Source organism: Garra rufa, chromosome 6 (assembly GCF_049309525.1).
Source record: "Garra rufa chromosome 6, GarRuf1.0, whole genome shotgun sequence".
Lineage (NCBI taxonomy): Eukaryota > Metazoa > Chordata > Actinopteri > Cypriniformes > Cyprinidae > Garra > Garra rufa.
Genome location: NC_133366.1, coordinates 13,692,435 through 13,759,893, shown reverse-complemented (window position 1 = coordinate 13,759,893; position 67,459 = coordinate 13,692,435). Strand labels below are relative to the sequence as shown.

The window sequence follows — 67,459 nt, the reverse complement described above, 5'->3', positions numbered from 1 at the left end:
AAACCAAATCGCGTTGATACATGAAGTGAAGTAAACCGAAACCAAATCGCGTTGATACATGAAGTGAAGTAAACCGAAACCAAATCGCGTTGATACATGAAGTGAAGTAAACAGTACTTACATAGAAACCTAGCCAGAAAGAAATGCAAATTTTGAAGAAAAATGTCAGGCTTTGCATCTGAAATCTTTGTATAACAGTTAGCGTGCACCCTCGAGTTTGACTGGACAAGAGACTTTCTGTCAGTATTTCACCTGCGTGTTCTAGACGAGCTGTCAGTCAGTGCAGTTTCATTTTTACGCCACAAGATGGAGGCAAGAGACTATCTTTGAGTAAATCTTTAAACCGTTCATTCAACTAAACGTTCAAAAACGCTTATTTATTCAAAGAGAGACGTAATGAAACACGAAGTTGAAATCATTTTAACTTTAATCGCCACTTTTAAAGGCTCAGCTGACCAGCAGAGCATCGATGTTAAGACAGAGATTTCACTTTCCTTGGACATGACAAGCTAGTTTCACATACATACCTGACTCGGTCTGAAAGACAGACGCAGGTAATCGCACAAGCTCAGTCGATCTCTCTCATTCGCTGTTTGTTTAGGCTTGTTAAGTGCATATCTACTGAGCCTCATAATAAACACATTATGTTATCATTACTAACTTATTACTAATTTAATATTCAGCACACAGGCATTAAGTGAGAAGGGCAAATCCTTAGGAAAAAAGAAAACAGGCAAATATCGCGGTTGCTGCGGTTGTTGCATTCCTCTGCGGTTATGCACGTCAATAGCGCGGTATTGCGATATTGCGGTTATCGCGACAGCCCTACAGGAAAGATATCAATGAATAAATGGGTAAACAAAGTGATTTTTTTAAATTGAGATTGAGATCTGAAAGCTTTTCATTGATGTATGGTTTGTTAGGACAGGACAATATTTGGCCGAGATACAACTATTTGAAAATCTGTAATCTGAGGGTGCAAAAAAATCAAAATATTGCGAAAATCGCTTTTAAACTTGTCCAAATGATGTTCTTATCAATGCATATTACTAATCACAAATTAAGTTTTGATATAGTTTTTAATAATACAAAATATAATTTTACAAAATATCTTCATTGAACATGAACATAATATCCTAATGATTTTTGGCATAAAAGATAACGTGATCATTTTGACCCATACACTGTATTTTTGGCTATTGCTACAAATATACCCGTGCTACTTAAGATTGGTTTTGTGGTCCAGGGTCACACATAGAAATATTTTTCTTACACAAACGCATTGATTTGCTTTAGAAGGCCTTTATTAACCCCCTGGATCCATGTGGAGTACTTTTTATGATGGGTGGATGCACTTTATTTGACTTCAAAATAGGGCTGGGTGATAAAACGATAACGATATATATCGCGATAGACGAGATCGATATCAATAAAAAATGTGTTTGATAAAACGTTCGATATTTTGTATTCTTCGTCGGCCGCCCAGCCCCCCTTTAACGTTCAGTTAATTTTATTTTCTATATAGCGCCAGGTCACAATAGAAGTAAAGGTTATCTTTCCTACAGAACGGGTCCTTGTTGTTGTATTAAACAAACTAAATAGCCTTATGTTATTAATCTTATTTACACAACGGCATGTGATTTCTGTCTCTACATGATCGCGCGTTTACAATGTCTCCTCACAGACGGGATCGCGGACTCCATTCATAAAAACGGACTTTACTATAGGGCGGAATGCCGCGGAATTCGTCGATTTTTGGATCAATAAATCAAAAGTTGGTCTGTTAATTCATTCCGATCGCGATATGGACTAGTGTCTGTGAAAACTGAAATGCAAAAAGACCGTTTCAATATGAATCCTGCGTGTTCCGTTTGCCTCTGTGTATGAATGGAGGAGACGCGTTTTATTTTCACTACACGCATACTGCACACGTGACGCTAATTTTTGGCCTTTGCATCTCACATGAACAGACAAACTCCAATAAATACATCTCCAAAGCTGCTGTGTGATTGTCACTTTTTGTCATTTTTACCGTTTCATTAGTGAAACTAGCATCATTCATACTGTATTACACACTGAAACTTCACGGCAACCTGTCAAAATAAAAGTAAGGTTTAACATGTAACAGAACAATATTAGTCTTCTATTACTTTGTACAGTATAAATGTAGGTGTTTATATGTTTACATTTAAATAATTTACATAAAACAATATATATGATAAAAAATAAAATAAAAAGAGTCACCACTTAATTGTTGAGAAAATACTATTATTATTAAACCTTTTTATAACTGTATATAATTTTTCTCCTATGTATTAATTTTAACAGTAAAGCTCCGATTATCTTTATTTTTAAAAATAAATCAGTGATTTTGCTTTCATTTGATTATCAGAAAAATTAAAACAAAAATTTCTGAAAATAGCAAAAGATTGTAGGGCCCTATTGTTCAAAATGTTGAAAGTTTTGGACTTATTTTTTCACTGAAATAAATGTTTTCGTTATTACACAAAGTAGGCTAAAGTACCGGGAAAGATGTAACGTTGGCTACTGGCAACCAGCAATCTGTGCAGCAATAAATATTATCAGCCAAGTACTTTGCAACAACCTCTGACCTGTGGTCAAGCCGTACTTCTGGGCCATACATTAGCTTGACCATTCACTTCATCGACAATGAAATTGTGACTTTCGACTTATGTTTACATTTTAATTATTTGAGTTTTCCATGGTTGTTGACATTTCTGTCTTAATAACTGAGGGGATTATGATCAGAGGAAGGTTAAGTTTAAAATAAAAATGTTTGAATGTAATATATTTTTCTCCTGGTCCTTATTTTAAATGGGTCATAAAAAAATCAATAATTATCGATATCGACCGATATGAAACACTGATATCGTGATATAGTTTTCAGCCATATCGCCCAGCCCTACTTCAAAATCTCAGCAGCCATTCACTGCCATTATAAAGCTTGAAAGAGCCAGGCCATTTTTTAATTTAACTCCAGTTGTATTAATCTGAAAGACGAAAGTCACATACACCTAGGTTGGCTCGATCATGGGGTGATTTTTCATTTTTCAGACAAAATAACTCTTTAATCTTGCTTTCTTTTTCTTTAATGACCACCTTAGTTTACATATAAATGGCTCAAGCCTCTGTTTTGAGCTTTAAAATGATGTTTTGGAATTAGCAAAGGACACTTGGGATGAAAAACCTGATGATTGTGAACAATGTCTTGAGGTGTGGAAATGGTAGAATAATTTTTTCCAGTCTGTTGATATTTTCAGTAATTCAGTGGTCTGTCGTCAGTTGTTCCTTACTTGCAGTGTCGCTGTAAATACAGTGTGCCATCAGTTGCATCTCGGCTCTGGCGCTATACTCGCTGTATTGGCTGCGCTTGAGTCTACCAAGGAAAGGTGCTAAAAAGGTTTTTCGTTGGCTTTTGCCTTTTTGCCTACTCATTTTCATCTTTAGAAATAATCTCATGTGCTAACAAGACTGATCTCTCTTTTTTCAGTCCTGTTGTAAGGATATGATACCGGTGGGGAGCACTGCTGACCTAAAGCTGTGTCATTTATGGTGTGTGTGTTCACAGTTTCAGCCTCTGTGGGATGTGGAGAGGTCCAGCTGTGCCAGCTTGCACCCACCAAGCCAAGAGCAGCTTGGGCCAGAGCATCTGTGTGCCAGTTCAGAAGTGTGTGTGGGGGGTTTGTGTGCCAGCCTGCTAAATGGACCCGAATTTAACAGTGTCATTTTGTTGGACGTCTGTCTGTGTTTTTGTGCGTGTTCTGAAAGTCTGGATCTATATGAAACAGAATTGCAAAATTGCAGGAGTGTTTTCGGTAGTTCATGTGAAGTAGTTCATACTATCCATAGTATCAGTTTGGTACGGGTCAAGATGTTGATCAGATGTTGTTCCAAACCGGAAAGACTTTTTCTTCTGTGGAAGACAGCTTTTTTCCCTCAGAAAGCTCTGTAACGGATGTTTATAGAAGTTTCAACAGCAGAAAATCTAGAAAATTTATCTTTCTCTGTAAATGATTTATTATATATTTAGTCTCATGTAGCTTCATTAAAAATCAATTACTTATTTATTTTACAGATTTATTTTTATTGTTCTTGCTATAAAAATACCTCTAGATGCTAGATACATGGCATAAAACAAGTAATAGTATCAGTGACTGTTAGTTTAGTATCATTGCGATTACTATAGTTTTTATTCATATTTATATTTTTAACTATTTTAATTTTTTCAGTTTTTGTTTTATTCCAGTTTTAGTAATTTAGCTGTTTTGTTGTCTATAGTTTATTATTATTATTATTATTATTATTATTATTATTATTATTTTTTTTTTTTTTTTTTTTTTTTTTAAATTTTGATTTCTTTAAGTTATTTATGTTCAGCTAAATAAAAATAAGAAATGTGGCCTTAGCATCTAAATGGGATCAAATAGATTTTTATTTTATTTTGGTAATGTTTCTTTTATTCACCTCTTTTATTTTATTTTATTTTATGTTATTTTATTTATATTTGGTAGGGTTGGGTATCGTTTGAATCTTATCGATTCTGATTCCGGTTCCGATTCTGCTTATCGATTCTGATTTTTATCGATTCCTAATTCCGATTCCAATATGATAAAAAAAAATCCATTAAAAAGTTTTAGTCAAACATATTTATTCTGTCTTTTGCCTATGGTTTTACAAAAAAAAAATACCACAGAAAACAAACAACTAGTCTAATATAAATTTCAAACATTAAATTGTTAAAGACAAGTAATAAAATAGGAGCAAATCAATTAGCAATAGCATAAATAAATAAAACTGAACAAATGTCAGGTACAGAAATTGAAATCAAAAGTTTAAAAACACTGCATAGTTTGCTTTTCATAAATAAATAAAATATTGATTAGTCCTCATTAAATTTATAAAAGATATTCAGTCAGTTAATGATTTTCTTTTGTACTTTGATTAACATTTATGACAGGCGGCACGTTTATTAGATGGCTGTCTCTTTAACACCGAACACAGACCTAAGAATACTGTTACACATGCGTTTTCTTTCTTATCTGTTTACGTTCACTCAAGACAAAAAAACAAAAAACGCTGCGTTTATGAGGATATGCTGACGTATTTCGTTCATACAGGTCAATAAATGTGAAAGAGAAGTCAGTTCCGGGCCGAAACAACCTTTTCTGCAGTGGAAATGCACGGAACTGTTTCGAGAACGGACACAGGTCGGGAGCCCGCATCAGGACCGCTGTTCTCCGTGCTTGCGTTTCAGATATGTGCGCTGCACGCAAACAATGCGCAAGTTCTTTTCTTTCCTCCACTTAAATCGTTTGAAAATCACATTAAAATGCGAACGCGGGAATCGTTGAGCGGAATCGAAATGCGCGTGTCTTATCGAATACCCGGTTAATGGAAATTTGGAACCGGTTCTAAAATGGAACCGGTTCTCGATACACAACCCTAATATTTGGTAATGATTTGGTAATGTTTCTTTTATTTTAAGTAACAATTATTTTTTTTATGTTGGTTTGTTTTTTCCACACTGGAATTTTATTTTATTTTACTTTATTTTATGTTGGTCTGTATGATAGAAAACACCCTGGATTGTTTTGTTTAATTCAATTAAATTTTAATTTAATTTTTTTTTTTGTCTGTAGGCAAGAAAACACACTGGGTTATTTTATTTGATTTGATTTTGGCAACAATTTTTATTTATTATTATTATTATTATTATTATTTTTACAAAAAATAAAATAATTATTTAATTCAGTGTTTTTATTTTATTTTATTTTATTTGTGATTTGTTTTAATGATTTATTTATTTAAAATCTTGGTCTGTAGGCAAGAAAATATTTGATTTTATTTGAAAAGTAACATTTTATTTTTTATTTTGGTAATGTTTGTTTATTTTTTATTTATTTATTTTATTTATTTATTATTATTTATTTTTTTACACCCTGGATTTTTAAATTTTATTTTACTTTTTATTTTTTTCTGAATGCTAGAAAACACCCTGGATTTATGCATGTATGTATGGATGTATTTATTTATTATCTTGGTCTCTAGGCAAGAAAACACCCTGTATTATTTATTATTATTATTATTATTATTATTTTTTTTTTAAAGTAACAGTCCTTTTTTTACACCCTGGATTTTTAATGATTTAGTTTTATTTTAGTCTGTAGGCAAGAAAATTTTATATTTTATATATATAGATGGATAGATAGATATAGATTTTTAAACGCTACTTGAAACATCTTTTCTTTTAGTTTGTGTGTGTTTGTGTTTTTAAATGCAAGTCTTATGTAAACAGCCAATTATACAAGGCTTCCCAAAGACCTAGTTGGGAAATTGTTCAGGCAACCTGCGAGTTGGATATTTAAAATGTGTAGTGGTACATTTATGCACATGAAGTATTGTATTGTGTGTGTGTGTGTGTGTGTGAGAGCATGCTCATTTTCTCCGCTTGTGTGTGAATGCATGCATGCACGTGCACACACTTACGTGCCAGTGCACATCACCCTTCTCACCAGCTGGTCGTCTGACATCATGTCACCATGGCGCCAGGCCTTTGGCGGCCTGTAGAAGCCTGCAGCACCATGCCAACAGCGCACACACAGAAACAGGAGTTTAGTCTTGCATTTAGTGAGCGGGAACGCCATGCCAACTCTGGTAGCCAAGCAGGAGAGCCTTCCACTGCAGACGCACACATACACACAGGAGCGAGTGTGATCCATGCCAGCGGTGGTCTCAGATCAGGAGAGCTCACTTCACTAGACAGACACAGACACTCCACTGAACAAAGGAACATACACGGCCAAGAGTGCAGCGCTGCATTTAGAGAGAGCGAGGAGGAGAACGGATAGAGGCACTGAACATTTGTCTACTGTTTAAGTTCGCCGGGTTCAGCCCAGGCCTGCACAGTTTACGGCTAATGCGTTTGGAAAATGTTCAGGCGCTGTAGAGGAAACAGACACACGCCTGGTAGAAACGGGCATTTGAACATTCAGACAGCGTGTGTAGCTATTGTGTAGAGCGCTGTTTTTCAGGCTGATGAAAAGAAAATAATATTGCTGCTAAAATTAAAGTAGAATGCAAATGTAATTGCACACCTATGGTGATCTGGGGCTAATGAAAGCAGTCATTGGTTCAGAAGTGTTTGAGAAACCCTGGTGAAAATCTTGTACATTAAAACTTTCTACTTTTTTTTTTTTTAATTCCAGTTTTCTATATGGGGTTGCAGGGATGGTAGAGTCCATCTCAGCATCTCAGGTCTGTAGGCAAGAAAACACCTGGGATTTCATTTGAGTTTTTGTCTTGGTCTGTAGGCAAGAAAAGACCCTGGATTTTATTTAATTTTAATTTATTTTATTTTATTCTTTGTCTATTTTGTTTTAGTATTGTGATGATGATTTGAATCTCTCTCTTTGCTTCTTGATTTTATGTCTTGTTCTGTAGGCAATAAAACACTGGGTTTTTAATTTTAATTTATTTTATTTTGTTTTGTATTATTATTATTTTTTTTTATCTTTGTCTGTTTTATTTTATTTTAGCATTGTGATGATTATCTGAATCTCTCTCTTTGCTTCTTGATTTTATGTCTTGTTCTGTAGGCAATAAAACACTGTGGGTTTTTAATTTTAATTTAATTTAATTTTGTTTTGTATTATTATTATTATTATTATTATTATTATTATTATTTTTATCTTTGTCTGTTTTATTTTATTTTAGCATTGTGATGATGATTTGAATCTCTCTCTTTGCTTTTTGATTTCCTTGTTAGTTGTGATTGCCAATAAATTGGTTTGGACGGTATATTAGCCTATTGTTTGGCCATTTGGGAATTGACCAATAATGGTAAATTGTCCTCATTTACTCACGGTCAAGTCGTTCCAAACTTTTCCTAATTGCACCAAACACAAAACTACATACTTAGCAAATTGTCCAAACTGGTTTTTATACAATTAGTGTGAATGCTGTCAAAGGCTTGGACATTATGATATGTGACTGACTTTGTGTTTCATGCAAGATCAAGTTTGGAAAAAGTAATTGCTGACATGAACTGAGTGAACTATCCTTTTTAAAGCAATCTTAACTTGAAAATTGTCATTAATCCCTCTTATGTTGTTCCAAACCCTCTCCTGTTGGCCCTAAATAAGTTCCTCTTCCTTTTGTGAGAGCCAGAGCAGGCTTATTTTTGTTGTACAGTGCTGGACAGAGAGGGAATCATTGCTTTCCAGCAGCAGGTCAGCGAATAGGTTTCTGCACCAGTCCTCTCTGAACAGATAAACTGGTTTGTTAGAGCATGTGTGGAATGCTGTTGTGAAAGCGGCGTACAGCAAAAGGTTAAGTCGTACCGTGTCTGCTTGCGTCACCGTCTGCTGATGGGAGGCTGGGTGTATGTGTGTTTGCACACAAAAGAACCTGTAATTTTAGGCAACAATATCTGACAGACTCATGACGACACCCAGTTTTGGTACATCTCATGTACGTCATGCGTTTGTTAGCACCTCCGTGTGCATGTCTGCCGTCACCTGGCTCAATGAGGATATGGAGGAAGCCTTTAATTAGCACATAACTATAAAACTGTTTTAAAGATCGACTATAACATAACCCTGGGCGGAGATACGGGTGAGCTGAAGGATGTTTTTAGGTCTTAAATGAGGGAAGCCAACAATCACCTTGAAGTGATTGACGGAGAACAAGGGAGGGCGAGGAAAGTCGTAAATTTGAGTCTTTTGTGAGTTTATTAAAAAGTTATGAGTGTTATTTATGATTTCGTAGCAGATTTAAAGGAACAATTGCCCTGTAATGAAAATTGGGGTTAATAACTCATAGAATTAACAAATAATTGTGTGTGTGTGTGTGTGTGTGTGTGTGTTTGAGTTGTAAATACTTGTGATTGATCATGATGGATAGCTGGTTATTTTGTGTGTGTGTGTTTATTTTTAATTTAAGTAAATGGTTTTATTTGTCTTAAAACCTCAAGCAAACCAAGCAGTCAGCATGTTAAGTCCCGACAATTAAAATGATTTAATTAAAATAACCCTAATCAATTTTTTTTTGTATGGTTTCCATCTGTTTTCCAAACCATGGAAGCAGTGATGCTGGAGCAGCATTTAGGAGTTAAAGGCAGGAAAATATACTTGATTTGATTTGATTTATTTAATTTAATTTAATTTTATTTTATTTTTGCTTATTTTATTTTTATTTATTTTATTTTTTTTATAAATTTTTGCTTTTATTTTATTGCATTTAATTTTTAATTTTAGTTTTGTCTTTGCTTTTATTTTAGATTTTTATTTTATTAAAAATTCTTGCTTTTTAAAATTTTTGCTTTTATTGTATTTTATTGTAGTTTTTATATATGCTGTTATTTTAGATTTTATTTTATTTTTATGTTTTTGCTTTTTTAAATTCTGCTTTTATTTTAGTTTATTTTAGTTTTTATCTTTGCTTTTATTTTAGCTTTTATTTAAGCCTTTTTTGTATTTATTTGTTTTTATTTTTGCTTTTATTGTATTGTTTTTGTTTTTATTTTAGCTTTTATTTTATTTGTGCTTTTGTATTTATTTTTTATTTTATTTTTGCTTTTATTGTATTTTTTAAATTATGTTTGCTTTTATTTAAATTTTTATTTTAGCTTATTGTATTTGTGCTTTTATTGTATTTTATTTTAGCTTTTATCTTTGCTTTTATTGTATTTTATTGCATTTTTAAATTTATTTTTGCTTTTATTTAAATTTTTATTTTAGCTTTTATTTTCATTTTATGTCAGCTTTTATTTTTGCTTTTTATTTTAGTTTTTGTTTTTGCTTTTATTGTATTTTTATTTCTGCCTTTATTTACTTTATTTTTTTGCCTTTATTTTATTTTTCATTTCATTTTGGCTTTTATTTTTGCTTTTACTTTATTTTAGCTTTTATTTTTATTTTTGTTCTTTTTCTTTTATATACATTTTGTTGTTATACTTATTGTATAGCTATTTATGCATTTTCTATATTTTATTTATTTATTTTTTATGCATTAGTTTATTTCATACTTATACTTATTTTACTTTATGAATGTTCTATTTATTTATTTATTTTTATTTGGTGGTGAGTAAACCACCAAATGTATTATTTTGAGAGAATTATTCCTTTTTTTTAAATAAATTTATTTATTTTTTGTCTATAAAATAGTTTGTGTTTGTATATGTAGCAGAAATATAAAATAGTCTGTAGCTGTTTATCTCATATACAGAGTCTGCTGTTGCAGTCACATTAGGTCAGCGTCTGTCTCTCACCTCTCTCTCTCTCTCTGTCCTAAACACATTCAAGTCACACTGTGCAGTGACCATAGAATAATCTGAAATCTGCAGTCGTTCGGTCTCTGGTAGCGGCTGAATACCACAGTGGAGCTTGTACAGAATGTGACTTCCTCAGATGATATGGCCAATTGATGTCACATCAGGAGAAATAATTTCGCTGTTAAAAACAACAGAGAAATGGTTCTCATGTGGCGATGCACAGTTTCTCCCTGTTTGATTTGGTATAATATTCTGCTGACCCAACTATATGCCTTTTTACTTGATATTGATGCTCGCGTTTATTAAAAACCCACATTTGTGGTAGACGAGGCCTGGTGAATTGTGCACGTGCTTCAACAAACCACTCCTTTTTGCTGCTGTTCTATCCAGTTAAAACTAGTGCAAAAAATCCTAATCTTCTCTGGACTTGACAATGACAATAAGCCAGATGTGTAAATGCAGGAAGACCCGTTTAATGACTTTAGGGAAAGAGGAAGCTGGTTGTAGATCAGCTCATGTTTGGAGTAGGAAGTGACCTCATTAGATGAGGAAGCTTCTGATGGGATTTAGAGTGTCACTTTGAAACAAAACAATGCGTCATTTCTTTACGACGTTGTATTGTCTGCTTTTTGTCTGAATGTGGGCTTTGAAGCTCAGTTTGAAACTGTGGGCGACGTGTGTTTGCATCAGTGTCTGGAGCCTTTGATAAAGTTCCTTCATGTCGTCTTTTTCTATGAGTTTATTATTTTTGGGGACACCCACACAGAATCACACTTTCTCTTTCGCTCTCGTTCATTCATCTGCTCTTCAACTGACAAGTAAAAGCTTGCTGATTTCATCACGCTTGAAAGAAAAGTGCTATTTTACTGTATTTGCGCTCTTTCCAGAGACTTATTTTAGAGTGGTGTTTTTTTCAAACTTTGCTTGCCATCAAAATCAGGCTGGTACACCAAATTTTTTCTAACAAAAAAACATTTTGAAGAATGTTCATGCTGCTCTTTTTAATACAGTGGATGCATACAGTGTCTGATGGCCGAGATGTCTCTCAGAAGTTGTAAATTGCTATACAAAAGTTCTTATTTTATTTTGGTTTTTATTTTTGCTCTTTTTATTTTAGCTTTTGTTTTTTTGTTTTTTGTTTTTTTTAGCTTTTGTCTTTGCTTTTATTGAATTTTATGGTATTTTTTGATATTACTTTATTTTTATTTCATTTTGGCTTTTATTTTATACTTTTTTTTTTGCTGTTTTTTTTCCATGTATTTTCTTTTGCTTATACCTTTTTTTTTTTTTTTAAGTTTGGCTTTTATTTTTGCTGTTCTTTTTAGTACTTGCTTATTTTATTTTATACTACTTTTTATATACATTGCTTTATTTCATATTTTAAAATGTGTTTCTTTATTTCATACTTATTTTTTGTCTCCTCTGACGTCATAAATTGCTATACAAAAGTTCTTATTTTATTTTGGTTTTTATTTTTGCTCTTTTTATTGTAGCTTTTATTTTAGCTTTTGTCTTTGCTTTTATTGTATTTTATGGTATTTTTGATATTTTATACTTTTTTTTTTAACTTTTTTTTTTTGCTGTTTTTTTCATATTTTCTTTTGCTTATACCTTTTATTTTTTTATTTAAGTTTGGCTTTTATTTTTGCTGTTATTTTATTTAGTACTTATTTTGTTTTTTAAAAGTTTTAAAAGTTCTTATTTTGTTTTTTATTTTTGCTCTTTTTATTTTAGCTTTTATTTTAGCTTTTGTTTTTATTTTTATTTTATTTTAGCTTTTGTCTTTGCTTTTATTGAATTTTATGGTATTTTTGATATTTTATACTATTTTTTTTTTTACTTTTTTTGATGTTTTTTTTTTTCCATATTTTCTTTTGCTTATACCTTTTATTTTTTTAAGTTTGGCTTTTATTTTTGCTGTTATTTTATTTAGTACTTATTTTATTTTATACTTATTTTTATATACATTTCTTTATTTCATATTTTAAAATGCGTTTCTTTATTTCATACTTATTTTTTGTCTCCTCTGACGTCATAAATTGCTATACAAAAGTTTGGTTTTGGTAAAAAACAAAAAACAAAAAAATTTTTTAATGTTAATAAAAAAAAGTTTCTTTTGCTTACCAAGGCTGCATTTGTTTGATCAAAAGTACAGTAATATTGTGAAATATTATTACAATTTAAAATAATGGTCTTATGTTTTTATATTAAAAAAAATGTAATTAAAGCTACATTTTCAAGTTTTTTTCCTTAGGTTTCCTTAAATATTTATTTGTAATAATAATAATAATAATAATAATAATAATAATAATAATAATATTTTGTAACATTATAAAAATATTTGTTGTCACTTTAGATTAATTTAATGCATTCTTTTAATGAATAATGAATTAATGAATGCATTAATTAAAAAATAAAAATTCAGACTTCAGATATAAATTTTTTTATATATATATTTTTCACTAGTGGGTGCAGGACACTTTTGTTCATTTGTGTAGGTGAGGATAGCAAAATAAAGTAAACTGTGACATATTACACCCAAAAATTCTTTATTAAGTTGACTACCAGAAAAATTTCAACAAATATGAGACCATTATGATTTGACATTTTGACCTGACCATTTTTTATGTACCTTTCTATCAAAGTTATCTGACATTATCAAGATGAATTTGTTCTGACACAGTTTAACTCTTGAGTTCTTGTCATATTTTATTACCATTCTCTAAACTGTAGCGAATAAACTGAATAATGTGAGAAATGTTGGTGTCTGAATAAATTTAGGTTTGACTGTGAAAATTTAGGTAACTCACAGAAATTCTTGGTATCCACTTTCAAATGCAATTCTTCCCTTCTCATTTTTAAAGAACACAAGAATCAAATGTATTTGCTGTCATTGACATCAAACCCGGAGTTCTACATGATCGCCAAAGTTTGACATTTCAGAGCTACTGCTGAGGGCTAAATTTTAATGAAAAAATTGAAATCATACAGGTATTAAATGACGTAAATGATGATTTGGTTGAGCTATTTCTTTCACAGGTTTCATTACGGTATATTACAGCATATAGCGTGAGTGTGGGGAGAGGGTTTGACAAGCTTGAAAAATTCTTTATAATGATACGCTTCTCAAACAAGTGTCATTCAATCAAAATCGGCTTCAGCCATCTATTATTAATCAAGCCATTACCTCAGTCTGTTCTGCAGATCCTGCTTTAACACCCTGCTCTTGCCTCTTAAAGCATTTCCTCGCCGGTGTTACATTGGCCCTCAGAGTGTGTTTAATAAATGTGTATTCTCTGTCTCTCTCTCTCTCTCAGATCGCTGTGCGGTTGGTGGTGTTCTGTTGCAGTCAGTGCAGTCATGGCCACAGCTATATCGTGACATAGAGGGACATGGTGAGTGCAGCTTACATAGCTTCTTTTCATACCTTTTGTTATAGCATCCATATTAGACAACAGCTGCGATGTGTTTGTGTCATACACTACAATTCAAGAGTTTGGGGTCTGTAAGGTTTTTAAAATATTTTTGAAAAGTCTCATGCTCTCCAAGGCTGCATTTATTTGCTCAAATATACAGTAAAATATTATTACAGTTTTAATAAACTTACTCTAGTCTTCAGTGCCACATAATCCTTTAGAAATCATGCTTATTTAGTCTTCAAGAAACATTTCTTATTATCAAGGACTGGGTGAAAAATATAGAGTTCTTCGATTTTAATCGATTCTCATTTTTATGAACCAATATTGATTCTTTAATCCCAAGAATCGATTAGTCTGGTCTGTTTCGGTTAATAAATGGAACAGTGTAGCATATCTCCCATCCAATAAATCGCAATAAGCTTTGTGCTTTGTTACTTTTGATATAAAAATCTCAGACTTTTGATATACAAATCTCAAACAATAAATATCGTTTTGGCTCTGTTTAATGTGGAGTGACAGATCACTGTAGCGAATCAGTTCAAGAGAAGCGGAACTGATCATCATCTTCACTTTAATGCCAGTTTTAGCACGAAATAAAAATGAATAAACATCCGAAGGCATGTTAAAAGAAAGAGTACAACTTACCAAAATATGTGTTCTGTCTTACGTAATCACTCAGTGTTTCAACTGCGGAAAGATGTCAACGTATGCTTGTAAACAATGTCACTTAACACACATTTACCTCAGAAAAAAACACATTCGGTGGTCATAAACTAGTTAGCTAGAAAAATTTACTCTAGAGAGGAGCATTTTGCTAAACACATGCATCATATAACATTCATTATAATTTAATATTCTTCAATGTTTAATTTGAATGTATACATTTCAAAAAATGCATTGGAATAGAAATATAACTTTATTATTAAAATAGTGTTATTTAAGTGTTTGTATACAAAATCAGTTTGTATACAATTATCTTTAATATTATCGTAATGTAGTACCAACTGACTCTCATATATATTTTTCAACATTAGTTGAGTCTTTTTTCTTCTTTCCTTGAGGAAAATGTTGCCAAGTACTGGCCGATATATGCACAAAAATAATTAATATTGAATTGAATCTAATCGAAATTGAAAATCGAATCGCAATCTTGTTACTCAGGATCAAATCAGACTGTGTCAATCAAAGGTTTGTGTCAAAACCCAGCTCTATTAATGTTGAAAACATTTGTGATACTTAGAATTTTTGTGGAAACTGTGGTATATTTTATTCCAGAGCTTTTTACTAATTGAAAAACTGCATTTATATGAAATAGAAACCATATTTAACATTGCCAATGGTAATTCAATGCATCTTTGCTGAATAAAAGTTAATTTCTTAAACAAAAAATTATGCAACTGACAGAGTTTCTCCTCGTGGTTTGGAGTTTGGGTTATTTGTGTACTTTGGAACCACTTTTGCTTTTTTGGCCTTGACCTCCTTGGCTGGTTTAAGATGCACTATATTGCCTAAAGTATTGGGACAGCCCCTTCTAATGAACAGGTTTGACTAATTTAATAATGTCCGTTGGTACAAAGTAATGTTTAGGCATATAATGGTATTCTAGATGATTGTGTGCTACTTTTATAGCAATAGTTTTGACAGGACCCTTTTCTATTCTAACATGACAATTCCTCTGTATAAGGCAAGGTTCAAACTAAAAGAAACGATTGATTCAGTCAGTGTGGAAGAACTTGACTGGTCTGCAGAAACCTTGTTAAAGTCCTAATCTCAGCTGAACACCTCTGGAGTGACTTTGAGCCAAAAACTCATCACCAAACACCAATGACTTGTAACTATGGGTACAGTCATTTTTGACACTTCCAAAATGGATGGAAATGCAATTTATAAATACATGAATTGTTTTCATCTTTGTTGCCACAGTTTTAAAAGTGCCTTTTGTTGTCCTAATACTTTTGTCCATATATTGTATGTACAAGTCATTGGTGTTTGGTGATGAGTTTTTGGCTCCAAGTCTGCATTTAAAGTCACACCAGAGGTGCTCAGCTGAGATTAGGACTTTGATTTCTGCAGACCAGTCAAGTCTTCCACACTGACTGAATCAATCATTTTTTTAACTTGCCTTATACACAAAGACATCGTCATGTTAGAATTGAAGTTGCTGTAAAGTGAGTAGCACACAATCCCCTAGAATATCGTTATATGTTTAAACGTAAAGATATGTACTTATGGAAATTACTAAAGTAGTCAAACCTGTTCATTAGAAGGGGGTGTGCCAATACTTTTGGCAATATAGTGTATGTAGTGATCAACAAGGTGGTAAAGCTTCAGGAATAGTTTAAGGAACAGTAGACTATTTCACCCAGAATACAGTATGTTCCAAACATGTTTGTTTCTTCTGTTGAACACAAAAAACGATATTTTGAAAAATGTGTGTAACTAAACAGTTAATGGTAGCCATTGACTTCAATATAAAAAATCCATGCTGTGGAAGTCGATGGCTACCATCAACAGTTTGGTTGCATTCTTCAAAATATCATCTTTTGTGCTCAACAGAAGGAAAGAAAGCATGTTTGAAACAACTTGAGCGTGAGTAAATGATGACAGAATATTCATTTTGGGATGAACTCTTGCTCACCACACATTAGCTGTGAACCTCTTTAGATATGGCTGAGTAGTCATTTTGAGCTATGGATCCACCAAGGATGGATGAATATAATGTAGTCATGGATTGTGGTTTAAGATGCAAGGTCAGCAACCTCAAGGCATTCAAGCCTTTCTGTGGTCATTAAGGCTAAACTGTGACCTGTAGGTTACTTAGAGGGTGTCTTTATAATTATGACTTGTAGATATTGCACTGTACATGGGACTGCTTTTCAATTTGATCTGCAGAACCATATAGCATTCCTCAGATGGATCTGGGCACTAAAGAAATATGGATGAATCCTTTTTTGGTATCCTCCTGACTGTGAAGCTTAGTGGTTATGATCAAAAATGTTCTGGGCCTCTTTATGGATCCCAAAATCAATAATCATACTTCAGAATTTATTTTTGGGGCTCTGAAGAGATTTGCAACTAATAGTGGATATTTTTTTTCTCCCTTCTGTCTCTTAGCGTTTAAGTGGCTCTTCTCTTGTCAGTGGAGAAAGTTTTGTCTTTAAGAGAAATAAAGCTCAATCTATTGAATGCCCCTGATTAATTAACCTTGAGCTAGTAATGCTGGTTTAAGACTCGCAAATCCCTTTTTTTGTAAGTCTGATGGCACACATATCTCAGCAGTCTCAATCTGTTTTTCCCTCCCAGAATGCACTGATAAGAGCTGAGCTTGAAGTGATTGAATTGACTTGTCTTCAGCTTTACTTTAGCAGTGCAATGTATCTTTGTAAAATGTGATCATGAATGGTGTGCTTCTGTCATTGGCTTACAGGGATCATTTCTTTTATTTTTTTATTTTCTTTTATCCATATTTGTTGGTAAATTTGATTCTAATCACACAAAGTAATATGCTAAATGTATTTTTAATTCAATTAAAACAATCTGATATAGCCTTCAAGCAATAATTAAACGATTAGCATAGTATTATAAGCTATAAGTCATTTATTTAATGGTCATGCTGATTGGTTTAACTTAGAAATAACCTCTAATTAAAATAGCTCTACCTTTTTGTTTATGTTGTAGAGGATTTATTCAATCTAAGTGACCTACCTACTACTATTTCTTTTTGTATCAGCATGACCCAGAAACCAGTACTTTTGACATCCCTACTTGTGCATATAGTCCACCTTTGCCTTTGTTAAAAGTATAATTAAATTCTTAAAATATAGGTGTTAGCGTGTGCATAGACTAGATCAGAGGTGCTCAGTCCTGCTGCTGGAGATCTGCCTTCCTGCAGTCTCGAGCTGCGGCTGTAATTAAACACGCACCTGAAAGAGCTAATCAGGGTCTTTGGTTCACTTATAAATTACAGTCAGGTGTGTTCGAGCAGATTTCTGCTAGAAGAAAAATCTGCAGGTGCAGGACCGAGTCCTTCTAGCTGATAAATAGACTAATTCCGTGAAGTCGCTTGTCAGTTCATAAGTGTGCTGTATTAAGTGTTTATGGTGGGCCTGTTTCTGTAAGTCTCTGCAGCAGCTCTGTGGTGTTAAACAGTATCATAAGTCATGATGTGATGAATGCTGTCTTTTCAACATTTGAGTGTCCATGTTAATCAGAGTGTGCACCACTGTGGCATGCTATACTATTAATGTGGTTAAACTAAAATAGCTCGTTATTGAAAAAAACTGTTTTAATTCGAGGCTGAGCTACTGTAATACTACTGAGAAATGTAGTTCACCCTAAAATTAAAATTCTGTCTTAATTACTCACCCTCATGTTGTTGCAAACCCGTAAGACCTTCACTCATCTTTGGAACTTCGCAACTACCACGTTTAAGGCCCAGAAAGGTAGTTAAGGACATTGTTAAAATAGTCCATGTGACATCAGTGCTTCAACCCTAATGTTATGAAGCTGCGAGACTTTTTGTGCACAAAGAGAACAAAAATAATAACTTAATTCATCAATTATTCTTTGGTGGAACTACTGATGTCACATGGATTATTTTAATGATGTCCTTACTACCTTTCTGGGTCTTGAACATGTCAGTTGTGTTGCTGTCTATGGAGGGTCAGAAAGCTCATCAAAAATATCTTTAGTTGTGTCCTGAAGATGAACAAAGGTCTTACAGGTTTGGAACGATATGAGGGTGAGAAATTAATGACAGAATTCTTATTTTTGGGTGAACTATCCCTTTAAGTGTTGCTATTTTTAGTTATTAATATTTAAATTTTCATTTTAGTTTTAGTTTTAATACACTTTTTTTTTTTTTTTACCATTTTTATAAATTTAAATGAACTAAATTTAAGTTTAGGTTTTTGTCTTTTTTGTCTTTGGACCCTCAGAATCCAGATTTTTAAATAGGTGTATCTTGGCCAAATATTGTCTTAACAAACCATACATCAATGGAAAGCTTATTTATTCAGCTATCAAATTACGTATAAATCTCAATAAAATAAAATTGACCCTTATGGCTGGTTTTGTGGTCCAGGGTCACATATTACACATCAAATCTGATTGACTGGTGATTTTTGGTGCACACTTTCAGAGTAGACAAATTAAATGTCAATGGAAATTTGCCTGATTGTGTCACATTGTACGCATGGAAAGTTATGTATTTGTCTTTAGGCAAACTACAATATAATATTTGCCGATTTGAAGAGCATCTATAAATGAAAGCACATTCCTGTAGCTCGAGACTGGTGCTAGCAATGCGAAGGTCATGAGACTGATTCATGCAATCCAGTGTATAGTTTGAATGCACAGCTACTTGTATGTAAAAGCGACCACCAAGTGCTTGAAAGTCTGGATGCCTATTTGGTCTGCGACGGCTATGCGGTTGTTTGATAATCTACACTTGACAGGAAGATCTGCTTGTTTGTGTCTTTGTTGCTGCAGGCGCTCAGCCAAAGCAGACGGTCAGTTTAGACTTGTTTCTTATCGATTATTTGTGCATTACAAATGGGATATGCATATGCATTTGCCTTTTTTTAATAAGGAATGAAGACATTTCTTCTAGCCATCTGACTCTGTTGAGCGGTTGAGATTGATGGATTTTGTGTCGACTGTTTGTTTTGGCTGCTATATCCAGCCGTAAATCATGCTAGCTGTCTCTTTAGCTGTCTTTATTATATTAACAGAAGCTACGTCTAATAGCGATATAATGCCAGTTTCATACTCTGGTAAAGACTAGGATTTGGGTACGGAAAACCACGGCTAGCATTAAACGTCAACTTAAGTGCGTGCATGTGTTTATTTATTTTTTTTCCACCCAAAGGCAATGGCTTTCAAGGTTATAGCAGCTCTTTTTTGTCTGTGTGAGGAAAAATATGAGAAATCCTTTTCACCGTGATGCCTTACGCGTGTGTGTTGGGGCCCACACGTCTCCTACACACATGCACGCTCTCTTTATGATTTATAAGTGGGAGTATACAGCCCTTGAGCCATGCAAAATGGAAATGGAGTTTAGGAAGCTTTGCTTTAACTGAATAAGGGTGGCAGGACCTCTGCCGTAAACAGCCCATTACACAGTTCATATAGTCATTTAAGCCTCACGGCTCTGTGGCGTCCAGCGCGGCTGTCTGTGTGCGCCGCGCACCTCCTGCTATTTTTCTATTTGCCTGTTTGCGTTCCTGATGATGCCCTGTAGCAGCACCGACGGCCGGCCGCATCCCAGCGCCTCCGAGCTGCTGCGCCAGTTTGGAGCTAATGGATTGTGCAAATACACACTGAACGGCCTTCATCTACTTGTGTAGCTAGTTCAAGCAAGCAACTTTCTTTTTCTTTCGCTCTTTCTTACCTTTTCATCTTTCTTTCTTACCTTTTCATCTTTCTTTCTTACCTTTTCATCTTTCTTTCTTTCTTTCTTTCTTACCTTTTCATCTTTCTTAACTTTTCATCTTTCTTTCTTTCTTTCTTTCTTTCTTTCTTTCTTTCTTTCTTTCTTTCTTACCTTTTCTTCTTTCTTTCTTTCTTTCTTTCTTTCTTTCTTTCTTTCTTTCTTATCTTTTCATCTTTCTTTCTTACCTTTTCATCTTTTCTTTCTTTCTTTCTTATCTTTTCATCTTTCTTACCTTTTCTTTTTTATTCTTTCTTTCTTTCTTTCTTTCTTTCTTTCTTTCTTTCTTTCTTACCTTTTCTTTTTTTATTCTTTCTTTTCTTTCTTTCTTTCTTTCTTTCTTTCTTTCTTTCTTTCTTTCTTACCTTTTTTATTTTTTCTTTCTTTCTTTCTTTCTTTCTTACCTTTTTTATTTTTTCTTTCTTTCTTTCTTTCTTTCTTACCTTTTCTTTTTATTCTTTTCTTTCTTTCTTACCTTTTCTTTTTTTATTCTTTCTATTCTTTCTTTCTTTCTTTCTTTCTTTCTTTCTTACCTTTTTTATTGTTTCTTTTCTTTCTTTCTTTCTTACCTTTTTTTTATTCTTTCTTTCTTACCTTTTCTTTTTTATTCTTTCTTTCCTTCTTTCCTTCTTTTTCTTTCTTTTTCTTTCTTTCTTACCTTTTCTTTCTTTCTTTCTTACCTTTTGTTCTTCTTTCTTTCTTTCTTTCTTTCTTACCTTTTCTTTTTTATTCTTTCTTTCTTTCCTTCTTTCCTTTTTCTTTCTTTCTTACCTTTTGTTCTTTCCTTTTCTTTCTTTCTTCTTTCTTTCTTTCTTTCTTTCTTTCTTTCTTTCTTTCTTTCTTTCTTTCTTACCCTGTCTTACTTTCTATATATATATATATATATATATATATATATATATATATATGTATGTGTGTGTGTGTGTGTGTGTGTGTGTGTGTGTGTGTGTGTGTGTATATATTTAATTTCTCTACCTTCAGCCTTTTAAAAATATATGTATATGTTGACTTATAATAATAATAATAATAATAATAATAATATGTAGGAAAAAAATATATAGGTACTTTTTGAACGTTTTGATTTATTTAGCACACGTTTAATTTAATTTATTATTTTATATTACTTTTTATATTTACTTTTTTAGTATTTTATTTATTTTTAGTATTTTATTTATTTTATTTTTATTTCTGTACCTCCAGCTTTTAGTGTGTATATATGTTTTTAATAATAAATGGGAAAATATGTAGGTACTTTTTAAACACTATTTTATTTTTTCAATAATAATGATAATAATAATAGTAATAAATAGGAAAAATATTAAGTACTTTTTTTATTTAATTTATTTTATTTTATTTAACAAAATATTATAAAGTGAATATTCCCAGTCTTTTCTTTCTCTACCTCCTCCAGCCTTTTCAAAAATATATGTATATGTTCACTGATAATATTACATGGGAAAATATGTGGGTACTTTTTAAACACTAATATATATATATATTTTTTTCACCAATAATAATAATAATACATGGGAAAATATATGTAGGTATTATTATACACATTTTCAAAGTTTTGTTTTGTCTGATTATTCCGAGCCTGCATTGTGGTTTTGCATTTATTTGCATTAAAACAACCCCTCCTATCCTCTCTCAGTATTTTAAATTGATGCATTTTATAATATATTTATGTCCTCAGTCCTTTCCAAATTATACTGGATATCTTGTCACACTGGCCACTGTTTTCACCTCTTTCTTGTTTCCACTCGCTCAAGGCTGGACAGGAAGTGTAAGAGCATTCTGGAATGTTTGTCCATTTCTGAGAAGGAAGTGGAAAAGTCTGAGCTTGAATGCACGTGCACAAGTTCAACACTCATTCCAGGCTTATTGGACTCAGAATGGGATGTTCATTTATCTTTTTTGTTTATTTAGTCAACATGAGATTAAAACGGGTACAAATCATTTAGCGTTTTTGAAAAATGTGAATTTGAGATGTATTACTGCATATTTCACAGAGAAAAACACCATAACTTCACAAACACTAATTCATGTTGGCTGTTTAATGCCGATCTAGTAGATCTTGGGATTCCAGTGCTCTGTGTCATTGGAATTGCAGTAAAACTACACATTCATTCGAAACCTTCCCGCATATTGGTGGGTACGGGTGTGTTTTTGAGGCTGTTGTAGATCCAGGGCCTGTCAGTCGGGGTTGCCTTGGCAACGGTGTTTGTGGGTGTGCGTGCATGAACAGAAATGTCTGTGGCGGGCTGGAGAAGGCTTGACGGCCATGCTGCTGTCGCTGTACGCCATTAGAGCTCAGCACCGGAGCTCACCGGCCTCTCACACTGCGAATGCTGAAATCTGAGAATGTCAGTATGCAAGTGTGGCTTCAGGAGGAGAGAGAGAGAGAAGGGGCCATGCAAGGAAACCACGCTTTAAATGACAAAAAAAAAAAAATGAAATGGCTGCCTCAGTTGCTCATTTCTTGTTATGGGTTTACTTTTTGCGATATTAAACAGATACGTTACCGTTCAAAACTTTTGGTACTTGCCGTACTTGCTGGTTCTATTCTAGGTTGAGTTAATTGATCAAAAGTGACACATTTATAATGTTACAAAATCCAAAATGTTAAATAAATGCAGTTGTTTCAAACTTCTCATTCAACAAGAAATTCTTGAAGGAATACAAAAGTATTAAGCATAAGTTTTCAATATTGATGATAAGTGTTTCTTGAGCAACAAATCGGCATTTTTAGAATGATTTCTGAAGGATAATTTGACGCTGAGGACTGGAGTAATGATGCTGAAAGTTCAGCTTTGCCCTCACATAAATAAAATAATTTTTTAAATATATATTAAAATAGAGAACATGTTTTTTAAATTGAAATGCGTCATTATATGTAATATTACAGTTTGTATTATATTAGTAGTCATATAAATGCAGCCTTGGTCAGCATAAGAAACTTAATTAAAATACTTAAAAAAATATTTTTTATTTAATTGTATTGTATTATTATATTTTTTATTTTATTTTATATACAAAATATTATAGTGAATATTCCCAGTCTTTTCTTTCACTGCTTTGTATGTATATGTTCACTAATAATAATAAATGAAATGTATGTAGGCACTTTTTAAACAATTTATTTTATTTTACTTTATTTTCAAAATATTATAGAGTGAATATTCCCAGTCTTTTCCTTCACTACCTTTAGTGTTTTAAAAAGTATATGTATATGTTCACTAATAATAATAAATAGGATGTAAATAATATATGTAGGTACTTTTTTTAAATATTTTATTTTATTTTTTAGTTTATTTTGTTTTTGGACATTCCCAGTCTTTTTCCTTTTTTAACCTTCAGACTTTTAAAAGGTATATGTAGGTATATGTTCGCTAAAAAAATAATAAATGGGGAAATATATACGTAGGTACTTTTATTTATTTATTTATTTATTTATTTATTTATATTCCCAGTCTTTTCCTTTTTTACCTTTAGTCTTTTGAAAAGTATATGTATATGTTCACTAATAATAATAATAATAATAATAATAATAATAATAATAAATAGGAAAAATATATGTAGGTACTTTTTTTTTTTTTTTTTTTTTTTTGGATATTCCCAGTCTTTTCCTTTTTTACCATCAGACTTTTAAAACGTATATGTATATGTTCGCTAAAAAATAATAAATGGGGAAAAATATATGTAGGTACTTTTATTTTATTTTATTTACGAATTAATATAGTGCATATTTCCAGTCTTACTTTTTTACCTTCAGGCTTTTAAAAAGTATATGTATGTGTTCGCTAAAAAATAATAACTTTTATTTATTTTTTTTTATTTTTTTTATTTTATTTCAATTTATATTCCTAGTCTTTTCTTTCTCTACCTCCAGACTTTTAAAAAATCTATTTATGTGTTCACTAATAATAAATGGGAAAAATATATGTAGGTATTTTTTGAACGCACTTTATTTAATTTTAGCTCATTTTAGTTTAGTTTAGTGTGAAGATTCTTCCTGCCTGACTTATTTGCATTGAAACAACCCACTCTGTCCTCTCTCACACTCAGTATATTAAATTGGTGCATTTTATGTATTTATTTCCATAGTCCATTCCAGATTTCCTGAAAAAACAAAACAAATGCAGCACAGTTGTGTTCAATATTGAGGATAATAAATATTTCTTGAGCAATATATTGGATATTAGAATGATTTTGCAAAAATCTTCCATTTAAGAAGTATTTGTTTTTATTATTACTAGTTATTTGCTAGCTTTTGCATTGTAAATAAATCACAGGTAAATAAATCTAGGTAACCCCACAGGTGCAACTAAACACAATCAGATTGATCTCTTAAAGATACACAAATATGTTAACACTTTTTATAATCATTTTAATTAGTCAATAACGAGCATTAATTTTCAACAGATCGGTAGATAAGTACCAGCTTTCTCTGTTGACGTAAATTTGCATTGTTAGTTGAATGAGGGAGTTTTCATTCTGCTGGTATTATATTTTAATCGTACGTTGCCAGTGTGCCCCAAAACTTTTTTTACATTCACATGCCTTGATTTAACTTGCAAATGTGAGCATTGTGCTCACACAGTAGAGCCCTGATATAAAATCATATTACTTATGAGTGTCATATGTTGTTTTTTTAAAGAAGGTTAAGCTGAGTTACGATTGAGTTTAGATTGGTTTGTTTTAAAACAGTATAAATTATACTGAATTAATGCAATCTAAATCAGAGTTAATATGCATTAAAGTATGTTTGTTTTTCTTATTTAATTCAGATCAGCCCTTTTTTTTCCTGAGGCGCTTAGTAAAGCATTTATAGGTTTAGTCTGTACAATTATGGTAAATCCCCAAAATGGAGTCTCTGGGTTGAGTTAGCACTGTCTTTCAGTGCTCACTGTTAGGCCGGGAGGGAATATGTGAGATGCTTACATCATTTGAGTGTTTTGGAAGCTGTCCTGAATATTTTCTGGATGACAACGCAGTCTGACACTGCAGCTTTTAGAGAGCGTTCTCATATCTTATGAAAGCTCAGTTTTGCGCAAAGACAGAAGTTCCCTACATGTTAACACGATCTCATTCACACACAGAAGCACAAGCACACCCTGGAAGATAAACCTAATCGTTTCCACTCCTGTGTTTTCGTACATTACTGCTGAGCATAAAGATTTGTGCTAGTCAATTATGAGTTGAGTTCTCGAGTCCTGACTAACCCACAGCTGTTTCTGTTAGAGAGATCTGGGTTACAAGGTGGTACACATTATGTGCTGCTTGCACTCTTTCTCTCTGTCTTTGTCCACTTGTAGTCTGTACTTTTTACTTTTCTGATTTTATGCTTTGGTAATAAACACTTCTGTGCAAATGTTTAGGGATTTCTTTATATATGTGTTTGAAAAATGTCTCTTTTTGCTCACCAAGGCTGCATTTTTAAATTTACAGTAAAACTTGTTTTTTATTAAAGGTTTAGTTCACTCAGTTTCTTTCTTCAGTCTAAAAAAAATGTTTTTAAGGAAAACATTCCAGGATTTTCTCCATATAGTGGACTTTAATGGGAGCCAACAGGTTGAAGGTCCAAATTGCAGTTTCAATGCAGCTTCAAAGGGCTCTACACGATCCCAGCTGAAGAGTAAGAGTCTTATCCAGTGAAATTAGAAAACATGAAAAATTATGTACTTTTTAACCACAAATGCTCATCATATGTGGTTAGTGGTTAGTCTGTGCACTCTGCTTAAGAAACACTCTTAAAAATAAAGGTGCTTTAAAAGGTTCTTCACGATGCAATAGAAGAACCATTGTTTGTTCCAAAAGGATCATCTCTTACCTTTTTCTAATCTGAAGAACGTTGTTTCACCACAAAGAACCTTTTGTAAAACAGAAAGGTTCTTCAGATGTTAAAGGTTCTTATGGAACCATCCAGACAAAAAAAGGTTCTTCTATAGCATCATGAAGCACCTTTATTTTTAAGAGTGTAGGGTAGGACGAAAAACGCAATCTCATTTTCTCCTCCAACTTCAAAATCATCCAAAATCATTGTTTTAGCTTTTTTTTTTTTTTTTTTTTTTTTTTAAAGCCGGTTGACTTTCTTTGCCCGCTTGCTATGTAAACTCTTAAGACTTCCACCTACGTTACGCATGACCTTTCCAACATGATTGGGTAATGTGTGAGGTTGAGTTAGTGCACGATGAGCATTTGTTGTTAAAGTATATAATTTTATTTTTTTTTAGAAAATGACCAATCGTTTTGCTAGATAAGACCTTTATTCCTTGGCTGGGATCGTGTAGAACACTTTAAAGCTGCATTGAAACTGCTATTTGGACCTTTAACTGCTGATAGTCATTGAAGTCCACATTATGGAGAAAAAATCCTGGAGTGTTTTTCTTTAAAATCTTAATTGTGACACTGGACCAAAAAAACCAGTCTTCAGTAGCACGGGTATTTGTAGCAATAGACAACAATATATTGTACGGGTCAAAATTAGCGATTTTCTTTTACGCCAAACATCCTTAGGATATTAAGTAAAGACCATGTTCCATGGAGATATTTTGTCGATTTTTCTACCGTAAATATACCTCTTATGAATTTTTGATTAGTAATATGCACTGCTAAGAACTTTATTTGGACAGCTTCACAGGCAATTTTCTCAATGTTTTTTTTTTTTTTTTTTTTGTACCCTCAGATTCCAGGTTTTCAAATCTCTGCCAAATATTGTCCTATCCTAACAAAGCTTATTTATTCAGCTTTCAGATAATGTATAAATCTCAATTTAAAAAAATTAACTTTATGACTGGTTTTGTGCTCCAGGGTCACAATTTCTTTTCGACTAAAGAAAGACATGAACATCTTGAATGACGCTGGAGTGAGTTATTCTGGAAGTCAACTAATCTTTAAAATGTTACCATTAAAAAAAAAAAAACAGTTTTTTATTATAATATATTTTGCGATTTATTCCTGTGGCACAAAGCTGAATTTTCAGCATCATTGCTTCAGTTCTCAGTGTTACACAATCTTTCAGAAATCATTCTAATATGTCGATTTACTGCTGAAAAAATGTGTAATAATTTCAATGTTGAAAGCTGTTGTGATGCTTGTTTGATTGCATCCTTGATGAATAAAGTTGCTTAAAATTACTGACCCCAAAATTTCTAATGGTGTATTACGTCCTGTGACGCTTTAATGCGAAAAGATGAATATCCTAGTTTGAGGGGAAAAATGGTATCAATTGGAAAGTGTAACAATTTGGCACAATATAATGTGGTGTGGATCAAAAGTAACAAAGCAGACTTTTCAAATCAGAGTACATCATGAGACTGGCTTTTGTTGCAAGATATTGTCCATTTACTTCAATTTTCAAATACTTCAATTTTCCACACTTGGTTCCATCCATTTTGCCTGGATTTTAAAATTTTCCAGTCCTGTCACATGATGGTTCTCCTCGCTTTAACTGTGTTCTCAGCGTGATGTTCTTTTGCAGACCACAAAATCCACCAGCACACAGTTTTTCAGTCTATCACACGCCTCCATCCGAGATGTTACACGACTACTTGTTTTCAACAAATCGTTCTTTTGGTGGCCTTCAGTCTGACTCTTCAGGCAGTTTTGGATGATGGCCACTGCCTGGCAGATTCACATTTTCTCACCTTGAACTTCTACAGCGTTTTGGCGAATATGCAGTGACTTGAAATTTGCTTATATTCTTGGCATGACTAGTATTTTTTGAGTAATTTGACTTGGATGTGTTTTTGTTGCATGGTTTTCATGGTTTGGATGTTCATAGCCACTTCAGGTTATTCAGAACTCCTATGAAACGTGTCTGCACAGGTGGACAAACAAGTAAACATGTTACTTCAGAGCTAATGTAGGTGTGGCAATGCAAAGAGAAAAATAGACTTATGTACTTCCATTCAAAAGCTAGTTACTTATTTGCATGAAGTTAGAACTTTTATTTAGCAAGGACACAATACAATTGATCAGAAATGACAGTAAAGACATTTATATTGTTGCAGAAGATTTCCATTTCAAATATATGCTGTTTTCAACATTGATAAGAAATATGATTATTTCCATATTAAACCAGTCATAAGGGTCAGTTTTGTGAAATTGAGAGTTATATATCATGTGAAAGCTATATAAATAAGCTTTCCATTGATGTATTGTTGTTAGGATATGACAATATTTGGCTGAGATACAACTATTTGAAAATCTAATTATTATGAAAATCACTTTTAAAGTTGTCCCAATTAAGTTCTTAGCCATGCATAGACCTATTACTAATCAAAAAATTAAGCTTTGATATATTTAAACTAGGTAATTTGCAATATATCTTCATGGAACATGATCTTTATTTAATATCGTAATGATTTTTGGTATAAAAGAAAAATCTATAATTTTGACCTATACAATGTATTTTTGGCTACTGCTACAAATATATCCGTGCTACTTGTGACTAATTTTGTGGTCCAGGGTCACAAATTAGAATGATTTCTGAAGGATCATGTGACACTGAAGACTGGAGTAATGATGCTGAAAATTCATAATAAATTGTAATAATATAATTACAAAATATTTTCTCTCTGTCTTTGTCCACTTGTAGTCTGTACTTTTTTACTTTTCTGATTTTATGCTTTGGTAATAAACACTTCTGTGCAAATGTTTAGGGATTTCTTTATATATGTGACCCTGGACCACAAAACCAGTCATAAGGTTAAATTTTACAAAACTGAGAGATATGCATCATATGAAAGCTCAATAAATAAGCTTTCTATTGATGTATGGTTTGTTAGGATAGGACAATATTTGGCCGAGATACATCTATTTGAAAATCGGGAATCTGAGGGTGCAAAAAAATCAAAATACTGAGAAAATCACCTTTAAAGTTGTCCAAATTAAGTTCTTAACAATGCATATTACTCATCAAAAATTACATTTTGATATATTTATAGTAGGAATTTTACAAAAAATCTTCATGGAACATGATCTTTACTTAATTTCCTAATGATTTTTGGCATAAAAGAAAAATCAATAATGTTGACCCATACAGTGTATTTTTGGCTATTGCTACAAATATACCCCAGCGACTTAAGACTGGTTTTGTGGTCCAGGGTCACATATGTGTTTGCAAAATGTCTCTTTTTGCTCACCAAGGCTGCATTTTTAAATTTACAGTAAAACTGTTTTTATTAAAGGTTTAGTTCACTCAGTTTCTTTTCTTCAGTCTAAAAGAAAAAATGTTTTTAAGGAAAACATTCCAGGATTTTCTCCATATAGTGGACTTTAATGGGAGCCAACAGGTTGAAGGTCCAAATTGCAGTTTCAAAGGGCTATACACAATCCCAGCTGAAGAGTAAGAGTCTTATCCAGTGAAATTAGAAAATATGAAAAATTATGTACTTTTTAACCACAAATGCTCATCATATGTGGTTAGTGGTTAGTCTGTGCACTCTGCTTAAGAAACACTCTTAAAAATAAAGGTGCTTTAAAAGGTTCTTCACGATGCAATAGAAGAACCATTGTTTGTTCCAAAAAGAACCATCTCTTTCTTACCTTTTTCTAATCTGAAGAACCTTGTTTCACCACAAAGAACCTTTTGTAAAACAGAAAGTTCTTCAGATGTTAAAGGTTCTTATGGAACCATTCAGACAAAAAAAGGTTCTTCTATAGCAAGGGTCACCAAACTTGATCCTGGAGGGCCGGTATCCTGCAGAGTTTAGCTCCAACTTGCCTCAACACAACAGCCTGGAAGTTTCAAGTATACCTATTAAGACCTTGATTAGCTGGTTCAGGTGTGTTTGATTAGGGTTGGAGCTAAACTCTGTAGGGACACCGGCCCTCCAGGACCGAGTGTGGTGACCCCTGTTCTATAGCATCGTGAAGCACCTTTATTTTTAAGAGTGTAGGGTAAGACGAAGAACGCAATCTCATTTCTCCTCCAACTTCAAAATCATCCAGAATCATTGTTTTAAATTTTAATTTACAAAATATCTTCATGGAACATGATCTTTATTTAATATCGTAATGATTTTTGGTATAAAAGAAAAATCTATAATTTTGACCTATACAATGTATTTTTGGCGATTGCTACAAATATACCCGTGCTACTTGTGACTAATTTTGTGGTCCAGGGTCACATATTAGAATGATTTCTGAAGGATCATGTGACACTGAAGACTGGAGTAATGATACTGAAAATTCATAATAAATTGTAATAATATTTTACAATATTACTGTACCTTTTAATCAAATAAATGCAGCCTTAGTGAGCTTAAGAGACGTATTTCAAAAGCATCTGACTAAACTAACTGTTCTTTGCTTGTTTGTTTGCGTTTAGTGTGGCCAGGGGCTGTGAGGGCTCCTCGGGGAGACTCCAGACAAGCCCACACAGAGAATGCTGGAGGTGCAGGAGGAGAGACCAGCAGCAGCAGCAGCAGCAGCAGCCACAGCCACGGCAACCACCGCAGCTACCGGAACCACAGGAAACGCTTCAGGCAGGAAGGAGAGGGCCAAAGAACGGCAAGAGGAGGGCCAGGACTGCAGCAGCCCTGTCGCAACCCCCAATACCGGGCCCCGGAGCACCCGGGCCAAAGCTACGCCCACCACTACACATACACACTCCCACACACATACACACACCCCCAGTCCCCACCAGCACTCTACTGCTCCTGCCTCTGTCGCACTGGGACTGACGTCAATGCATTCCAGCAACCCCAAAGTGAGGAACTCTCCATCGGCTAACACTCAGAGGTGAGAGAACTGTGTACAAACTATTCCTTGAAACAGAAGTTTTATTAGTTTTGTACTATTTTATATGTTACAGTTTGAAAGAAATTAATACTTTTATTCATTAAAGGTCCCATATTGTACACATTTCTGGAGGTTTTTTTTTAGTTGTTGATGTCCTTAAGAATATATATTTGCGGTATAAGTGCCAAAATCCATCTCAATATATTTTTACAGCTCCTTTTTTTAGGAGCTCTGTCAAAAACAGGTCGATTTTGGCCCATCTAATTAATATTCATGAGTCTCTCTTCTGATTGGCCTGTTGTTTTCTGAGTGACGCACAGCCAGGCCAACTATAGTTAACTTCGGTCATGTATGCTTTAGCTGAGCCCAGAGCCATAGAGAGAGCCTAGGCTGCTGATACTCAACAGGATATTTCAGAATGATCATTGTTTTTTCTTTTTCAAACACCGAATGCAGTAAGATACATAACTGTTGCTTTAGTAAAGCCCCTTTCACAATGCGCGCTGATTCTGGAAAATTATGGGAACGAGCGCTGTGTGAACAAAAGCCAGAACCATAAAGGCAGTGTTGTAGTGATGATGCACGTTATCATGCCACTCTTCACAACGAAAAAATACGTGCAAAGTGGAATGAAGCGGCACTATCAGCGCTGAAGCACAGATTGTTCAGGTTAGTTTCAGTTTAGTGAAACGTACGCGTCGCATTACATCTCACATCCAAACGTCACCTGTCTTTACGGGTTGTGTGTAAAGCACGCACAGATTCCGGAAAATAACTGTGAATGAACTAAATCAAACAACTCCGGAACAAATCATGGGAAACATTATCCGTGTATTTACCGGAATCGCTGTGTGAAAGAGGCTGAAGTTGACGTGCCAGTGGTCTCTTATTTTCACGTTGTTCTGAAGCCTGTGCAATGATGTAGTTTCGACATCTATCGACTGAACAGGGTTTTCTCGACTTGTTTTTGTGGTGTTGTTGCTTAGCAATGTTATGGACACGATGTTGTCGGTGGTTTGACAAAAGGAGGGTGGGACGGTGGTTGGTGCTGGGGTGGTGACTGAAGGCGGTGACTGAGTAGATGGGACGTCACATCTTTGCGGAAGTCACAGCGGCTCGTGAAAATGAACAGCTACTTTATGCAGGCTGTGTGCAGTTTACTGTGGATTGACTGTTTTGAAACTCATATGGTAGTTACATAGCCCCTAGACCTCAGTTATCATGAAAAAAGCCAGGATATTTCGATTTTGACAATATGGGACCTTTAAGTCCAATTCTGAGGGGGAAAAGACCATGTTCTCAGAATTGCAAGTTTATATTTCGCAATTTTGACTTAACTCACAGTTGTTACAAAGTCAGAATTGTAGGATATACAATTGAAATTCTGAGGAAAAAAGTCGGAATTGTTGAGTTTATATCTTGCAATTCTGACTTCATTTCTCAGAATTTCACATTTATATCTCACAATTTTTACTTTATGACTCGCAATTAAGAGTTTGTCGCAATTCTGAGAAATAAAGTCAGAATTTCAAGATATAAACTTACAATTCTGACTTTTCTCTGAGTAAAAGCAGCTGTAACTTCTGCTGTAACAATTCTGACTTTTCTCAGAATTGTTTATACCTCGCAATTGTGGCTTTTTCCCCTCAGAATTCTGACAAACTCGCAATTGCGAGTTATAAAGTAAGAATTGCAGGATATAAAGTTCTGACTTTTTTTTATTTTTTATAACTTGAAGTTATGAGAAATAGTCACAATTCTGAGAAAGAAGTTACAGCTGTGAGATTATTATCTATTAATATTATATTAGATATTATAAATTCTGAGAACTTTATCTCATTGCATATCTATAGTTTATATCTCACAATTCTAACTTTTTTTCTCAGAATTGTGACAAACTCACAATTGCGAGTTATAGAGTAAGGATTTTTTACATTTTATTTTATTTTAGACTATTTCTTGCAACTTCGAGTTTATATTTAATGCAGTTTGCATTTTGAGTTTATATCTCACAATTCTGAGAAAAAAGGTCAATTGCGAGGGGAAAAATAGAAGAGAAAAGGTCGCAATTACACGGAAACTGTCTTCAATTAACTAGCCTTTCGAATACTGATTAGTGGATATAATTTTTTTTTTTTTCTGTTTTATCTACAGTAGATGTTTTTGAGCACATCGACCAGTCGATTTTGGAAAAAATCTAATGTTGCACATCCCTAATTGAATTAATAAATTATCAAAATAGTTTTATTTCCCTAGGTAAATGCATTAGCAAACCGTTTTATTGCAGTTGGACACAATTGCGGATGCTATTAATTCACCACTATCTTATATTAAACTCTTCTTAAGTGTGTGAGGAGTTGTTGTTGTTTTTAATTTCTCCTTAATGGAGATGCACCACACCAGCGAATCATTTGCTGCCCACTTACTTGCAATTCCCACCCTCCTTATGGCCATTGAGCTGTCTCTTACGGACAGGAAACCAGTGCAAGCTGAAGTAACTGCAGCACAAGTGCAGGGCAAACTGTGCCCTAAAGGCAGAGCTGGACCTGGAAAGCTTCCAAAACCTCATTGAGCTTTTGAGAAACTGACCCACTTCAGCGCAGCCAGAGCACATACATCCCGCCCTGCTGGACGTTGGTTCCAAAATGGCTGCTCTTGCTGATTCACAGATCTGGAATTGGTTAAGGAGTCGGCAGCGGGGCTCCTGGGAGTCCTTCAGTGAACGCTATGGCCCATAGCCTAATCACAACCCATTTTGTATATGTTTGCGGCTGCTGTCCAAAGCGTTTGGATTTTCTCTGAATGCTGGAAAATATTTTGCCTTGTGCACAGAGCTCTGAAACATGGCCTGTGAAACTGGTACCTCACATTTGGAAAGCAGTTTGCGCTTTCAGGCTTCGGTATGAAAGCAGTGGACAAGGAATATTGAGTTTTCCTGCCAGACTCAAAGGTGTCCAACAATGACCAGCCTTTACCGTTGGCGTGTAACTGGTTTCCCCAGTAACCATTGCTTTGGGCATGGATGAAGGCTAGCTTGTGCGAGATCTGGTTTGACGAGTTTTGATTAAATATTAACCTGGCTCTCTGTCAACAAAGAACAGGGCTAGGACAGAAGGTCGCTGAGAGTACTGTAATTGCGTCACTGATACACGTCAAGATTTTCCTCCTATTATCAAGTGGCATGTTTTCAGGGTGTGGTGACTGCAGTCGGTCAGTCAGCTGCTAATATATGACTCAGTTGTCTTCGCTTTTTCATTCTGGCCTAAGTAGTATTCTTTACCAGAGAAAGGGAAGTTAATAGGATTCTGCTGGTTTTCCAAAGACAGAGTGGAAAAGGCACAAACGTTTATTATGTTTTGTAAAATCTTGTTTTTGTGTTCCTGATGTTGCAGCATATGGAACTATTGAGTAAATGCATTTTTTGGCATGTTTTAAGGTAAAATGAATAAGATGCACTCTCACTATGGCAGTTATGAATTTACTCTTAAAATATACAATAAAAACATTAAATAGTAACCCTGCAAAAGTTTGGGGGCAGTAAGTTTATTCATTAAGATTGCATAAATCTTTAAAAAATAAATAAATAAGAATAATACAGACCATAATACATTAATAAAAATAATAATAATACAGACCCGGAAACTTTAAACGGTAGTGTAAATTGTTTATTAAATATTTAATAAATATTAAAAAGTATAAAATATTTTCAGCACAGCTTGTTGATGTTTCAGCATATGGAACTATTGAGTAAATGCATTTTATGGCATGTTTCAAGGTAATATGAATGAGATACAGTTATGAATTTACTACTCAAAATATACAATAAAAACATTAAATAGTATCCCTGCAAAAGTTTGGGGACAGTAAGTTTATTCAGAAAGGTTGCATTCAATTGATATTTCTTTTCTGAAATATTAGTTACTGAAACATGTATGAGGGTTTCTACAAAAATATTAGGCAGCACAATCATTTTTAGTGTTGATGATATTAAAAAATGAGCCATAAGCACCAAATGAGCATATTAGAATGATTTCTGAAGGATCATGTGACACTGAAGACTGGAGTAAAGATGCTGAAAATTCAGTTTGAGTCACAGGAATAAATTACACATTTTAAATTTACATATTAAAAAAGTTTAACTGTTTAAATTGTAATATTTCACAGCATTACTGGTTTTACTGTATTTTTTTTATCAAATAAAAGCACCTTAGTGAGCATAAGAGACTTCTTTCAAAAGAACTAAGTTCTGATTAAAAATAATAATGCCAAAAAAATGCAAAAAAAAAAAAACCCATACAGACCAGAAAGCTTTGAACAGTAGTGTACTATTTATATATTTTTGATTAATATTTAATAAATATTAAAAAGTATAAAATATTTTCAGCACAGCTTGCTGATGTTGCAGCATATGAAACTATTGAGTAAATGCATTTTTGGCATGTTTCAAGGTAATATGAATGAGATACAGTCTCACTATGGCAGTTATGAATGTACTACTCAAAATATACAATAAAACATTAAATAGTAACCCTGCAAAGTAAGTTTATTCAGCAAGGTTGCATTCAATTGAAATTTTTTTTTTTCTGAAATATTTGTTACTGAAAAAATGTATGAGGGTTTCTACAAAAATATTAGGCAGCACAATCGTTTTTAGTGTTGATGATATTAAAAAATGAGCCATAAGCACTAAATTAGCATATCACCTTAGAATTATAAGGTTCTATCTGACATTTTTGTCAAAATTGAGTTATTCACATATTCTTATTCTGTGACAACTTATTTACATTATTTGATGTTTCTTTTGTAAGCTGTGTACATTTTGGGCCTTTTTTTAGACAACTAAAATGGTTCTATCTACAGAAGTCTATGGAATGCAAAAAATTTGAAGCTCTATATCTCAAAAGTGCTCAGAATGCAGATAGAACCTTATAATTCTAAGGTGACATATTAGAGTGATTTCTAAAGGATCATGTGACACTGAAGACTGGAGTAAAGATGCTGAAAAATCAGCTTTGAGTCACAGGAATAAATTGCATAAACTGTTTAAATTGTAATAATATTTCACAGCATTACTGTTTTTACTGTATTTTTGATCAAATAAAAGCGTCTTAGTGAGCATAAGAGACTTCTTTCAAAAGAATTAAGTATTAATTAAAAATAATAAAGCCAAAAAATGCCAAAAGTAAATCTTTTTTTTAAATATCAGATCGGAAACATTTGAACAGTAGTGTAATTTTGTTTTGTTTAAATGTTTAATAAATATTAAAAAGCGTAAAACACTTTCAGCACAGCTTGCATTACTAATGCTCAAATTATCACAGAAAATTAGTAGCACATGATGCATAATAAACAAATGCAAGATGTAGTGGCAATAAGGCAAATTACATTACTGTTAATAGGCCCCAAATGCTCTCAAATTTGGATATTGTTGATTTGTTTGATTTTGAACAATATTTAGATGATCATTTTTATTAGTGCTGAAATCATTGCAGACTGTGTGTCCTGGGTCAACCTCACCCGTTTTCCCTTTGGCTTTTCTCAGCAGTCCAAAATCCAAGCAGGAGGCCATGGTGAGGTCGCCACCCGTGATGTCCCCCTCCAGCGCCGCACAGATGGACTCCAAACTGCCCAACCAGGGAAAGCAAGGGGGCGCCGGCAGCCAATCACAGCCGTCTCCTTGTGACCCCAAGTCGCTGAGTGGAAGCCACACACCCAAAGGTCCCCAAGGCCCCATAGGGAGTATGGGACTCAAAAATGGACAAGGCCTGAGTTCAGGCAATGGGGCAAAAGGCAAGATTAAAAGAGAGAGAAGCACTTCAGTGGAGTCATTCGAACAAAGGGATACAGGAACGCCAAACAATGAAGGGGACCAGAAAGGTAAAATAAAATCTGATTTAGGTTGTTTTTTCATCCATGTTTGAGTTATGAAACTGAATCGGAGCTTGTGCATTCATAATGGATCATTCATTAAAGGGATAATTTACCACTATGGTTTTAAATGACATCTAGTGTGGTTTTAAGCATCTCCAGTATCTTGTCTTACTATCTTGGTCAGGTAATTATATTGAGCGGTGTCATAATGTGCAGTTATTTTTGTATCTCTGAATATTATGATCATCCTGTGGCACAGAATGATACTGTTACCACCTTGCTTTGACATTGAATGGACGTTAATTTAATGCATTAAGCCCATTCTCAGGAAATCAAGTAGTTTCTGCTTAAACATTTTTTCTTCTTCTTCCTTTTTCATTCATTAGTCATTTTTAAGAAATAATGTCTCACCTCAGGCCTATGTACTGTAGTGCATAATGCAATGAGATTAGTGGTCAACCAAATGTTTGTTGTTGTTATTATTATTATTATTATTTAATGGCTGAATTTTTTTAATATCACCTCTAATGCTTAAAAATGTGGTTACAGCCTTGCAAAGTTTTTTTTTTTTAATCGTCCCTTAAGCACTACATTATGCAGTCCTCTCACAGTAGGGAATTAATTTACTTACATTTTCAGTAGTATCTGGTTATTTTGTTGCCGTCTTGTAATAAATCACACATTATAATTAGATAAATTTACATCACATAGAGGAAAAATTTAAAAACTTGATAATTATGTATTTTGCTTGACAGGGCAAATACAAGTATAAACGTGAAAGTACTTTGTATCTTTGCCTGATCTTTGTACGGATGCCCTGGTTCTTGGTTTGATTATTTTTATTTTATATTTTTTATTAAAGAATTAGTTGACTACTGAATAAAAATATTTCTTGATAATTTACTCACCCTCATGTCATCCAAGATGTTCATGCCTGTCTTACTTCAGTTGAAAAGAAATTAAAGGAGTAGTTTACTTTCAAAACAAAACTTTACAGATCATTTACTCACCCCTTTGTCATCCAAGATGTTCCTGTCGTTCTTTCTTCAGTCGATAAGAAATTATGTTTCTTAAGGAAAACATTTCAGGATTAATCTCCATATAATGGACTTCAATGGTGCCCCCAAGTTTGAACTTCCAAAATGCAGTTTAAATGCAGCTGCAAATGGTTTTAAACAAGTCTTACCTAGCAAAACGATCAGTCATTTTTCGAAACAAACTGACAATTTATATACTTTTTAACCTCTAACCCTATGTCTGCGTGAACTGTTTTTCCTTGTTCAAGACAGTTAGGGTATGTCGAAAAACTCCCATCTCGTTTTCTTCCCCAACTTCAAAATCGTCCTGCAGAAATACCGACCCAGTGTTTACAAAGTGAACATGCAAAGACCATCAAACGCCACTTACAATTAAAACGTAAAACAGGGATGTAGGATGATTTTGAAGTTGAAGAAGAAAATGAGATTGTAGTTTTTCAACATACCCTAACTGTATTGACCCGAATTACCCGGATTACACAGACTAGACAAGACAAGCATTTGAGGTTAAAAAGTGTATAAATTGTCAATTTGTTTCGAAAATGACTGATAGTTTTGCTAGATAAGATTCTTCCTTGGCTGGGATTGTTTAGAGCCCTTTGAAGCAGCATTTAAACTGCATTTTGGAAGTTCAAACTTGGGGGCACCATTGGAGTCCACTATATGGAGATAATTCCTGAAATGTTTTCCTCAAGAAACAATTTCTTTACGACTAAAAGAAAGACATGAACATCTTGGATGACAAAGGGGTTGGTTAATGTTAGTTCTGGAAGTGAACTAACCCTTTAAGATTTTTGAAGACATTCCAGGATTTCAGTGCAGGTTCAAAGGGCTCTACACTGTCCCAGCTGAGAAAGAAGGGTCTCATCTAGAAAATGATTGGTTATTTAAAAAAACAAAAACAAAACAAAACAAAAACTGTTATATACTTTTTAACCACAAATGCTCAACCTCATGCATTATGTAGAAACGTTGAAAAGGTCAAGCATGATGTAGGCAGAAGTACCTAACCAGTGTTTACAAAGCCAACATGCAAAGAAAATCAAATACTTGATCCCATTGGTAAGTGGTAAGTCCACTATATGGACAAAAATCCTGGAATGTTTTTCTTAAAAACCTTTATTTCTTCTCGACTGAAGAAAGAAAGACATGAACATCTTGGATGTCATGGGGGTGAGTAATTTATCAGGAAATGTTTTGTTCTGGAAGTGAACTAACCCTTTAATAAGGATTTTTGAATGCTTCTGGACATGTTTTGTCTCCTTGTGTCCATATATAGAATATAACAAAGCTCCATTGCGAATGACCTTTTAGTGACTCATGATGCAAACGCACACTTTATCCCATGGGCCACACATTTTCACTGGTTTACTTGTCTCAAGTACACATTTATGCGCATGTTTGCCCGCCTCCACAGGGTTGCGCTGAGGGTTGTAGTGGTGCATGAAGACATCCACACCCTTGTATGTTTTCTAGTGGCATCATCACAGGATAGGCCTGGTTTAGGAACGCCAGGGAACAAACCATTTGGTTTGCTGAGTGAGGGGGGGCCACCTTGCTTTTATTCTCCCCCTTTTTTTTGATGGTGTGCATGACAGTCTGAAGGACCCCTGCTGGTTGTTAATGCCTCTGCATAAACATATTTTCAGTGTGAGGCTCAGGCTTTTTTTTTTTTTTTTTTGTTCTTTTGTATTTGTTTCAGTTTTTATATATATATATATATATATATATATATATATATATATATATATATATATAAAAATATATAATTTTTTTTTTTTTTTTAGACCTTTCCTGGTTAATTCTTGAGATGCATGCAAAGAGCATTAAAGACTGTTAGTTTTAAATGCTGATGTTGATGGTTAAGTCAGAAATGGCTTGTCCAGAAGCAACCTGTTTGGTTTTCTTTGTGTACCGATGTGCTTGTATGCTCACAGGGAGACAGCTTGTAAGGCTGTTTGGTGTGCGTGTTTGTGTTTGTTCAAGCTGTCGAGAGTTTGCTTTTGCCGTTTGAGCAGTGTGTGTTGTCTGTACACAGGAAGTCTTATATATCCCCTTTTGACCTGACTGTGTCCTAGTTTCAGTGAGATGTTGTGGTCTGGGAACTAACCAGCTGGATAGACACTAACAATAGTGCTACTGTATTGTCTTTTTAAAACCTTATTCACACTGACAGTGATTCTTTTTTTGTTCCTCCTCACTGGAGGTCGGCTGTTTTGGTTGTTGTAGGTGCTCCTTTTAACTCCTAGATGCCATAATGTTATCGGTGGGCTGCACAACTAGGCACAAATGTTGAAAATCTAAATAAAATGACTAGTATTTCCAAAAAAATAGGACTTTTTTCCCATTTTATCTTGTGTGTTAGGTTTTAGATAGAAAAGGTCAGTGGATTTTTGTGTGTATATGTGCAGTGTCTTAGATTTCATGTAAATGTAAATTTCTGTATGCATTTCTGTGTGAAATGTAAGTGGCTGCGTTGCATACAGTTATTGTACTTTCACTTCCCCAAAACTTTGTTGAGAGCTGGCCTGTGGTTTCATGACATTTTAATGGTGACTAAGAACTTTCTACGTGTCCAAGAAAAGTTCTTCTTTTTTCTGGAGAGAGCAATGTGTGTATTTTTGGCTGCAAGTCATCCACAGTTTGTTTTAAGCCATCCTGACTCCTTTAAAAGTTTCAGAGCTGCCTGGATTAGTCAACATGGCATGAGGAGAGAATGCCAAAGGATAGCCCAGCACTTTCCAGACAAATATGGAATTTATAATGAATAGAAACGCACTGTGTATTCATGCAGGTGTAAAACTTTGACTGTGCTCAGAAAGACTAGACCTAGTCTGGTAGTGCACTATATTGTCATTGGTGATTATGTTCCACTTTCTATCCACCTCTGTGTTTGAGAAACAACCCCACAATTTAGTAGTAATGTACTCACAGCAGTAGAAACTGTATGATGGTAATCTTGCTCTTCTGTCTCTCTAAAGAAATGGGCAGTAGAGCGAAAAGGTTATGTGTTGGAGAGCGACGGTTGCCCTACAGCGGCGCAGATTGGTGTTCAGGGGGAGAGAGTGATGAAGACGACCCAGGATTCTTCAGTATGTAGTTTTAGTATTTCATTTTTTGTGTTTATAATAAAACTAATTCAAAGTGTAAAACAGTTTTACCTTAATGTAGGTATGAAACTCTTAGTGGTCATTGTTGTCACCTGGTGGCACAGATTTATTATGTAATAAGAAATTCACTTATAATTACTCAGTTTACAAACTATGACACGTGACTCTGGACCACACAAAACCAGTCTTAAGTAGCATTGGTATATTTGTAGAAATAGCCAAAAAATAGAAATGGAGTCAAAATTATCAAAAACTAAATTTGATTAGTAATATGCATTTTTTTTTTTTTTTTTTTTTTTTTTTTGCACTCTCAGATTCCAGATATTCAAATAGCTGTATCTCCGCCAAATGTTGTCCTATACTAAATTTAAAAAAAATTGACCTTTATGACTGGTTTTGTCGTCCAGGCTCACATATTAAGTCTTACTGCAACAGAGTGATTGGCACAATGTATTTTTATAATTGCCTATGCTATGTGATAATATCTATAATGCTTGTTATGTTTTACACAGACTGTAACTCCGCTGACATAAAGCCAGATCCAGGTGCTCTTTCTGCCTCTACGCCTACCCACAATACAGTTGGAGGACAAAGCACAGCGTCTGAATTGGGGAGTGGGCAGAAACCAGGGTCAAAGGTCGTTTACGTCTTCACCACAGAGATGGCCAACAAGTAAAGATTTCCCGTTTGTTCTTTATCATTGGTGCTTGTCATAGAATTGTGAATATGTGCTAATGTTTTGAAACTAGATGCCATTTAACAGGTGCACTGCTAAAATGCAGATATTTTGTTAAATCATAGTTCCATGGTTGTCAGTTCTAAGAAGCAAATCCCACTATCACTATCTCTATCTTTCCATTTTCCTTTTTGCTGAGCTAGGAAATGTCTAAAAGTAGCAGTGGTAAAAGATGAAAGCGTTTGAGCGCTGACAGCAACATGTTTGCCTAAACTAGACCCTCAGATGGCAGATATTAGAATGCCAAATGTTAGTGACAGGATGTGTCAGAAACTTTGTCAGACGTTGTGACCGTAACGAAAGTCTCCCACAGAGAAGTGCCATTACTGCTCTGCCATCACACTAGATGGGACTGAGCCTAGTGTCAATTTCCGTGTGACTATTTGTCTAGTGCTGTTGTGGATGTTCAAGCTGCATGGACAGTCACAGTACCCATTACTAGTGTGTAATGTATTAGGATTGAAATAAATGAAAATAATTACACACTTCAGCCTCTTAATTAGACATTAAAGAGAAGACTATTTTTTGTCAGAGTTGTGCAAAAAATTTGACTGACTGTATTTTCTTCCCATCTCAGGGCGGCAGATGCAGTCATAACGGGACATGTAGAAAACATCATCACTTACCACATGAATAATATTTCTAATGGCAAGGGTGGAAAACCCCAGCTTCCCCTGGTAAGAAATGACAGAGTTGTGTTTGCACTAAATGTCAAAAATGTTTGCTTACTAAATGTCAAGATTTTCACAGATGCATTAAAAATGTTTTGTGTCTGTTTTAGAATAATCAGATTGGGTCCCTCAGAAGTGACGCTAAACAAGGAGTTCCGTCCCAGCAACAGCCCTCATCTCTCGCCAGCGATCAGAACCACCAACAAGCCTCTAAAGTAGCGCAGTCAGGCCAGCAGCAACCTCAAGCGCAACCCACCCAACCTCAGCAACCAAGCCAGGGGGCAAAACCGACTAGCCTGCCTCCAGACAATGCACCTTCAGCTGGTATGGACTCTAAAAGCCTCCCCAGCAGTAGCCCACAGGATGGTGCTGGATCCCATGATGGTAGCAACTCTGCAGGGACACCTGGTAGCCAGGCCTCCAACCAGCCTCCTAATGCTGGTCCTCCACAGAGCTTCCCATCCCTAGATTTACCTAAAGGGGCAGATGCTAAGCTCACAGCGCAACACCACCAGCAGCTGGCTCATGAAATCATGTCTAGCATGGGGGACAACTCTGAGGGCCTTTCCCAAGAGCAGCTTGAACATAGGGAACGTTCCTTACAGACTTTACGTGATATACAGCGGATGCTCTTCCCAGATGACAAGGACATGGCTTCCATGGGCCAAGGGAACATGGGTGGACCCCCGCCCAATGCTGCAATGATGGAAGGAGGGCCCAAAAAAGTAGAACAAGGGCCTCTCCAAGCCATGATGGCCCAGTCGAAAAGCCTTGGGAAGCCAGGTGGTCCAGGAGGACCACGTCCAGATGGGCCTCCCTTTGGTCCGCCTGGTCCTAGAGACATGCCCTTTTCTCCAGATGATCTTGGACCTCCTCCACCAGGTCCAGGACCTATGAACTCGCATCCAGGTGGAGAGCATGGAGACCATATGACTCCAGAGCAAATGGCCTGGCTGAAACTGCAGCAAGAGTTCTATGAGGAGAAGAAGCGCAAACAGGAGCAAATGCAGCATAGGCCAATGGGAGACATGATGCTTCATCAAGGTGGACCTAGAGCAATGATGCGAGGCCCACCGCCACCCTACCAGATGAATCCTGGAGAGGTGTGGGGCCCTGGCGGCCCTGAACCATTCCCTGACCAGATGAACATGGGCCCCAGAGGGATGCATCCGCACATGCAGAGGATGCCTGGCTTTCCTGGCATGATGAACCCTGACATGGAGGGAGGGCCCAATACTATGCCCAGACCTGGAATGAACTGGCCTGATGATATGCCAAAAATGGGGGATGGGAGGGGATTCCCTCCTGGGCAAGGCATGTTTGGAGGTCCAGGTGGAAGGGTGGAAAGATTCCCCAATCCTCAATCTGTACAGGAAGCTATGTTCCATCAAGGCATGGGAGATAAACAAGGCATGGGTCTGACGCCAGGCATGATGATGGAGATGAATCGAATGATGGGTAATCAAAGACCTATGGAGCCTGGAAATGGAGGTGGCATGATGTTTCCCAGAATGCCAGGTGATGGTCCCATGAGCCCGTCCTCAAGAATGGAGTTTGTAAAAGGTCTCGGTCGAGACATGAATGAGTTTGGCATGGGACCTGGAAACCTCAATGTAAACATGGGCCCTAACCCTCAGATGATGCCCCCTAAAATGAGAGACCCACCAATGAACCTTAGTCCAGAGGAAATTATGAAGATGAGGCAAGGTGGAGGTCCAATGCCTGACAATGTGGTTCCTTCACAAAGAATGATGCAGGGGCCTCCTTTCCCTGACCAGCCCCATCCAGGAGACCTCAACATGGGACCCAACCGACAATACCCTGGCATGGGTCCCCAAGGCCCTGGAAATCCAAGAGGTCCCAGAGGTGAGCTACCCTTTGGACCTGACCAAAGAGTAGGTAATGTGGGTGGAAATGGTCGACTTAGTCACATGCCTCCTTTACCACCGAACCAGGCTCCTAACAGCTCAGGGCCTCCACCTGGTCAGAGAAATATGAGTCGCAAACCCTCAGACCTGAATGTCCAGTCTGGCCCTGCAAACTCGCCCAACGTCAATGTCAACCCGCTAAAGTCACCAACACTGCGGCAGGTCCAGTCACCAATGCTGGGCTCACCATCAGGTAACCTCAAGTCTCCACAGACACCGTCCCAGCTGGCTGGTATGCTTAGTGGACCATCAGCTGCAGCAGTAGCAGCAGCGGCAGCCATTAAATCTCCTCCCATGATGGGCTCAGCAGGGGCCTCACCCGTCCACATGAAGTCTCCTTCGCTTCCTGCCCCCTCCCCTGGCTGGACGTCATCACCCAAGCCGCCCATGCAAAGCCCAGGTATCCCTCAGAACAACAAGCCTCCCCTTAGTATGACGTCACCAAATATGATGGGCAGTGTAGAGCAAGGTACAATGACAATTCCTGCCTAAACAAATGTCATTATTAATACTTATGAATATTTTAGAAGTTTTTTTTTTTGGATGCCAGACATTGAAATGTTGAACAGACATTCTCAAACTTAATTCCTAGAGGGCCGCAGCTCTGCACAGTTTTGCTCCAACCCTAATCAATCACACCTGATCCAGCTTCAGGATTAGTAGTAACTTACAAGCAGGTGTGAGTTGGAGCTGGTTGGAGCTAAACTCTGCAGAGCTGTGGCCCTCAGGAATTGAGTTTGAGACCACTGGATATTTGTTTGCATGTACAACTTATTCTGCTAACCTAGTCTACTAATAAAAATGTCAAATAAAAGGTCATTGGTAAATTCTCTTCTTTCATCATTCTACATCTCTTCTGTTAACCTCTTCTGCCCTCTTCTGTTCTCAGGTAATCCTCCTCCCTCAGCTCCTCCCTCCGGTAGTTCCTCCAGTCAGCCAGGTGGCATGAATGTGCCAGGAAGTCTTCCATCCAGCAGCCCCTACACAATGCCCCCAGAGCCAACGTTATCCCAAAACCCTCTTTCCATCATGATGTCCCGCATGTCCAAGTTCGCCATGCCCAGTTCTACACCCCTCTACCATGATGCAATCAAAACAGTGGCTAGCTCCGATGACGACTCGCCGCCCGCTCGATCGCCAAACCTGCCATCAATGAACAACAGCATGCCTGGTAATGGAATTAATGAAAATGCATTTGTTTTTCTGGTGGCTTTTTCTAGAGGCCTCCTCCACTAATCCTCTTGTTGTCTTTATAGGTATGGGTGTGAACCACCACCCGGGTCATCCTCGAATGATGACGCCCAACTCTGCTGGCCCCATGCCTTCCCTCAGCCCAATGGGGATGAATGCTATGGGCTCCCAGCCACTTTCCCATGGCATGCCAAACCAGATGCCCTCGCCCAATCCCATGGGCCCTAATATGCCTCCTCACTCTGGGCCTATGGGTCCAGGCATGATGCCTCATGGTATGATGATGAACCCTGTCTCCCAAGACCCTGGCATGGGCGGCAACCAGATGATGTCACAAGGGCGTATGGGTCTTCCTCACCGAGGACAGGGCTTCCCTCCAGGACAGTCGCCTCCACAGCAGGTCCCCTTTCCTCACAACGGTCCTGGGCACCAGGGTGGCTTCCCTCATGGGATGGGTTTCCAGGGAGAAGGGGGCCCACTGGGCAGGATGGGCAATATGCCTCACGGACCTGGTGGTGAGCCAGGCATGTGTAAACCTAACACTCCAGGAGGCCAGGAGTTTAATAACATGCCGGGCGTCTTCAACGACTCGGATCTACATGAGGTCATGCGACCGGGTGCGTCAGGTATCCCCGAGTTTGACCTCTCTCGAATTATCCCTTCTGAGAAGCCTAGCCAGACTCTGTCCTACTTCCCTCGTGGTGGAGACGCCCCTGGTGGGAAGCCGCCACACCCGTCTGGCCCACCTGGCTTCCCCCAAATGCAGGGGATGATGGGTGAGGGCAATCCGAGGATGGGCCTCCCCATGCAGGGAATGGGTGGGCCTCCTGGCCCTGGACATATGGGACCACAGGACATGCCCATGGGTAATCCAGGCCACAACCCCATGAGACCTCCGGGTTTCATGGGTCAGGGTATGATGGGGCCACAGCACAGGATGTTGTCTCCTGGCCAGCAGCCAGGCATGATGGGAGGCCCCGGAATGATGCAAGCAAAAGAACGGCCAATGTACAACCACCCTGGCCCTGTGGGCTCTCCTAACATGATGATGTCACTACAAGGGATGAGCGGTCCTCAGCAGACTATGATGATGCCCTCTCAGATGAGGCCTCGAGGAATGGCGGCCGACATGGGCATGGGATTTAACCCTGGTCCAGGGAACCCTGGGAATATAATGTTTTGAGCCTCCACTACAGTTATGAACAGTCGGGAAACTGTGTAACCTGTGAAATAAAAACCTTCGTAATGAAAGACAAAAGAAACTGTGGAAACCGGGACATTTTCTGTGCACATACACACCCTAAAACCTGGTTAGAACAAGGTTTATAGATTACACAGTGATGGGTGTCCATCATATACACATGGATGTGTTCACAGGGAACCTTCTCCAATGGTAATGTCATGTAACAGGTGGAAGCTTGAGAAGCTAATCGTGCTTTCCTCAAAGTTGGGCTCAGGTCCGGCACCATTTGGAAGGGACTTTTTTTTTCGATAACTTGGGAATGTATATGGAATTTACAAGACCGACTCGCGTCGAGGATATTTGTTTGACATTGTGGACGAGATGCCACACGTAAAGTCTACAGCAAACCAAGTATGAACGTTTAGGGGCTTCGTTGTACTTTTATACATAGGTGGAAACCAAGAAAGATTGTTGGAGAAAAAAAAAACAGTCCAAGAACTGAAACGTGAAAGTGGAAAAAGTCAAGGAACATTTTGTCACAAGGTGCACCGTCTTGGCTATATGTTTACATCTCATCGCATCACTTCCCTCCAAACAGGAAATGCTCTTTGTATGTGTGTACTGTACTTGTGTTGTTAAAGGGATTCTACCAGTGATTTCTATAGTTTTTTTTTTTTCATCTTCATTTGTAAAGGGGGGATTGAGGTGGTTGTTTGTGGACGGTAGGTGACACAACAGCACCACAAAATACTGTGTACTGTGGGGCGTACAGAATATTTTAAATTTAATTTTCTTTGCTACTCCAGTGTATGATAAAACCAAACTAAGACCTCATACAGATCATAGTATTATTAAAAAAGCACAAACAAGAATTAACTGTAAAGAATAAAGTGTTTTCTTTTCTCCTTTTTTTTTAATTGTAGAGAAAAACACTTTGACAGTCAGTAGGAGCAGTAATCAGATGTATGCAGTGTGGTCTCCCGTTCCTGTTTTAGAAACTTCTGTAAGCTGGTCTGGGTACAGGTGAGGGTGACTGTGGAGGGGCATTTTTGAACCCCATAAACCAGCACTCAGTTCTGCAGTGACGCTCAGGCTACTGTCTGCATATCCGACGAGGACTGCAGTCAGGCTGTCGCTGTTTGCCACCACTGCGGGAATACATTGAAAAGATTTTTTTTTTAATTGCTTGGCTGTGTACAGCTATACACTGCGGCGCTGGCAACATCTGAGCTACTGGAGGGTGGGCTTTTTCTTTCTTTTTTTTTTTTTTTGTAGAAAACAAATGATTATTAAAACAAAAACAGAAAAAAGCTAATAGGTTGTCCTCTTGTCCCTGCCCCTCCTGTGTTGATGCTCGTCATGTGTAACTCCATTGAATTTGGTACTGAACCACTTCCTAAGGCTGGGCTGTGGTGTTGGACGACAAATAAAATATATTGTTTGGTATAAAGAGTTTCAATGCCTTTGTCTGTATCTCATGGCTGTTAATGGTCTTCTTCTGCCACCTAGTGGCAGGTTATGCTTTCCTTTTAAAACTTTTTTACTACAGGTTGCACAAAGCCAACAAGACTGTGATATTTTCAACAATCCATTTTACCTTTAAGTGTATTGCACGTTGCTTTGCATTAAACCATCAGGTAAATCACAAATATGCAATTACTTCGGATTTACTTTGAATCCCCAATTTGCATATTCTGTGATTAATGGTGATTTTAAACATCATCAAATTGGTGAATGTATTATTTAAAAGTTTTTGAACAGTAAGATTTTTAATGTTTTTTAAATAATTCTCTTCTGCTCATCAAGCCAGAATTTATTTGATCCAAAGTACAGCAAAAACAGTACAATTTTGAAATAATATTTTTACTAATTCAAATAGAAAACAGTTATTTTAAAATGTTTTCAAATGTAATTTATTCCTGTGATCAAAGCATCATTCCTCCAGTCTTCAGTGTCACATGATCCTTCAAAAATCATTCTAATAAGCTGATTTGCTGTTAGGTACATTTTTTTTTCAGGATTCTTTGATGAATAGAAAGATCCAAAGATCAGCATTTGTCTAAAAAAATAAAAAGCTTTTGTAACATAACACTATATAATTAAAAAGCTTCGAATTCTAGAAATAATACTTTTATTTAGCAAGGATGCTTTAAATTAATCAAAAGTGATTATAAAGACATTTATAATGTTACAAAAGATTTATATTTCAGATAAATGCTGTTTTTCTTAACTTTCTATTCATCAAAGAAACCTGAAAAATTTCTACTCAGCTGTTTTTAACAATGTTTTGAGCAGCAAATCCGAGTATGACTGGTGTAATGATGATTAAAATTCAGCTTTGAAATCACAGGATTTTAAATTATATTCAAATAGAAAAGTTGCTTTAAGTAGTAAAACCATCAAAAATCATTCTATTAAGCTGATTTGCTGTTCAGGAAACTTTTTTTTCTTATTTTATCAATATTTAAAACAGTTGGGTACAAGATTCTTTGAATAGAAAGATCCAAAGATCAGCATTTGTCTAAAAAATAAAAAGCTTTTGTAATTCTAGAAATAATACTTTCATTTAGCAAGGATACTTCAAACTTATCAAAAGTAATGATAAAAATATATGTTACAAAAGATTTCTATTTTAGGTAAATGCTGTTCTTCTGAACTTTCTATTCATCAGAGAAACCTGAAAAATTCTACTCTGCTGTTTTCAACATAATTTTTTTTTTTGTTTTGAGCAGCTGGTAGTAATGATGCTAAAAATTCAGCTTTGAAACCACAGGCATAAATTACATTTTAAAATATATTCAAATAGAAAAGGTTACTTTAAATAGTAAAGGTATTTCAAAGTTGTACTGTTTTTGCTGTACTTTGGATCCAGTAAATGCAGGCTTGGTGAGCAGAAGAGACTAAGTTAAAAATCGTACTGTTCAAATACTTTTGACTGGTAGTGTATGTTTACAGATTTGATATAGCCTGTTTATGGATATGACAGAATTACAGGATGAATGTGATGCTGTTGGGCATGTTTATCAACCTGACTGAATCATGAGCAAACGTACGTATAAAATGGCAAATCTCAGTGCAGATATTAGCAACTTAGTCTTGATGCTAATTGTTTTTGTTTATGTGGTGAATTCATGCTTCACAGACCATAGCTTGACTCTCTTGGAAGTGGACCAGTCCTCCAACCTCTGTGTCTTTTAGCAGGTTCTTTCGAAATGTATGTTCGCTGTGGTGCGATAATAATCCAGCACATGTTCCTCTCAAACTAAAGGTGGAGAGTGCTCCTCATTAACGTTACAGGGCTAATTTTAGCCGAGGTTAGCTGAGATTTAGCAGCTGCCGCAAGGAGACTAGTTCACTTATTTGGTCCCTATTTATCTACGAGCGTAAAATGTAAAGTATTTCAGTGTAAGGAAGACAACACACGACCTATTAGTTTACACTGAGCTCTAGAGACTAGCATAGTTTTGTAGCGGCGGGTGATTGCGCCATCTTGTGGAAACAGTGATATGATATTTAATTGCCTAGGTTTTTGTGTATGGATGTTGTTCTGGTGGACTTGTTACAAAAAACGACCCATGTTTGTTCCATCAAAGTCACTGTATGCTGACGTTTTCAGATTTTGTTTATCTTCACTGCAGTATAATAACATTTAAAAAATCTGATACTTAAAATGAAGAACAAGCACACCTTATTTTACAAATACATGATTACAAATATGAATACAAAGTTTAAAACAACATTGTTTGACATTCCTTTTTCCTTTCATATTTCCAGGCACAATTGAACTCAGTTCAAGATCTCTTCACCCCAGACTTTCACTGTTGGAGTGATTTGATTTGTATCAAATTAGATGCCGTTTTTTGTCTTCAGAGCGGGCTTGTTATAACAGTCTCTGGATTTACAGTAATGTTTCTGTTTTTGCAATATTTCAACTCGCATTCGTTTCTCTCCATTGTTTTGTCTTTTACCCAAAGTGGGTTGTGCTGTCGCAGTGAGTGTTCAAAATGCAAAATGTCCATTCAAATGCTTAGCTCAATGTCCGTTTTCCATTTGAGAAGTGCATTTGACCAAGAAAGTAACATGTTCATTTTCTTAGCAGCAGTCCAGAATATTTTCATATTGCTAAGATCAGCAAATACAAAGTATAACATGAAAATCAAGAAATCACCTGTAAGATAATTTACCATGGAGAGAAAAAAAAAAAAAAAAAAATCTCATCAGTGCATAACGGTGCAACAGTACATTTATAGTGCATTATTACAGTGAAACTGTGGTGTAATTTTAAGAGTAAAAACAAATATTCAGTGAGAAATTTTCCAATGCATTAGTCCAAATGCAAAGTGACCAAAGGCATTTCAGAGGTCAAGCGAGTTTTTAAATTTTGATGAAAAATTATAAAGATAAGCATTTATTAAGGAAGCTCGTTTCCGCCATTGAATAAAAAAACATAAAGATTATTTTTACTTATTTATTTCACAATTCTTTTTTTTTTTTTTTTTTTTTTACAATTGCGAGTCTACGCCTCACAATTCTGTCTTTTTTTCCTCAGAATTGCTTGATACAAACTCGCAAATCTGATTTTTTTTTTTCCAGAAATGTCAGAGTTATAAACTCTCAATTCAGATTTTTTTTTCAGGTTATTTCTCAGAATTTAGTGCATATTTTTCAGAATTGCTAGTTTATATCTCACAATTCTGACTTTTTTCTCACAATAGCAAGATATAATCTCAAATATAATTGAGATTTTATTTTTTTTAGAATTGAGTTCTTATTCCTCAATTTTTGGTTTATATCTTGCAATTCTGACTTTATTCCTCAGAATTGCCACTATTTCTTAGAATTGAGTTTATATCTCGCAATTGTGACATTTAGAATTTTATTTTTCTCAGAATTGCGACTATTTCTTAATTTCGTTTTTCTCAGAAAAAAGTCACAATTGTGAGATATAAACTCACAATTCTAAGAAAGTCACAATTCAGAGAAATAAAGTAAGAATTGTAAGATATAAGCTCTTTTTTTCTTTATAACTTTATCTCACAGAAAGTCAGAATTGCATGAAAAAGTCAAAATTTTAAAAATATAAACTATAAACTTTATTTCTCAGAATTCAGTGCTTCTCAGATTTGTGAGTTTAAATCTCACAATTCAGGCTTTGTTTCTTAGAATTGATAAGTTTATTTCTCAGAATTGCTAGTTTATATCTCGTAATTCTGACTTTATTTTTCAGAATTGAGTGCTTATTTCTCAGAATTGCGAGTTTAAATCTCACAATTCAGACTTTATTTCTTAGAATTGCTGTTTATTTCTCAGACTTGTTAGTTTAAATCTCGCAATTCAGACTTTATTTCTTAGAATTGCTGTTTATTTCTCAGACTTGTTAGTTTAAATCTCGCAATTCAGACTTTATTTCTTAGAATTGCTGTTTATTTCTCAGACTTGTTAGTTTAAATCTCGCAATTCAGACTTTATTTCTTAGAATTGCTGTTTATTTCTCAGACTTGTTAGTTTAAATCTCGCAATTCAGACTTTATTTCTTAGAATTGCTGTTTATTTCTCAGACTTGTTAGTTTAAATCTCGCAATTCAGACTTTATTTCTTAGAATTGCTGTTTATTTCTCAGACTTGTTAGTATAAATCTCACAATTCAGACTTTATTTCTCAGAATTGCCTGTTTATATCTCATAATTCTGACTTTTTTTATCAGAATTGCTAAGTTTGTCTCAGAATTGTGAGTTTATATCTCACAATTCTTTTTTCAGAATTGCAACTTTATTTCTCAGAATTGTAAGATATAAACGTAGTCATTTATAAAAACATAGTCTTTTTTTCTTTATAACTTTGTGTCACAATTCTGAGAAGAGTCAGAATTGCATGAAAAAAAGATTTTCAAAATATAAACTCGCAATTGCAAAAAAAAGTACATTAAAAAAGCACATTTGTATAGCAAAATTGACTATTTCTCGCAAATCTGACTTCATAACTCACAATTGCAAGTTTATATCTCAATTCTGAGATAAAAAAAATAAAATAAAAAATAAATAAAAATTGAATGGTTTTCCTTATGCATCACTTGCTGCATATATATTTTGTGCAAACGTGTGAACCGATATTCTGGTTCAGTCTCTTAGACAGCAATAAACTAAATACATTGGGTCAAGTGCAAAATCATGTAGCGGATTTATGACTAGTCACACTGTTGGACCTTTTGCTATACTGCAAGGTCATCCGGTCTCATGCGGCTGCTGGTCCCACTGCTCTTGCTAAACCTTCGCTTGTCCTCATCAAAATCACTGCTTAGAAATGAAGGTGAGGCACATGAGTTGGGCGTCTCTATAGGTGCATGTGAGAAGCTCAAGAAGTTGACCCCTAAGTAGTCTTGAACTCGATGGCGTTCGGTGACCATGTTTGCTGAGTTTTGCTGGTGCGCCAGCCGGTCGTGAAAAGGCGGGCAGGTTGGGTGTAGAAGCGAGTGTGCGTGTGTCTGTATGGTAGGGGAAGACGGTGGTGTTGTCAGGCACTGGTTGAAGTCGGGAGGTGGAGTGCAGGCTCGGTTTGGTATGGATGGGTTTGGTGAGACTGCAGCCACGGTGGATGGTGTATTTGAGCGTTTGGAATCTTTATATTTTTGCAAACAACGCTTAAACTGCTTCCACGCCAAATGATACAGTTCAACGACACTGAGCAGCAGCGACACAGCCGCTACCACCAGCATAAACACAATAAACACGTTCTTCTCCGTAGGTCTCGAGATGTAGCAGTTGACCGCATGCGGACACGGAGAAGATCTACACACGTAGAGCGCATTAAGGAAGACTCCATAGATGAGGTACTGGACTATAATGAAAACCACCTCCATTACAGAGCGAATGAGGATGCTCAGTACATACGTTTGTAGCAAAGCACCCCTCAATCGCACTTTCCCCCCTCCACCTTCGTCCTCCTTCTCACAGTTCTTGCCTTTCTCTGGGTACTTCTCTCCATCTTGGTCTGTTTGCGTTCCTCCTCCTTCCTGCTCTTTCTTCCTCTTCTCCTCTCTGCGGACAATGTGCATTGCGTGTCCCATGTAGATGAGAGAAGGTGTGGATACGAACACAATCTGGAGCACCCAGAAGCGGATATGCGCAATGGGAAAGGCTCGGTCGTAACAAACGTTCTCACAACCGGGCTGCTCCGTGTCGCAGGTGAAGTCTTCCTGCTCGTCGCCCCACGAGGACTCGGCGGCCGTGCCCAGGACCAGGATCCGGAAGATGAAAAGAATTGTGAGCCACACCTTTCCCACCGAAGTGGAATGTTCCTGGACTTCTTCTAGAAAGTTCCCAAGTAGACTCCAGTCAGCCATAGCTAGTCAGAAAAGCCTGTGAAAAAAACGGTAGTGTGAATAAAGGGAAAACTTGTCCTTTACTAAGTTACTTTGATTCTGTAAAAGCTTATGTCTTCAGTTGTACATATATGTTGTGCTAAACCTTAAAGGGGTACTAAAGGAGGCACAATTATCATTTTTGAGGTGGCTGGATGTAAACATGCCAACTTTAAAGGAATATTTCCTACCCTATAAACTTAACACAGTATAAGCAGCACAGTAATGTTCAAATGCCCATGACAAGCATGTAAAAACATTAATAACTGAATCATTAATGTTTACCAGTATTTACTATTAAAAGCCATTAATATGTAAACTTTGGATTAGTTCCCTCAAAAATGAAAATGAACCCATTATTTACTCAACTCAAGGCATCCTAGGTGTATATGACTTCCTTTTTCAGACAATTCCAGTCAGAGTTTATTAAAAATGATCCTTGTTCCTTTTAAACTTTATAATGGCATGGGTTCATGTTTCTCTCCAACAGTCCAAAACAAGTCAAATAAAGTGCATCCATCCATAATAAAAAGTGCCTCAAACAGCTCCAGGGGGTCTCCTGTAGTGAATCGATGTGTTTTTGTAAGAATAATATCCATATTTAAAATATAATAACTTTAATCTAGCTCGCGCCAACTGGTTGTACACAGAAGCAGCTCTGGGCAGATGAAGTATGCCGTCGGTGTTGCGCATGCGCTGGTGAGAAGTGACGAACGCGGACGAGCAGTGGAGAGAACAAAACAACAGTCATGAAGTAGAAGTACAAAATGAGGATTTGTAAAGTAAGGAAACTTTGCTTCCTTTGCTCCTGTAAACAAAGAGACTCACAGGTGTACCACCACAATGCATACCTGAAGCGACATAAAAATGCAGCAATACATGCCTGTACAATGTAAAAGAATGAGTCAGAATTGAAAGTCATTGTGAGTTTTTAATCACAATTCTGACTTTATAATTCACAACTGCGAGTTTATATCACAGTTCTGAGAAAAAAATAGCAGAATTGCAAGTTTGTATTGCTAACTTTTTTCTCAGATCTGAGATCTAAACTTATTTTCTGAGAATTGAGTTATGAACTCACAATTGTGAATTATAAAGTCAGAATTGTAAGATATAAACTGGCAATTTTGACTTTATAAATCACAATTGTGAATTTATATCTCACAATTCTGAAAAAAAAAAGACAGAATTGCGAGACATTTTTTTTAATTCAGTGGCGGAAACAGGCTTCGATAACTTATTTCTTTAGTATAACGTGTTTTGATGGCATGTTGATTTTCAAAGTTTGCCACGGTCACGTATTGAATGTGTATTTTAGCGTCGCTCACTAAACAATTCACTTAGAAATTGCAGCGAAGCATGCAGTAAGGTACATAATATCGGTGATGCAGAAATGTTGCCACAAGCATGTATTTCCAATGAGGCTGGGTTAAATATTTCACCTAAAAATTAAAAATTGACGTGCCCTCGTGTCATTCCAAACCTTTGTGACTTTCTTTATTCTGTGGAACATAAAGATATTTTGAGAAATATCTGCATTTTTTGTCCATTACAAGGAAGGCAATAGTAACCAAAAAAGTTTGGTTACCAACATTCCTCAAAATACCTTCTTTTGTGTACTGCAGAAGAAAGTAAGTCATACAGACTACAGGACAGCATGAAAGTGAATGACCATATCTTTATTTTTTTATTTATTCACTTTAACTCTCCTCCATGACTTGGAATTGAAAAACTGCCATAGTAGTTGTTTATAAAAATGCCGCTAGCACTAACATGCTAACATAACACCAGAAGTTTTGCTCTGACACTTTTTGAAACAACGTGTGAAATCAAAAACAAGTGTTTGCGTCACTGTTCTTGCATAGGCCTGAATACTGTTAACCATGAGAAAATCGTGTTGAAGACGAGCTGAAAGTTATAAATGACTTAATGGTGCTCTAAATCACTTTTAAAAGATTTTTAAAAGGAAATGAATAGTACTTTTGATGAAGTGTAACTCTTACCATCCCAGTTACCTACAAAAGCTACTTTATTCTGTGTTAAGATGGTCGTACTTCATACTACTCATCATACTGCTTTTACCGTTTCTACCACATATGGGAAAAATAATGCTAGCAGTAAGCAAGCATGCCGTTTCGAATTCTGCCCTAGATAGATATAGTCCAAAGAAGAGAAGAACACGGCTGCCTCTGTGCCGATATTCTTCCCTCCTCTGCAGGCTAGGGACCGGACAGGCCTTTCTTCCTCGTGGAGGAATGACCCGCTTTCGCCGGGGGCGGATCCCTCCTCCTCGGTTCCGCCTGCTGTCTTGACTGCGTGCGCTCCCGCCCCGACCCCCAAGTACCGGGCCTTGGTGCTGTTGCGGCCGCCGACCTCTTGGCTGGTGGTGGCCGTGAAGACACCCTAGGCCCTGGGTGAGTAGCCGACTGCGCTGGCCTGTTGAACCTCCTCGGCATTGAACCTTTTAATGACTCTGCTTTTTTTTTAGAGTCCTCAAACCGTGCCTGGAATGCACCGAGGCCTTCTTCGAAGAGCCTGGACGAGGAGATCGGGGCGTTGAGAAACGCACTCCAGTCTTGCTCAGGCAGGTTCGCCAAGGTTAGCCAAAGATGCCGCTGCGCCGCCACAGTGCCGGCCATGACATGGCCCAGCAACACCAGCGTACTACGGGTTGCACGCAGAATGTAATCGGCCGTGGAACGCACTTCTCCCATAAGCGCTTCGCACGGTCTCCCCGCTGACACCGCGTCACTCAGCTCTCCCAGGCAGATGGCTTGATATGTCTGTAGTAAAGACATAGAGCTTAGTGCTCTAGCCGCGCAGGCTTGATCGCCGTAGATCCTGCCCAGCTGTTTAAAGGAGAACCTGCAAGGGGTCGTCGGGAGCGTGGGGGTACCCGCGATGCCGCTGTTCTGCGTGGGTGCCAGGTATGTGGCAGAGAATGCTCCATCGGTGGAGCTGACAACAGCCCTGCTTCTCCCGCCCCCTCGAGGTCCGTGAACCTGCCTGCGCCCGGCACTGGAGGAGGAGATGACACGGGCTTTGGCCATGAAGATGTGAGCTCCGCTACACAATCTGGATAAAGCGGCAGGCAGGTCCTCACGACTGTCTGCACAGGAGAAAGGTAAAACCCCCCGAAGCGTGAGCTCTTTTGTACCGGAGGCGGGGCCGGCCAATCCACAGACAATTTCTCAGCCGCTCTTCGGTAGAGACTCATGAAGGGATCCTCACCGGGTTCGCTACCCCCCGCCGCCTCGGAGAGCGAGGGGGAAGCTGTTATTTGTCCTGCCTGAAACGCGTCATCAGAGAACTCTTCGCCCTCATCCAGCGAGACAGTCATCATCCCGATCGCCAAATTCCTGACCGAACTCATGAGCCATCCGAGGGATACCTCCGATCTCCTCGGCCTCCACACGATCGCCCCAGTCCCCCACGGCCTCCCCAAAAACGGCCAGCGCCACCTCTGGATCAGCCTCTGAGGATAGAAGCGGACCGTGACTGGCCACTGTCCCACCAAGCACACTCTCCACCAACGCCACACGCCGATTAAGCGTGGAACGCCGGAGCCGTCGGCAGTGTGCACATGCCCCGGGGTTGGAGAGAGCCATCCTGGCGTGGACAATCTCCAGACATACCGGGCAGTGCTCGTGGGTATCCTTTCCAGACAGTGAGTACCCACATTTCATGGGACAGGTGCGAGAATCTTTATTGTGTTGTGACATAACTACTCGAAAAAGAGCTATCTAGCCCGTGTTAGCGTAGCTAAACGCGAGCTTAATAACTCTCTTCTTCATTTGTCTGTTTCTTGCTTAGCCTCAACAAGGATCACCACAGTGGGTTTTCTCTTGTGAATGTGGCGTGATGTGTCCTAGCAACACGGTGAAGAGCTGAAGAACAAAGGTAATGACACATACGACTGCATTTATATGCTGTGGGCAGGCGGCCCCGCCCACGTCTTCATGTGTCAATTGCCTTTCAGGCGTGTTTATAAGTGTCTTCAGCAGACGGTGCAGGAGCGCGATATCCCATAGTAATGTGTTGTACCGAGTGGACCGACTGAATGGGAACCCGCGCTGAAGTGCTTTTTTCAAATTCAAATATTGCCGCATTAAGAAACGACAGGTTTTACCGCAGAAAAATCGAACACTCATTGGTTCTCGCCTGCATTCGTCACAGATTACGACATTCCGTGTTTCTGGTGAGATGGGTTTGAATGATGCGCGGGCGCATTTACGGAGAGGATCAGGATAACAATCTGGATAATATTTTCAGCGATTAACAATTTAAATTTTGCTCTGCACCTCGGACAAACCTACTGTATTCCGCCAGAGAGGAATAAGGCATCGTCATTTAGATCACTTTTTGGTACGGCTGTTGACAGTTTTGCATTAAATAAATGATTGTGATTGCACTTTTACGTCTGTCATGTTTTTCTTTATTACTGTACAGAGATGTTTAACGTTAGGTTTAGAGGTAGGAGTGGGATTAGCGACTATAAAAATATATATTTTTATGCTATATTGTTGCTAAAATGGTAATTTCCCTGCATATTTTGGCCAGTTACGTTTTATATCCTTTTATATTCGCTATAAAATGGGTAGGTTTAGGTTTGGGGGTAGGTTAAGAGGGCTAAAAATCTAAATCGCTTATTAATAAAATGATAAGAATGCATATTTGCTCTAAAATTTGTAGGTTTAGGTTTGGGGTAGGTTAAGGGGGCTAAAAATCTAAATCGCTTATTAATAAAATGATAAGAATGCATATTTGCTCTAAAATTTGTAGGTTTAGGTTTGGGGTAGGTTAAGGGGGCTAAAAATCTAAATCGCTTATTAATAAAATGATAAGAAAGAATGCATATTCGTTATAAAATGGCTAGGTTTAGGTTTGGGGGTAGGTTAAGGGGGCTAAAAATCTAAATCGCTTCTTAATAAAATGATGAAAAAAGCATGATACAAATATCTTAATAAAATAAAAGATACGTAAATATTTTACGTTTTTTAGCTAAAAATTCGTAGCTATTTGTACGTTTTAAAAGTTGAAATACGTCTAAATTGTACGTTTTAGCATCAATAAAAACATACTAAAATATACGTTTTGTGCCTCTAAACGTTACGTATAAATACCTACGTATAAACAATGAGACCAGGCTGTATAGTCATATAGTTACTGCACTGCCTAGTGTCTTCTCATTCTATTATAAAACTAGAACAAAGATGCCAAACATGCAGCGACTGTATATTTAGGTTGTGTTTGTGTGTGTAGATTTCTGTTCTTTAATACAAACTTTTCCCACACACTCAGTGCTGGGAGTCTGGGAAAAGGAGACGGAAGAATTTGAGGAACCTACGGCTAAAAATAAGCAAAGAAGTAGATGTTTAGTGGCATTTGTCTTTTCTGGGTATTAGATGGCTGAGCATTTCCTGTTATCGTTTTAAAGCAATGGCAAATATTTTCACAAAGTAAAATGTGTTTAAAACAATACAGTACAAAATGGTACTGCATTATATCAGATTTTTTGACTTCAAACACACAATATTTAAAAATAGCAGAATTAAGTCCCAACTTAAGTCCTAAAGCTTATCAAATTTAAATGTCATGGGAAATGTCCCATTCCAAATGGTCCATCATGTGTATCATTTCTGACCTTTTGACTTTTGTTGGTACTTGTGTACCAGTTACACAGTGTGACAATGTTCTTTAGTGGTCTCTCTCACTGGATTAATGCAAAGTTTAGCATCAGTTTCAGTCCTCAAGGGGATTTATGGGAAGAGGGAGCCCAGAATACTCTCAGCACTTTAACATGAGAACTTGGGCAACACTGTGTGTTTAAGGAACAATTTGTCTGTGGGAAGTATTGAAAAATATTTGGATGTAAATTTAACTGCAGAAACGCATTGTGTAAACAGACCATATTCGGATCCACCCTGCCAGAAGTTTATCAGTCTGGACCTTGATTCCCCACCAGGATTATTTTAAAAATAAGCTTCAGCAAAGAGGGAGGTTTTCAGCCTTTATCAGCTTCCTTCTCTTAAGTTCACCACACAGAATAGGCTCATTGATTCATGACTGATTTGATACAGTAATGGCTAACTAACAGTACATTGTTCTTATTTCTATAATATTATGTGCACCTATGTTCAGATTTATGGTTTTTGCTATGCTGTGGATTTTGTCTCTCCATACATACATATAGACTATCAGTCAAAAGTTTTTGAACAGTAAGTTTAATGTTTTTTAAAACAGTCTCTAAATTATTCATGTGATCAAAGCTACATTTTCAGCATTACTCTAGTCTTCAGTGTCACATGATCCCTCAGAAATAATTCTAATATGCTGATTTGCTGTTCTAGAAACATTTATTATTATTATTATCAATATTAAAAACAGTTGATTAAATTTTAAAAGCTCCAAAGATCAGCATTTATGTGAAATTAAAAGCTTTTGTAACATTATACACTATACCATTTAGCTTGGAGTCAGTTTAATTTTTATTTTTGAATTTATTGATAAGACATTTATAATGTTACAAAAGATTTCTATTTCAGATAAATGTGCTTCTTCTGTACTTTCTATTCATCAAAGAAACCTGAAAAAAATCTACTCAGCTGTTTTCAACATAATAATAAATGTTTTTTGAGTGGCAAATCAGAATATTAGGATGATTTCTAAAGGATCATGTCACTGGAGTAATGATACTAAAAATTCAGTTTTGAAATCACAGGAATAAATTACATTTTAAAATACATTAAAATAGAAAACAGTTATTTTAAATAGTAAATATATTTCAAAATTTTACTGTTTTTGCTGTTCTTTGGATCAAATAAATGCAGGCTTGGTAAGCAGAAGAAACATCTTTACAAAAAAATCTTACTGTAAAAAAACTTTTGACTGGTAGTGTATATAAGCAGGGTTCGTACAAGGTGCTTTGACTTTTTGAAATCTAAGGCCTGGAAAACCCTTGAAAATGTAATGTGTAAAGTTATTCACTAGCGGGCCTTCAAATAATGTATCACGAATCATTTGATTAGATCGGGACTTCGGAAATGGATCGCAAATGATTTCATTAAGAATGAAACTTCGGAGTGGGTTTATGAATCTTTTGCTTTTGATCAGAACCTAGGAGTGCAAACTGCAAACCATTTGATTCAGATCTGGACTTCGGAGTGGTTTCTCAAATCTTTTTTTCCTTAAACAGTAGAAAACATCAAACCATAAGTAAAATGTCTGATTGAAGTCCTTGAAAATCAAAAAAGTAGTGCTTAAAGTCCTTGAAAATCTGGAATTTTATTTTACAGTATTTTACGAACCCTGTATGAGGGCAGTTCAGTGTTGCCAGACGTACGATAATTATCGTATTTGTACCATAATTTTGACCTCTGTACGATGTACGATCAATAATACCACAATGTACGATAATTTCAGAATTTTGTGACACCATGGTCGTTGTAATTATAGAGCTTCTATTCTCAAAGATCTAGCTGTGTGGATCCTACGTCTACCTTCATGATTGTGAGGAGACGTGAACGTGGCGTTACGCATGTCTTTCATCCAATCTTACGTCTTCTCAACCAATATCATCGTGGAGAATGGCTCTCTCTCACGAGCACAAGTTGACGTTCCTGTCGCACTTAGGTCAGTTGTTTCAAAACTGAGGTTGTTAGTTTAACAATAAAGTATAGAAAATGAGTGCTGAAAAGGATAAATCGCTGTAACATCTAGATTAATAGCTGTATTTTGAACGTTTGACTCGGGTAATATAATTAGTTTAGCATTGCAATAAAGTATAGAAAATGAGTGCTGAAAAGGATAAATAGCTGTAACATCTAGATAAATATCTTTATTTTGAACGTTTGACTCAAATACGATAATTTTCTCCCAAATACGATAATTTTGAGCTTCTGGTACGATACTTGGACATTTCCAATCTGGCAACACTGGGGCAGTTTGGCATCAGATATGGGAACCACATCTTAACAGACAGGTTGAATGTAGCGGAGTCTCAATATAAGTGTGTCTCGCTCCCTCCCCTTTAAGGAAACAATCTTAAACAATATAATTTCCCTCTTACAAGGCACTTGAAAGGAAACTGGCTGGGTTCAAGACACTGGGGCCAAAGAGGTTATTGGCACACTTAAAAGACTGTGCAGTGATTCATTCTCTCTACCATTGTTGAACCACAGAATGTAGGTTTAAGAGTTTTTAGGTGAGAATGTAGTTGTGTAGACTTCAAATATGCCAAGTTCTGTCATAAAACTCTAGATGGCACAGGCTGATGGTTCGTTAATGCAAAATGATGATATTCGTGACGTTAAACTACTTGGCACAAGCTAATTGGTTCATGTTGCATATGAAAAATCTGTATCTAAAAAGTCAGTTTTTCCTGTATTTTAGTAATAAAGAATCTGTGTTTGCATTGCTACTGATGCTGAATTCCACATCTATGTAGCTAGCAGGCTTTCTTTATTGTGCCGTCTGCCACAGTGCTGACTCAAACAGACAGGACAAACAGAGGCTGGAAGAGCATGGTTCTCTTCTTGATGGCTGTTTGTGTGGCTGTTCAGCAGCCCCTATCTATCTCCAGATGCCCCTGCTGCAAAACAACTCCCACATTGTTCTCCTTTCCTCGGGTAAACAAGTGGAGAAGGGAGTAGGTCTCACCACCTTCCTCTTGAAAGTTTCACTGACACAGAAATAGCGCTGAGAAATGTTCACATACAGCTAGACTGCTGATGTACAGTTTGCTGACCCATGACACACTTTTTGTAGCACCTAAAAATTCCCTGGTAAAAAAAAAAAACAGGTAAATATTTGGTTTACATAAGCTTCAGTTAGGCTCATACAGACAAATCACCAGTTATTTTACTTACTTTGAATTACACTAGCATTAAGACTCAACTATTTCTATCATGGCAACTCTCTGAAGATTTTAACATGGTAATGAATATGACAATGTTAATTGTATTTGGTTGTTGCTGTTGGTTATTGCTGTTGTTGTAAATTACTGCTGCTGCTGCATGATCAGGAACTTGCTACTGATACATATGCCGATACACTGCTGTGAGTATTTAAGACATACTGCTGCTGCACAAGTAGCATATATAATAACCTGTAGCAGATCTATACAGGTGGAGGGTTTTGGAGGAACTCTGAAAGCATGCTGCGAAATGCTCTAGTGAATGCTAACCAGCCATTTAAATGTAAAGCAAGCTCATTGGCTGCATAAATATATAGTGAAACAAATTCAATAATTAAATCATTATGGCTAAAATGATTCAGACATTTAGAGACTTATATCACTCTTAAGGGGATGTATAAGAAATGAATCCTACTCACAAGAGCGTTTTAAGTACGAATGTCTTTAAATACAACATCTGAACAATATTTAAGATGTGGTAACTGTACTATAAGTGGAATAATTGACTACGGTCTATTGAATTATTAGTAAATAATACTCACCCGAGGTGTAACAAGTATTTATTGTTTGTTATTTGTATTCTTTTATTATTATGTATGCGCTTTTGTGGTTGAATTGAGAATTGTTTTTGGATTTAAACAGGTAAGTAAAATCCCGAATGTGTAGAAGCCTGTTTCCACCACAAAAAAAAAAAAAAAGTTATTGTGACTTATTTTGACTTTATTTAGAATTGCAAGATACAAACGCAATTTTGACTTTTTTTTTCTCGCAGTTGCGACTTTGTATCAAGCAGTTCTGACTTTATTTCTCAGAATTGTCAGTTTATATCTTGCAATTCTGACTTTATAACTCACAATTCTAAGAAAAAAAGTCAGAATTGCTAGATACAAAGTCGCAATTGCGAGAAAGTCAGAATTGCTAGATACAAAGTCACAACTGCGAGAAAAAAAGTCAGAATTGCGAGTATATCTGCAAATTTATTTCTCACAATTGTGAGTTTATGTCGCGCAATCCTGACTTTATATCTAGCAATTCTGACTTTATAACTCGCAATTGTGTTTATATCTTACAGTTCTACAGAAAAAAGTCAGATTGGCGAGTTTACACGACGCAATTCTAAAAAAATTGCTAGATACAAAGTCGCAATTGCGAGAAAAAAAGTCTGAATTGCGAGTATGTCAGTGAGTTTTTTTCTCACAATTGTGAGTTACTGAGTTTATACACAATTGTGTTTATATCTCACAGTTCTGGGGAAAAAAGTCAGAATTGCGAGATATAAACTCACAATTGCGAGAAAGTCAGAATTGCAAGATACAAAGTCGCAATTGTGAGAAATAAAGTCAAAATTGCGAGATACAAAGTCAGAATTGCGAGAAATAAAGTCAGAATTGCGAGATAAAAAGTCGCAATTGCGAGAAAGTCAGAATTGCTAGATACAAAGTCGCAATTGCAAGAAAAAAAGTCAGAATTGCTAGATACAAAGTCACAATTGCAAGAAAAAAAGTCAGAATTGCTAGATACAAAGTCACAATTGCGAGAAATAAAGTCAAAATTGCGAGATACAAACTCGCAATTGTGAGAAAGTCAGAATTGCTAGATTCAAAGTCGCAATTGCGAGAAAAAAAGTCAGAATTGCTAGATACAAAGTCACAATTGCGAGAAATAAAGTCAAAATTGCGACATACAAACTCGCAATTGTGAGAAAGTCAGAATTGCTAGATACAAAGTCGCAATTGCGAGAAAAAAAGTCAGAATTGCTAGATACAAAGTCACAATTGCGAGAAATAAAGTCAGAATTGCAAGATACAAACTCGCAATTGTGAGAAAGTCAGAATTGCTAGATTCAAAGTCGCAATTGCGAGAAAAAAAGTCAGAATTGCTAGATACAAAGTCACAATTGCGAGAAATAAAGTCAAAATTGCGACATACAAACTCGCAATTGTGAGAAAGTCAGAATTGCTAGATACAAAGTCGCAATTGCGAGAAAAAAAGTCAGAATTGCTAGATACAAAGTCACAATTGCGAGAAATAAAGTCAGAATTGCGACATACAAACTCGCAATTGTGAGAAAGTCAGAATTGCTAGATACAATTGCAATTGCAAGAAACAAAGTCAGAATTTCCAGATACAAAGTCACAATTGCAAGAAATAAAGTCAGAATTGCGAGATACAAACTCGCAATTGTGAGAAAGTCAGAATTGCTAGATTCAAAGTCGCAATTGCGAGAAAAAAAGTCAGAATTGCTAGATACAAAGTCACAATTGCGAGAAATAAAGTCAGAATTGCGACATACAAACTCGCAATTGTGAGAAAGTCAGAATTGCTAGATACAATTGCAATTGCAAGAAACAAAGTCAGAATTTCCAGATACAAAGTCACAATTGCGAGAAATAAAGTCAGAATTGCGAGATACAAACTCGCAATTGTGAGAAAGTCAGAATTGCTAGATACAATTGCAAGAAACAAAGTCAGAATTTCCAGATACAAAGTCACAATTGCGAGAAATAAAGTCAGAATTGCGAGATACAAACTCGCAATTGCAAGAAAGTCAGAATTGCTAGATACAAAGTCGCAATTGTAAGAAAAAAATCATAATAGCTAGATACAAAGTCACAATTCCGAGAAATACAGTCAAAATTGCGAGATACAAAGTCAGAATTGCGAGAAATAAAGTCAGAATTGCGAGATACAAACTCGCAATTGTGAGAAAGTCAGAATTGCTAGATACAATTGCAATTGCGAGAAAGTCAGATTTGCTAGAAACAAAGTCGCAATTGCGAGAAAAAAAGTCAGAATTGCTAGAAACAAAGTCGCAATTGCGAGAAAAAAAGTCAGAATTGCTAGATACAAACTCGCAATTGTAAGAAAAAAAATCATAATAGCTAGATACAAAGTCAGAATTGCAAGATATAAAGTCGCAATTGCGAGAAATAAAGTCAAAATTGCAAGATACAAAGTCAGAATTGCAAGAAATAGTCAAAATTGCGAGATACAAAGTCAGAATTGCGAGAAATAAAGTCAGAATTGCGAGATACAAACTCGCAATTGCAAGAAAGTCAGAATTGCTAGATACAAAGTCGCAATTGTAAGAAAAAAATCATAATAGCTAGATACAAAGTCACAATTGCGAGAAATACAGTCAAAATTGCGAGATACAAAGTCAGAATTGCGAGAAATAAAGTCAGAATTGCGAGATACAAACTCGCAATTGTGAGAAAGTCAGAATTGCTAGATACAATTGCAATTGCGAGAAAGTCAGATTTGCTAGAAACAAAGTCGCAATTGCGAGAAAAAAAGTCAGAATTGCTAGAAACAAAGTCGCAATTGCGAGAAAAAAAGTCAGAATTGCTAGATACAAACTCGCAATTGTAAGAAAAAAAATCATAATAGCTAGATACAAAGTCAGAATTGCAAGATATAAAGTCGCAATTGCGAGAAATAAAGTCAAAATTGCAAGATACAAAGTCAGAATTGCGAGAAATAAAGTCATAATTGCGAGATACAAACTCACAATTGCGAGAGTCAGAATTGCTAGATACAAAGTCGCAATTATGAGAAAAAGTCAGAATTGCGAGATACAAACTCACAATTGCGAGAAACTCAGAATTGCTGGATACAAAGTCCCAACTGCGAGAAAAGAAGTCAAAATTGCGAGTATATCTGCAAGTTTATTTCTTGCAATTGTGAGTTTATGTCCCGCAATTCTGACTTTATATCTAGCAATTCTGACTTTCTCACAAATGTGTGTTTATACCTCATAGTTATGAGAAAAAAAGTCAGAATTGTGAGTTTACACGACACAATTCTGAGAAAAAAAATTTCTAAATTATGAGATTGCAATTATCTTTTTTATTTTTTATTCAGTGGTGGAGATGGGCTTCCACATGAATGTAAAGTAGCACTGAGGGTTGAGTGTTATACTGATTCTTTTGCATGATTGGCTTCTCCAAAAATAAATAATTAATTGCTAAAAAAAAAAGTCTGTCTGCTCTTATACCCCTGAACAGATGCACATGTCTGGTTTCCAGTCAAGAAATCAGAAGATGAGCTGTGGGAGCGTTTCCAGAAGAATGGGTGTGTACGCATAAGAGTGTGATCAGCAATTTAATGCAGCTGACAGTGTGACTGAAATAACTTGATGACATCTGAAAACTAAGAACAGCAAACGGAGCAACAAGGCTAAGCTTTAGAGATTGAGTTTTGTCATAGGATACTCCTACAGAAGTTCGTTCAAGGCTCCCATTGTGTGCGTCTATGTATTCAAAGACGCTCTCCTGGGAACCATCATAACCGTTTATTCATCAGGCTTTTCCTATTAGTTCCCAGCATGTTAATTGAATAGAGAGACCTAATATTGATTCGCAGCCAAAGTCTGCAAGGTTAGATTAAATTAGATCAGTGAAACACCTATTGAATTTCATATTCAGGATTTAACTGCGTGCCAAAAATATTCCTCAGCTCCTAAGACTCTGAATTATGTGTTTTGAGTTATGACTCCATCATGGGACATTTCAAGTCATTTTTAATTATTATTTTTTTAATTATAACATTAGGCTTTACAGTATTAGATTATTA

At 36.1% G+C, this 67,459-nt stretch overlaps 3 protein-coding genes across 4 annotated transcripts in view; 2 read left to right on the top strand and 1 right to left on the bottom strand.

The window, feature by feature from the left end:
* The window catches only part of LOC141336839 (B-cell CLL/lymphoma 9 protein-like), a 59,516-nt gene extending 55,778 nt beyond the window's left edge, over positions 1–3,738 (top strand). The window contains exon 6 of the mRNA XM_073842568.1: positions 3,590–3,738. Coding sequence (XP_073698669.1) covers positions 3,590–3,738 — 149 coding nt within the window. The remainder of the gene's footprint in view (positions 1–3,589) is intronic.
* A 9,868-nt stretch (positions 3,739–13,606) lies between these two features.
* On the top strand, positions 13,607–48,065 carry bcl9 (BCL9 transcription coactivator). 2 transcript variants are annotated; one of them, XM_073842196.1, is made up of 9 exons: positions 13,607–13,686; positions 30,474–30,886; positions 36,432–36,763; positions 40,776–40,886; positions 41,417–41,576; positions 42,218–42,317; positions 42,422–44,708; positions 45,129–45,410; positions 45,496–48,065. In XM_073842196.1, exons 2-9 carry the CDS (start codon positions 30,531–30,533, stop codon positions 46,611–46,613), a joined length of 4,746 nt encoding a protein of 1,581 aa, XP_073698297.1. In that variant the 5' UTR covers positions 13,607–13,686; positions 30,474–30,530; the 3' UTR covers positions 46,614–48,065. The 2 variants fall into 2 exon arrangements, with proteins under 2 accessions (XP_073698297.1, XP_073698296.1); XM_073842195.1 differs by having other exon boundaries at positions 36,429–36,763.
* Positions 48,066–52,671: 4,606 nt separating this feature from the next.
* gja5b (gap junction protein, alpha 5b) overlaps positions 52,672–67,459 on the bottom strand; it is a 16,683-nt gene continuing 1,895 nt past the window's right edge. Inside the window, exon 2 of the mRNA XM_073842072.1 lies at positions 52,672–53,968. Within this exon, the coding sequence (XP_073698173.1) occupies positions 52,822–53,952 (1,131 nt within the window). The 5' untranslated portion in view covers positions 53,953–53,968 and the 3' untranslated portion in view covers positions 52,672–52,821. The remainder of the gene's footprint in view (positions 53,969–67,459) is intronic.

Bases quoted from the DNA above. Each gene is read 5' to 3' on its own strand.
- bcl9 (XM_073842195.1), top strand. From the start codon at position 30,531: ATGCTGGAGGTGCAGGAGGAGAGACCAGCAGCAGCAGCAGCAGCAGCA. The intron at 36,764-40,775 runs GTAAAATAAAAT...GTCTCTCTAAAG, and splicing joins CAATGAAGGGGACCAGAAAG to AAATGGGCAGTAGAGCGAAA. The intron at 44,709-45,128 runs GTACAATGACAA...TTCTGTTCTCAG, and splicing joins GATGGGCAGTGTAGAGCAAG to GTAATCCTCCTCCCTCAGCT.